The sequence below is a fragment of the Pan paniscus genome, chromosome 1 (genome assembly GCF_029289425.2).
Source record: "Pan paniscus chromosome 1, NHGRI_mPanPan1-v2.0_pri, whole genome shotgun sequence".
NCBI classification, from domain to species: domain Eukaryota; kingdom Metazoa; phylum Chordata; class Mammalia; order Primates; family Hominidae; genus Pan; species Pan paniscus.
The window spans coordinates 57,583,474-57,655,562 of record NC_073249.2 but is presented as its reverse complement, the minus strand read 5'-3'; the positions used below and the strand labels follow the sequence as shown (position 1 = coordinate 57,655,562).

Sequence of the window (72,089 nt, the reverse complement as noted above, 5' to 3'; positions counted from 1 at the left end):
AGAAATGAGACAGAAATGTACAACTGTGCATTAGGTTGATGTTGAAAAGCAAAAGTACTTTACCAAGTGGGATTAACTGACAGCCATTTTAGGACCACTTGGGCCTTTGACTTGGTCATTATAGTCCTGATTCTGCACAGAGGTGGGCAGAACTAATGAAAGCACATGGCTTATAGGAAAATATGAGTGATCTATGAAGGATTTTGGGACTCTCTGAGGGAGAAGAAATCCTTGGTGGAGGAGTAAAGTTACAAATAAAACTATAAATTATGCTGGGAAAGGCAGTTGAAGCTCTGAGTAACTATAATTTTGTTATTAAAAAGATCCATATATTCAAGTGTTAAAAAAGGCTTAGTCATTTGATTTTCATTTAAATTTGTCTCTCTTAATGGATTAATGATTAATCAAGAGGGGAAAAAATATAAAAGAAACCCTTGTTCTCTAAAAAGAGAGCAGAGAGCAGAAGAGAGCAGCAAAGAGCAATGGTCCCCAACCTTTTTGGCACCAGGGATGTTTCATGGAAAACAATTTTTTCCATGTCAGCAGGGGTGCTGGTTTCTGGATGAAACTGTTCCACCTCATCAGGCATTAGATTCTCATAAGGAGTGCACAGCCTAGATCCCTCGCATGTGCAGTTCACAGTAGGTTTCGCGCTCCTATGAGACTCTAATGTCACAGATGATCTGACAGGAGGCCGAGCTCAGGTGATAACACTGATTACCGCTCACCTCCTGCTGTGGCCTGGTTCCTAAGGGGCCACAGTCACAGTAGTGGTGCATGGCCCGGGGACTGGGGACCTGGGGACCCCTAGCATAGAGGAAGGTTAGCCAGTAGCTTGTACAAAGCCCCTGCAGGGGGCAGGGTAACTTCATTCCTAGGTCTGATATACATGTTGTGAGGAACCAAATTTTGACGGTACCCTCTGAGTTGATTAGGCCCTAGAAGATCGACTTCCACAACCACACTTAAAAGAGATAAAACAGAAATCTAATTTATGTGTTCAAAACAAGATGCCCTTCTTCCCTGAGTCTTCTGCTAAGAGCGTATCCTTTTCAGTATCACAGCAACTGAGATTGTTTGAAAGCACGTTTGCTCAATGGGCAAAGAAAAAGAACAGAAGAATTAGAAGAGCGTTGCCTTAGTCTATCTGTGTGCTGTAACAAAATACCACAGACTAGGTAATTTATACACAATTTAAATTGATTTCTCACAATTCTGAAGGCTGAGAATTCCAAGATCAAAGCATTGGCAACTTTGGTGTCTGGTGAAGGTCTGTTCCTCATAAATAGCCTACCATCTAGGTGTCTTTAAATGTTGGAAAGAATGGAAAGGCTAAGCGCGCCTTAGCTGTTTCCCCCAGCCATTCTATAAGGCATTGAGACATTCATGAGGGCAGAGCTCTTATAACTTAATCACTTCTCAAAGAGACCTACCTCTAATACCACCACAGTGGGGATTAAGTTTCAACACATGGGCCCAGAATGATGGCTCCCGCCTGCAATCTCAGCACATTAGGAGAATCTCTTGAGCTCAAGAGTTTGAGACCAGCCTAGACAACATGGAGAAACCCCATCTCTATGAAAAATACAAAAATATACCATCTCACACCAGTCAGAATGGCTATTACCAAAAAGTCAAAAAATAACATGTTGGCAAGGTTGTGGAGGAAAAGAAACACTTATACACTGTTGGTGGGGATGTAAATTATTTCAACCATTGTGGAAGAGAGTGTGGCTTTCCTCAAAGACCTAAAGAAAGAAATACCATTCAATCCATCAATCCCATTACTGGGGTATATACCCAAAAGAATATAAATCATTCTATTATAAAGACACATGTAAGTGTATGTTCAGTGTAGCACTATTCACAATAGCAAAGACATGGAATCAACCTAAATGCCCATCAATGGTAGACTGGAAAAAGAAAATGTGATACACACCATAGAATACTATGCAGCCATAAAAAGTAACAAGATCATGTCCTTTTCAAGGACATAGATGGAGCTGGAGGCATTTTCCTTAGCAAACTAATGCAGGAACAGAAAATTAAATACTACATGTTCTCACTTATAAGTGGGAGTTATGTGATGTGAACACATGGATGCATAGAGGTAACAACACACACTGAGACCTATCAGAGGGTAGAGGGTGTGAGGAGGGAGTAAGGTAGGAAAAATAACTAATGGGTACTAGGCTTAATACCTGGGTGATATAATAATGACACACAGTTACCTACATAACAAACCTGCACATGTATTCTATAACTTAAAAGTACAAACAAAAAATTAAAAAAAATTGCTGGGTGTGGTAGTTCATGCCTGTAGTCCCAGCTGCTTGAGAGGCTGAGATGTGAGGATCTCATCAGCTGGAGAGGAGGAGGTTACAGTGAGTGAGATCACACCACTGCACTCCAGCCTGGGTGACAAAGTGAGACCCTATCTCAAAATAAACAAAACAAAACAAAAAAACAAAACAAAAATTCAACACATGGATTTTGGAGGACATTCAGACCATAGCAGCCTCAAAATTTATTTTATCCAGATTATGAAAATGCGTGATGAACTATGCTTGAAAAAAATCTAAATCTAACTTTCCAGTGAGCAGAGCATAATGTCACTTGAAATACAATTTCTCTCCATTGTTTGGACTAAATGAAAAGAAAAATGTCCAATTTTAGTATTTAAATCATTTCTATGAACTTCATATGAAACATTTAAATACAAAATCATGAAACATGTTTAAAATACAAGAAAACCGCAATGTATTTGATATATATATATATATCTCAAATACATATATATGTGTATATATGTATTTGTGTATATATGTGTATATATATCTCAAATACATATATATGTGTATATATGTATTTGTGTATATATGTGTATATATATATAAAACTATATATATATAAATTTTAGTGTTATTATGTTCAAGGATAAAACTCAGTCATGTGGAATTTGAGGATCTCCTGTGTTCGTTAATAATCCACTTATAAGCAATATTTTAAACAAAAGCATTTCTGAAGAAAATCTCTCTCTCTCTGGTTCTCTCTGTCACACACACACACACACATATTTTGATTATTGATAGTTACCTTCCTTAATTTTGGCATCAGCACTGTAACTTAAATATACCTCCTTTTAGCTGTGTATATTCTAGTATTTTTTAAAGCAAATAAACAAAACCTTTTTGACTATCATTTAAGGAAAATAGGCATGAAAGTTGCCAGGTTCCAAGAACAGAATAAAAGCTATGAGCAAAGAAGGTTTTCACTAAAACTTTTTTCAAAAGTCATTCCTTTCAGACACTTCCTAAGAATAATCAGTAACTCATCACTGAAGGAAACTTCGAGTCATAGGTAATTACTGATAAATGTCAGCAAGTTCAATCAAGAATAGAAGGGAAATGTACAAACCTCACCAAAACAGCAACCATCTTTATCTTTAAAAAAGAGTGGTGTGAATGAACATGTGCCTGTGGAGATGGGAAGGAATTTCATTATCAAACACTCGAGGACTCTGTGTGAAATGTTTGTAAAATTAAAAATAATGAAATTGTGAAAAACTTTCCAACAGAGATGCCAGCTACAGTACACACTTAGTCATTACTGGCCTCCTCTGATTTACCCGCTCATCTATAGTAAATGTGAACAATGTGTACAGGAAGAAATATCAACATTTACAAATGGATATTTTGGATGCAATAATAAACACGCTAGAATCAGGATTTTAAATCTCTGGGTTTTCTATCATTCGTGTATAGATTCTCAAAATATGAAATCATGAGTGTTTTATTTACCCATATTCTCACTTTTAAAAGCTATGCTGACAGCCTATTCTTTTGTAGAACAGAAGATGCCAAGATGATACAATATGGTATCTGCCCATGAAGAGATTTTATTCTATAGAAGAGAAAGTCATATCCGGCATCTCACATGATGAGACAACATGAGAGAGTTTTAAAATCAAGTTATTCTATTGTCCTTGTTTTTGTCTCCTCACTTGACTTTGGGCTTCCCTAAGTACTCTTGTTCAAAAGTCTGGATCCTGCAGCTCTTTCAGGAATAATTCATTTTTATGATTATTTTATACCCTGATGATGAGGTAGTTAGGTGATCTTGGAGCTGTGACCTTCACAAATGTTACACGTGTTTCTCAGACTGGGAACTGTGGCTCATGCCCATAATCCCAACACTTTGGGAGGCTGAGGCAGGAGGATTGCTGGAGCCCAGGAGTTTGAGATGAGATGGGGCAACATGGTGAGACCTTCCCTTTCTAAAAAAAAATAAAAAATAAATTAAAAAAAAATCGAACAATTATCCAGGAGTGGTGGTGTGCATCCATGGTCCCAGCTACATGGGAGAATGAAGAGGGTGGATAGCTTTAGCCCAAGAGATCTAGGCTGCAGTGAGCCATGATCGTGCCACTGCACTCCAGCCTGGGTGACAGAGTGAGACCTTATCTCAAAAAATAAGATAAAATAAAAACAAGTGTTTCTTCAGTGGTAGAGGTTTTGTTTGCTCATTTGTTTTGTTTTGTTTTTATCTTCAGCCCCCTACTCCTTTCTCTGGCTACACCATTCTCAATCTATTTCTGTGAAGCTTTGATTCCTGATGTTTATGTTTTTCCACCACTTAAGACAGGAAGGCAGAAGGAAGTTATCTTCCTTCAGCTGAGATAGTTTCAGAATTGAGCACTGGCAAAATCCTTTTCTTTGGAAAATAAGCATTCGTTGCAGAGAAGGCTATGATCATGTTCATAGTGGTTAGTCTTCTCCTTCCCTAGCCAGAGCCCAGAAGGGATATTTCTTGGACCTTCGTCATAAAAATCTGGTGGCATTCCTGGAATGAAAGCCCACAGAAATATGGGGGCTCCCTAAGACTGTAGCCCCAAGGAGGTTCTCATCCTCACACTAGTCTTCACTTGACCTCCAGCAGTTCATTAAAATTACCACTTAAGTATCCCTATCAGTTCATAGTTCCAGCAGCTTTTGTTCCAGGTAAGAAGATTTCAGTTTCTGTCTCTCTCTAGATGCACTTGTCTCTCCAGACTTTCAAGTGGTGGTTTGTCCTGTGACCTCATTTCTCTGATGAGTCCAAGACATCATGGTTCAGTTATTTTGCTGTCACTGTAAAAATGGAAATGATGACTTCTAAGCATTTTATTTGTTGGGGCTGAAACTGGAAGTCACAAGTCATTTTTTATGTACCATATTTATACAGGCATTACTACAGTAATACAATTTCCAACATTCCCATTTAGAGATGATTTCCCCTCTTTGAAAGGGTAACAAAATAACAAAAATATGTAAAATTCATCTGAGTCAAAACTTTAAAACACACCTGAAATACACACAGGACAATTTTAAATATGATAATATTAAATAAAATAAGACACAACATAAATAAAATCTAAGTAAAGATACAATGTCTTTGCCACACTCCTACCACAGAGTCCAGTACCAGATAATGACTTAAACAATAACAAAAATAAACAAGTATAGCCATGAAATTCGTGACACAAAAGGAAGAAGACTGAGTTTTTTAAGTATGTAACATATTATAGTCTCCACAACTTAAAACGTACCATTCCTGCATTTTTATAGACCAATAAGATAAATACAAAGTTTAGAAATAGATTTAAATACGTAGAGAAATTTGATATCTAAGAAAAGAAAGTTGAATTCAAATCAGTGGGGAAAGATGGAATTTTGAAATTAATTATGGTGTGACACATGAATAACCACTAAAAAAAAGATTAATCTAGATTCTTACCTTGTATTTAGAAGATAATAAATTCCAAATGCTCCAAAGATTTAAATATTAAAAATGAAACTATACAAGCGCTAACAGGACCCTTGGGCATATTTTATTCAGACCTCATAGAAGATAGAAATCTCCCTAAATATAACTCAAAATCCAAAAGTAATAAACTCAAACACTTGATAAATCTGACTATATTAAAAAGAGAATTTTATTAAAACATACACCAGAAAACCATAAGCAAAAGCCAAAAGACAAACTGTGAGACAAATAGAACACAGAACATATAAAAAGTGCTAACATCTCCCGCATTTAAAGAGTTTTTACAAATCAAAGGAGAAAGATCAAAACCTCAGGGACAAATGGGCAAAAGCTATACAACAGAGTTCACAGAAAAAAAATAAAGTGGACTTTAAATATGTGAAACTATAGTCACCCTCGGTTATAAGAGACGGTGAAATTAAATACACAGAGATATTATAGGACATGAATTCTTGGAAATACTGGTGAAATCTGAATAGAGCCTATAATTTAGTGAATAGTATTCTACCAATGTTAATTTCCTTGTATTGATAATTGTGCCATGATTATTTGACCTATAAACTTTACAGCTAGCTAGGTGAGAGGTATATATAAATTCACATTATTATGTTTTCAATCTTTCTCTATATATGTAATCATTTCCAAATAAAAGGTTACCTTTTAAACAAAAATCAAGTGTAAAACACTAAAACAAAACAAAACAAAGTGATGAAGAACCACTTCATATTTATTACATGGTAAAAATCTTGATAACGCAATTTGTTATCAAAAGCTTGATAATGCAATTTGTTGGTGAAGGCCTGGGGTAACAAACACTCTCCTTCATTATTGGTGAGAACATAAAATAGAATACCTTTAGAGAGGGAGATTTTCAGCACAGCATTTATTATTTAGCATTAAATTCATCAAACTCGTATCTGTCCCCAAAATACACAGGCACAAAAATTAAGTGACATAGCACAGGGCTATTGACTACAGCCTATTTATATCGGCAAGTGATTCAAAGCAACCCATATAACCTTAGACTACAAAATAGTCATATAAGTTAGTAGAAAAAGAAATAATGGAGATTCCTATTTTCTGATATGCAATGATCTCCTGCATATATTTGTTAAGTAAAAGCAGCAAGGTAAATAAAAATGTTTACAGAACAGTTTGTGTATGGAAACTTGAATGGTAAGATGAGAAATACAGATAGTATGTTGCATTTGTATTGTAAGGTAGGAAACTTTAAATATGTGTGGGTGTGTTTATATTTATAAAAAGAAACACTAAAAAAACATATACTTATTATTCTTTGGTTTATTTTTATAAACCAAAGAGTTATATATATATGTATATTTATTTATAGATATAGAAGAACATATATCTATATCTGTATGAGGTGATACATATATATCTGTATAAAGAAGATATATATATATACACATATATATGCATAGTTTGTATGTATGAAAAGAATGAAAAGAGAAGGATGACATGGATAGAAGTAATATTTCCCTGATATTGTTATATATTTTGAGTAATACCAAGTCACATAATAATATCGGGAAAAAATCAGAACCACATATTTTGAATACATATCCTTGGTGGAATATATTGTAAGAACAAAAGGAAAAACAAAGAAAATTTAAATGTTATTCAGTAGCCTTATTTTGGTGGTAACATTGTTACTGATAATGCTAAACCATTTTATGTGCATTGTAGGATATATGAAATAATAAGGGTTTTAGGAAATAATTTCCCATGTAAAGTCATAAAATCAAAGCATGATCTTTTTACTTTTCAAAATACATATTTTATTCTAGAAGCAATGACAACTCTACAGCAAAGAACACCCATCGTGCCCTCATTTTGGATTGTGAATATTATTTCCAAGTTAAATGAATTAGAGCTCCTTGGAAATGTGACTGATTTTAGGACTGGGACAAGAAATGTACAGATGAGCTTGAACATCTGGGTGTGCCAGAAATAAATGAAACTAATGGGTTCATTTATAAAAACATGAAAAAAAGCTAATGGGTTAATTCCTTAATGACCCAGGAGCCACCTTGAAGTTGCTCGCCTGGGCCAGGATAAGGCGATTTGAGTATTAAGAAGTGAAATAACTGAAATTGATACCTAACACATTGACTATATAAAAACCCAGGAAGTCATAATGATAGTCAAAAAGCAAGAGAGCAAATAAAAACAAACAGAGACAAAATACCATGAGTATTAGAGAAACAAATCAATACCATGAAAATTAATAATTATAGGAGACAAATTATTTGTCTGGTCCTTCATACGAACTGTATGTCAGAATAAACAAAAAGTCCTGGTTAATGAGGAAGTTATTCTTTTTTATTTTATTTTATTCTTTTGAGATGGGGTCTTACTATGTTTCCCAGACTGACTTAGAACTCCTAATGTCAAGGAATCCTCCCACCTCAGCCTCCTGAGTAGCTGAGACTATAGGTATAAGCCACCACTCCCAGCTTGGAAAAGTTATTTAAAAAAATCCATGTAGGCCAGGCGCAGTGGCTCATGCCTGTAATCCCAGCACTTTGGGAGGCCAAGGCGGGTGGATCACGAGGTCAGGAGATCGAGACCATCCTGGCTAACATGGTGAAACGCCATCTCTACTAAAAAAATACAAAAAATTAGCCAGGCGTGGTGGCACGCACCTGTAGTCCCAGCTACTCGGGAGGCTGAGGCAGGAGAATGGCGTGAACCCGGGAGGTGGAGCTTGCAGTGAGCCTAGATCATGCCACTGCACTCCAGCCTGGGTGACAGAGTGAGACTCTGTCTCAAAAAAAAAAAAAAAAAAAAAAAAAATTCCATGTAAATCAAATAGAAGATACAGAATTAGAAAAGATGATTTTGTGATTGCTATCTAAATAATAGATTTGGGCAATGATCATCAATATATTTGGTAAATGATAATAATATTCATATACTACCAAAGTATTACATGCTGACCAGTGGGGAAACAAGCACAATGTTACAATGAAGGAGCCGTGCTATTGCCTCCTGAAATCAATTAACTATCTTAGGATCTCCAGTCATTATGTTCTTCTTGATGTGATACATTATTAGGTGAACATCACCATCTGTGAAACATTCTTATCTAAAAAGGGATAAACAATGCAATTAAGCCTTTAGTTGTAACTTTCATTTACATGAACACGGGCGATGGATACAAATCTGTATGTCGCCCAGTTATTTTAACTGATTAATGCCATGAAAAACGGGGGAGTGAGGGGACAAAGTATATTCTATTACATGGTTTAAGAAGCATAACAATGGCAATGTTTGGACATATTTTAAGATTCTGTGTCAAACTATATGAAGACATTTTTGAGTAATCAGAGAAATTTCAATATGTACTGGGTATCAGAATATTAAAGTTTTTGGTATAATAATGGCATTGTAGAAAATATCCTTCACAAATACATACTAAAGTTGTTTTTTGTGTTATTTTTTTCTTGCACCCTTTTCCTTTCTTTTTTTTCTTTTTTTTTCACTGCAACCTCTGCCTCCTGGGGTCAAGCGATTCCCCTGCCTCAGCCTCCTGAGTAGATGAGACTACAGGCGTGCACCACCACACCTGGCTAATTTTTTGTAGTTTAGTGGAGACGGGGTTTCACCATGTTGGCCAGGATGGTTTCGATTTCCTGACCTCGTGATCCACCCGCCTCGGCCTCCCAAAATGCTGGGATTACAGATATGAGCCACTGTGCTCTGCCTAAAGTTTTAAAATATACATATTAATGTCTGGATTTTTATTTGAAATATTTCATCAAAAAAGTATAAAATGTATAATAAAACATTGCTAATTTTAAGACCAGGAGTTAATTGTATGGAGACTCAATATAGTATTCTATCTACTTTCAAAATGCAGTGAAAATTAGTGAAAACTGTATCATAGACAGGGCATGGTGGCTTACGCCTGTGATTCCAGCACATTGGGAGGCCAATGCAGGCTGATTACTTGAGCCCAGGAGTTTGAGACCAGCCTAGGCCATACAGCAAAATCCCCTCTCTAAAAAAAAAAAAAAAAAAAAAAAAAAGTAATAATAAAAAAATAAAACTACAAAAATTATCTGGGTGTGTTGGGATGCACCTAAGGTCCTGGCTACTTGGGAGGCTGAGGGGTGAGGACCTTTTGAACCTGGGAGGGGGAGGTTGCAATGAACACAGATGGTGCCACTGAACTCCAGCCTCGGCAACAGAGTGAAACTCTACCTCAAAAGAAAAAAAAGTATTACTTTTTTCTCAAGTTATTTTTTTCAAATAAGCAAAATACATCACAGTAAGTTAAAATTTTCTTTGTAGAACCTGTTGCTATCTAATAATTTTTTACTTTCCATACTTTAATAGTTGCTGCAACAAAGAGCCAATCTGAATGAATTACCAATGTCCAAAGCTGGAACACCAAAATAAATAATGTGGTACTGGATTATAACTCAAAATATAAGTATACATGAGTCTCCACTGATAAAGTATTGAATAAATAAATAGAGGAAAAAAGATAACTCTACCTTATAAAAATTAGAAATAACATGTGTAGATACTCTCCCCTTCAAAGGTGAACCTTAATTCTGCCCTCTTCCCCTTTGAGGGTGGGCTGAACTTGGTGACTTGCTTCCCATGAATATAGTATGTAAGGGTAAGAAAAGTAACTTCTCAGGGGAGAAACCTATCAAACACAACTGCAGCCAGGTGATCCAGGCCAACTTCACCAATGATAAGTCAGGCTGATGGTATATATGCATTTATATGGTTCAATGGGTACTTCACTTCTGTAGTATTCTTCCCCAGAACCCATAACATCTGTCTAGTCATGATAAAGACATCAGACAAATCCAAACTGAGAGATATTCTAGAAAGCACCCGACCCAATTCCTCAAAATTGCCAAGGTTATGAAAAATGAAAAAATACTAAGACACTATTACAGACAGAGGAAACTAATGGGACATGACTACTAAATGCATGTGGAATTCTGGATTGGATCCTGGAACAGAAAGACGACATTAACAGAAAAACAAGTGAACTCTGAATAGCACATAGTTTAATTAATAGCCAGACATCGATATTGGTTTCTTAGTTTTGACAAATGTACCATGATTATTTAAGAAGATAATAATGGTGGAAACTGGCTAGAGCATATGGGAACTCAATACTCCCTTTATAACATTTCAGTAAATGCACAGTTTTTACAAAATAAAAAAAGCTACTGTAGACTGAATGTTTATGCTCCCCCAAATTCATATACTGAAACCTGATCCTCAATGTGATGGTGCTTGAAAGTAGGTCCTTTGATAAGTGATTAGGTTATGAGGGTGGAACCCTCATGAATGGGATTAGTGCCCTTATAAGAGGAAACCCCGGGAGTCCCTCATCCCTTCTGCCATGTGAAAACACATGAAAAGACAGCTGTCTAGGAAGTGGGCCTTCACCAGACACTGAATCTGCTGCCACCTTGATCCTGAACTTCAAAGTCTCCAGAACTGTGAGATACAAATGTTTCTGGTTTATAAATCACCCAGTTTTGGTATCTTGTTATACAAGCCCAAGCAGACTAAGATGAAAACTTATTAAAAATAAAATAAACTTCTGATTGGCTTTAAAAATACATGGGTTTAAAAATATAGATATATTACTTGTGTTCTAACAAAATTAACAGTTGCGTATCAGAAAAGAAATCCTTCACAGGACTGCAGGTAAGCAGGGACACCATGAAACTGTGTGATAGTAGGGCATAGAGAGTGGGAGATTTGTCAGAAACCAAGAGAAAGGTTGGCCATTCATATCTTTTATCCAGGTGCAGATTAAAACTTCAATGGCAGAGGAAAACGAACCTCACAGAGGTCTAGTAAAGTCACAAGGAAAGAGAGAGATGCTGAACATGGGAAACCACTAAAACATTTTCTCAGCCAAAAGTTTTAAGCCACTTGCAGATAAGCTTAGGAAAGGATTGGAGTTATGAAAATATTCCAGTTTCAACCATGCTAATAATATGCTGACAGTGAGCAAGTCATTTAATTTTTCTCATTCTTAACTCTCTCAATTGTGGGATGACGTTCATCCACAGCTGTGATTAAAACTGCCTTTCTGAAAATTACGAATGTGAAAGAAATCTGACATAACTCCATCTTGCTTCTGACCTCCAAGCTTCCCTTGTTTATTCCTGGGCATAGGCCAAGCTTACTTTGGGAGGAATTTAGTTTATAGTTTAAAACCAAGATGATAACAGCCCCTTTCCAAAACTAACCCACTCCTTACTCAGGAACTGAAACCACCTTTGTAAAATTAACCCAATTTGCCACAAGGTTAAAATTATGGTTCTGGAATCATGAAGCCAGAGGTCACAAGATTGGTAATCTCCCCTATTGCTCCTATAGATAACATCACTATTGTAAAACTTAAGATTTGTGTTTTAGGTATTTTTCAGACCCTGTATTCTGTTGGACCAGGTGGCACCACCTGGAGTAGTAATTTATACTAAGAAACTTCCTTCTCTGGTCTTGTGACCCCACCCAGGAACTGACTCAGTGAAAAAAAAGACAGCTTTGACTCCCTAGGATTTCATCCCTGGTGCAATAAATGAGCATTCCCCATTACCTAGGCTCCTGCCTGCCAAACTATCCTTGAAAAACCCTAGCCTCTGAATTTTCCAGGAGGCTGAGTTGAGTAATAAACTGCCATTCTTCTTCTTGGCTAGCCCTGCAGTTGTTAAACTTTATTTCTACTGGAATACCACTGTCCCATTGAATCAGCGTTATCTGTGCAGTGGGCAAGAAGAACCCATCAGGTGATTACATAATTCTATGAATTTACAAAGGTAAGTTTTTCAAACTTTTTGGATATATTCAATGAAGTATCAAATTTGACAACTACATAAATAATTAAAATATGTTGTAAAAAGGAAGTAAGAATAGTTTTGGGTATTACGTATGCTTTAAATTCTCATTTTGGCAAGTCATTGCATGTGGTAGGAAATAAATTATCAGACAACTACAATGTATGTACATATAGTCAATTGCAAGACCACAAACAGTTAGTCCTTTAATTCCTGAAATATTCACCATACCGATAGGCTATTACTTGCAAGTATCATGCAAACGAGTCACTCAGAGAAATATGTTGAACTGTACCATTAATGTGCAATCACCAAGATCCAGACTGTACAGGAAACTACAGCCTTGTTCATCAACAGTTAATTTGTAAGAAAAAGAAATTGGGCCAGACACAGTGGTTCACGCCTGTAATCCCAGCACTTTGGGAGGCTGAGGTGGGTGGATCACCTGAGGTCAGGAGTTCGAGACCAGCCTGATCAACGTGGTGAAACCCCATCTCCACTAAAAATACAAAAGTTAGCTGGGCGTGGTGGCATGCACCTATAATCCCAGATATTCAGGAGGCTGAGACAAGAGAATCCCTTCAACCCAGGAGGTGGAAGTTGCATTGAGCCAAGACCCCGTACCATTGCACTCTAGCCTGGGCAACAAGAGTTAGACTGTCACAAAAAAAAAAAAAAGAAATAAAGAAAGAAAAAAGAAAAAGGAAAAAACAAATTGATAGGGCGCTATTAAAAGAGACTTAAGGCCGGGTGCGGTGGCTCACGCCTGTAATCCCAGCACTTTGGGAGGCCGAGGCGGGTGGATCACGAGGTCAGGAGAGTGAGAGCATCTCGCTAACATGGTGAAACCCCGTCTCTACTAAAAATACAAAACAATAGTCTGGCGTGGTGGCGGGCGCCTGTAGTCCCAGCTACTCAGCTACTCGGGAGACTGAGGCAGGAGAATGGCGTGAACCCAGGAGGCGGAGCTGGCAGTGAGCCAAGATTGCGCCACTGCACTCCAGCCTGGGCAACAGAGCGAGACTCCATCTCAAAAAAAAAAAAAAAAGAGAGACTTAAAAGTCATATCAAGTTAAAAAAATGGAAAGGAGAAATATATCAAAGGACATATATCTGGGTTACATTCTATAATAATGAAGTGATCATTATAAAATTCAGGATAATAGTTACCCATGGAGAGATGGAGGATTTGTCATTGTAGTGGGACACATGTCTTCTGGGTGTCTGGCAAAATACTTTTTTTTTTTTAACCTGGGTAATAATTACAAGGGTGCTAGTCTTTTATAATAATTTTTATAGCAAACATTTGTGTGGTTTTCAACATTTTTTGTATTACAATGTGTACTAAAATCTTCCTGTGTTGCAGAGTGCTATGTACTCCATTTACAAAAACAAATATGAAGAAATTTCCTATAGCCAGAGGTTAGAATCAAGTAGGAAAGAATATAGGTGATAAAATGATTGCAACAGAATCCAGCAATTGTTATGATAAAATTGCATTGGATAAAATGAGGCCCAGTGGATGGGGTGGTCAGTTTTGCCTAGCTAAGTCATAAATAGTTTTGAAAAGAAATAATGCAGCATCGTATTCCGTGGTGTATATGTGCCACATTTTCTTAATCCAGTCTATCATTGATGGACATTTGGGTTGGTTCCACGTCTTTGCTATTGTGAATAATGCCCCAATAATGCATGTGTCTTTATAGCAGCATGATTTATAATCCTTCGGGTACATACCCAGTAACGGGATGGCTGGGTCAAATGGTATTTCTGGTTCTAGATCCTTGAGAAAAAAAGGATGAGTTCATGTCCTTTGTAGGCACATGGATGAAGCTGGAAATCATCATTCTGAGCAAACTATCGCAAGGACAGAAAACCAAACACCACATGTCCTCACTCATAGGTGGGAATTGAACAATGAGAACACTTGGCCACAGGAAGGGCAACATCACACACCGGAGCCTGTCGTGGGGTGGGGGGAGGGGGGAGGGATAGCATTAGGAGATATACCTAATGTAAATGACAAGTTAATGGGAGCAGCACACCAGCATGGCACATGTATACATATGTAACAAACCTGCATGTTGTGCACATGTACCCTAGAACTTAAAGTATAATAAAAAATAAATAATAAATAAATATGAAAAAAGAAATAATGCAATGCCTAAGCTTAATATTTAAAGAGTAATCACTGTATCCAATAGACAAGAAGGTAGAGCAATGTAGAAGGAATGGGTCATTTTGTCAAAGTATATCTTTACAGGCAAAATCATGACTCTCTTGCAGATATTAAATATTTAAAATTTTATTTGGGCCGGGCACGGTGGTTCATGCCTGTAATCCCAGCAATTTGGGAGGCCAAGGCGGGTGGATCACCTGAGGTCAGGATTTCGAGACAAGCCTGGCCAACATAGTGAAACTCACCTCTACTAAAAATACAAAAATTAGCCGGGTGTGGTGTCAGGCACCTGTAATCCCAGCTACTCGGGAGGCTGAGGCTGGAGAATCACTTGAACCCAGGAGGCAGAGGTTTCAGTGAGCCAAGATCACACCATTGCGCTCCAGCCTGGGCAACAAGAATGAAACTCCATCTCAAAAAATAAAATGAAATAACATAAAATAAAATTTTATTTAACTCACTAATTAGTGAGAGAATCAGTAAGATGTTATAGCTAATTCGCCAGGCACGGTGGCTCACGACTATAATCCCAGCACTTTGGGAGGCCGAGGCGGGAAGATCACCTGAGGTCAGGAGTTCAATACCAGTCTGGCCAACATGGGGAAACCCTGTCTCTACTAAAAAATACAAAAATTAGCTGAGCATGGTGGTGGGTGCCTTTAGTCCCAGCTACTCGGGAGGCTGAGGCAGGAGAATCACTTGAACCTGGGAGGCGTCTCAGAAAAAAAAAAAAAAAAGAAGATGTTATAGCTAATTCAAAAGAGAATCTGTAAACAGACACATATTGGTCATCAAAAATGTTGAAATAAGTTTACAAACAAATAAAAAGTTAATCAGTATCCATAGGAAAATAACCAAATATTTCCCTGCTGAACAAATCTGCATTTATGTGAAGAAGCATGCTCATTATTATCAGTGTTCAATGATTTATAGAACTATAAAATACCTAAACGACAATGAAAAGAGAAAATAACTTCAAAGGGCATACTGGATAGGACACTCAGTAATCTTTTTCCCTTTCAAAGTATTTGAGTAATTTTTTTCCGTCAGCATGAAGACCAGGTGTTGCAAAACAGCAGGACCCATCCTAAGAAGGGCAAGAATGCAGAACAGCTGGAGTTAAAATGATAGAAGGGATGAGGTGAGAAAAGAGGTTGAAAAGATGGTTAGGGGCTACATCAGGAAGCTGAGTGAAGCTTTTTATTTTGTTTGTCATTAGGGAAGGAGCAGAGGCAAATCTGGATAACCCTGATGATCATTTCCTCTTCTTTATCTGTAGTTTAGGAAGAATTTTGCCTAACATTTTGTGACATAGCTCAGTAGAAGAATGTATTAGGTTGGTGAGAAAGTAATGGCAAAAACCACAATTTCTTTCGCACCAACTTAATAGTAAACTCTGGAGTTCTCCCTTTCTTAATCCAGGACACTCCTGTTGTTACACAGATGCTATCTATCCGTCTTTACTTATAAATATTTTGAATGGATGAGGTGAGGTCTCTCACCTGGAGGCCTTTCATGATATGTCATGCACACCTGTGCCCATGACAAGCCTTTTATGTGGAATAATGCAAGTGTGAAAGAAAGGATGTGCTTTGCTGCTTCTCTGCCTGTGAGCTACCTTAAAAAATCATATTTAACATTTTCATTGTGTGATGTTAGGAATGTGTGTGTCCTTTTCACTTTTGCTTTACAGAAAGAATGAATTTGGTTTTTGTTATATTTTGTTCATTACTATTACTCTTAGTAGTAGTAGTATTTTTATTGTAACATGATCGGATTTGTATTTTAAAAAGATAGAGCCAGGCGCAGTGGCTCGTGGCTGTAATCCCAGCACTTTGGGAGGCCAAGGTGGGCTGATCATTTGAGGTCAGGAGTTCAAGACCAGCCTGACCAACATGGTGAAACCCCATCGGAGTATTATAAATTTAGGAAGACAAGTGTGATCCAGGATTTGCAGTGTCGCTGTGTTAAAAAGAAAAAAGAAAATTAAATTACTATGATTGAGAGTAGTTTGGGGATAACTGTGAAAAGGGAGACTTGGTTGGTTTCTGGTATATAAATTCTTTTCATATTCCCTTACCTCGTGCTCTTTATGAAATTTGTTCTCAAAATAGCTAGTAAAATATTATGTTGATTTTGACTGCTTGATAGGTATTGGAACATAGGTGTTTCCTACCTACAAACAAACATTCACACTTTCAGGCAGAACTCATTAGGCAATTAGTCCTTTATTTGTAAAGCCATATTTATTTGGTTCATAATTTTACATTTTTCACTTGATCCACAGAGACAATTCTATTTCCCTCTTATTTTAATCTGCTTCTCTTCCTTACAATTTATCTGTTGAACTTTGCTGTAGTTGCCCCCAGGGTCTGGATTCTGGTGATTGCATATTTATGGTGCAGTTCAACATGTTCTTCCATCTTCTGTCCTCTGTCATTTCTACTCATTGGTAGCTGGGTCCAGAGAATGAATCAGACTTAAGTTTGGTCTTTTTAAAAACCTATAAGTAGGGTATAGCAAGGCTATAAAAAGCACATAATTTTGCCATGTCTTTATATGATCTTAACAACCACTGAATCACAATACCTAAGTTTAATCATTTGTTAGGGGTTAAAATGATGAGATTCTAATGCAATTATTTTATTTTTATGTGTTTGTTAGAGTATTTTTATTAAAAAATTTATATCATGCAGTATTTTGTTATCCATGATAGAGTTAATAAAAAATGCAGGCTACCTGCTTAATTTTTTCCCTTTCTTAAACAATTTTAATAACAATGGATTAGTTTCTATTGATAATCTGAAAGTAGGCAATTCTTTTTTAATAGCATTATGCACTCATAGATATAAGTAAGTTTGATCTGTTCAATCCATTGCACTTATTAAAAGTATTGAAGTTCAAATGGTGTCATCTTGGTTAGTAGAAAACCCACCAAATTCTTGAAGAATTTTAAATTGATCAGTCTTTGACAGCTTATTTGCTAACTGATATGACAATATTTGCTAGGCTTAGCTTTGCTATGTCCTGTCTGAGACCTGGAATCAGTGACATCTTTAGCAAACCTAGTGTTCTTGGAGTGAGAAGTGACATTTCAAGACCACAATCTAGGTCTCATTGCTACTGCATTAGTCATTGTTTCTAATTATTTATAGTGGAAAAGACTAGAAAACATTTATAGGCAGGAATTATATATATCCCAGATCTGTCCACTATAAAAGACTAGAAACAATGACCAACACAGTAGCAATTTTCTGTTTACATTGATGCTTGCAATCAAATTTCCAAGACTAAAGTGCTTTTAACTAAACTATTCTCTATTGCATTTGCATGTCCCGTTTTCTATATTAAGAATTCTTTTTTCTCAAGGACACAGAATATGATAAATTAGAACTGCCACTAATTATTCATTTTTAAATTATTTTTAGATTACTAGTACTATTACCATTGTGATTACTAATATTAAATAAATTAAACCAAAGAAACTTTCTTGAAATCCACCTCATTCAAAAAAGCACAGGAAAATTAATTTCACATGAAAAATAATAGAAATGTACAAAGGTCAAATTCTATGCAATGTTATAATAAGAGAATAAGGAACATAACTATATGAATGCACACATACACAAAATATAAATCTGAAACCTAGCCTCATTTTAGTTGGCCTTACTTTATCCTAATGCTAAGGAAAAGAAGACAAGGATTCCAACTATTAATTTACTGTACTCAAGTTGTAAACCAATGATATTAGGCTGGAAAATAAAGTTATGGTAACTGAAAAAGAGTTGTTAAAATTAATAATATTTATATGAATCTAATTATCTTTTGAGAATTATAGGAAAATTAATTTTAAAACTATGATAAATTTGTTGAACAATAACAGTATTAATGGAATTCAGGTAACAGGGTATAATATTCATTTACAAAAATTGTATATGCATATTATATATATATATATATGTTTAAAGATGACCATGATTATTATGATCAACTGATACATCACTTCCTGCCATAAACAGCTTGAAAACTGTAAAAATACACAACACACTGGTTTTTACCACTGAAAATAAGCATAGAGAGGCATAGAGAACTGTGATCCATAACAGAAGAGAGACAGAGAAAGTAAGTCCTGCCTTCCTTTAAAAAGACTACAGTGCAGAGAAGGAACATAAATCTCAAATTTAGAATTTAGAAATTGAGAAGTTTATAGGGGTACTCCTTAAATAGAGCGAAAACACTAATTTGAGTTGAGGAAATAGTGATCTAAATTCAAGGAGAGTGAGAGGACTGAAATTTACAAGACAAAGTACTAGAAAAAGTCTAAAAATACTATATAAGAGTACTTTTGAGTCTAGCTGAATACCAAGCAGCTCAGATGAAAAACAAAACTGCATGAGTACTGATAAAGGATTCCCACCAGGGATGTGGGTTAATTTACAGAGATTATACCGGGTTCAGGTACTTTTAAGTTCTTATCATCCAAAGCAGAAAAGCCTTATCGAACACCCTGGGAATGCATTAGAGATTTAAGAATCATTATACCTTAGTAATTAAAACTACCCTAGATCCAGTATAACAAATTTAAACACAGGTCTTTAAGACAGAGGTGATACACAATTGATTGTTGGCTAAGACCGACTTCATCATCATTAAATGGAGAATGAAAGAATCCTGAATATTTACATCATAAAATTCAAAATGCCCAACATCCAATAAAAAGTTACTAGAGATCTGAAGAAGCAGAAAAATACGCCATGATTAGCAGAAAAATCAGTCAATAATAGCAGACCCAGAATTACAGAGATGCATTTTCAGAACAGGCTTCAAAACAGCTATTATAAATATTTTTAAGTATTTGAATATAAAACCAACAAGAATATAATAAGGAAGGAAATGCAAACTATAAAAATGGAACTTATGTAGCTGAAATGAATATTTTACTATACAAGTTTAACAGCAGACTAGCTATTGGAGAAGAAGAGGTTAATGAACTTGAAGACACAGCAATTGAAGCAGTCTAACCTGAGAAAGGGACAGAAAAGAGGCCAAAAAAAATGGAATAGTTCCTTAATGACCAGTGGAACAGTGTTAAGGAGTCAAACATACTGTAATTGGAATATCTGAAGATAGGAGAAAGAGAAACAAAAAAATGGAGAACTAGTGCCTAAAAGTTTTCAACTTTGATAAAAACTAAAGCCCACAAGACCAGGAAGCTCAACAAATTTCAAGTAGAACAAACACCATTTATATCTTAATCAAAGTTTTAAAACTAGTTATAAAAACGTTTGAAAAGTAGTCACAGGAGAAGAAAGACATATTATAACATAGAAAACTGGCACTGATTTCTCAACAGAAATAATGGAGTTCAGAAGACAAAAGTGTAAAATCTTTTAAAGTCCTAAAGAAAAGAAAAATCATCCTATAATTCTTTCTGGTGAAAATATTCTCCAACTGAAGATGGGGAAAAAGACACTTTTTTCATATGTTATATATTTGAAAATTGTTCATAAAATCATATATTTTGTTTTCTCACCATAAAACAATAAGCACGTGAGATAATACATATGTTAAATTGCTTGATTTAGCCGTTTCATAATATAAACAAAAAATTTTTTTTCTCAGAAAATCAATACTTGAATATATTTATTGTTAGCAGATATGCACTACAGAAAATGTTGAAGACAGGTCTTTATGCTAATGGAAAAGGATTCCAGGCCTGCACAAAGAAGTGAAGAGAGCTAGAAAAGGGAAACACATGGGTATATATATATACACACACACACACACATATATATAAAAATCCTTATCATTAAAAGTATACATATTTAAATAATAACTGACCATGCCCAAAAGAATGATATTTAACTGATGTCACCTTCGGAATCCACCTTTTTCTTCCTCTCTGGTTCCAGCTCCTAACTGACCACATACGCAGAGTAGAGCCAAACCTCTCTTTTCCAATTCTGTTTCAGAACTTTACACAGACCTGTGGAGTAGTTCACCTATGCCCATATTTTCTTTTCTTTTTCTTTTTATTTTTTGGTTGGGGGGGATGGAGTCTTACTCTGTCGCCCAGGCTGGAGTGCAGTGGCATGATCTCGGCTCACTGCAACCTCTGACTCCTGGGTTGAAGCAATTCTCTGCCTCAGCCTCCCCAGTAGCTGGGATTACAGGCACCTGCCTCCATGCCTAGATAATTTTTGTATTTTTAGTAGAGACGGGGTTTCACCATCTTGGCCAGGCTGGTCTTGAACTTCTGACCTCATGATCCACCTGCCTCAGCCTCCTAAAGTGCTGGGATTACAGGTATGAGCCACTGTGCCTGGCAACTTGTGCCCGTATTTTCACAATTTCTTTCTCCACAGTTCTATCAGCATTGTGTATAGCACACTTCACACATAAATTTAACATATCTTATGAAAAATAATATATTGATTTTATGTCTTTAACTTCTCTGAGTTAACAGTTAAGTTATAGTCCTAGTGACTGGATGATGTCCATGCTCCTATGATTTTCTCTTGTGCTCCTTCACCTTCACAGGATTAAACTGATATAAACACAGTGGGTACTAATCATTACTAGGGGACAGCAGGGTGGAAGCATAATCTGCATTATCAGTATCCAGTTCCAGCAGAAGCTCAATGCAAAATGCCATCATCCATAATATTTTTCAATTATCAGCCAAGGTGAGAGATTTAAAATATGTTCAAAGTACAAGTCATGGAATCAGGGGGTATATGTATAAATATATACTAGATATTCTTTAATTTCATATAGATAAATGTTTTGAGCTTTTAGCTGGTATCCCTGATAAATTGTCTTGGTAAAAAAATAATTCAAAAAGACTGAAAATAAAATTTTCTTTTAGATTTGTATAACTCAGCTTTCAATATATACCATTTTAGATTAAAGCATTCACTACTGGAGATCAAAGATTCTTGGAAGGACTAAAGCACATAATAGGTGATCAAAGGCTCTGATAATTCCAGATTTTCCACTGGCCTGTCTCTGAAACTTTGTAGGATTAAATTACCTAATGCCTGTGAACTTTGGTTTATTTTTCAATAAAATTTGAATTATGGACTAGAACTGCATTTGTTAAGACTTTTGTATTCTATAAAACAGTGAAAGAAGTGGAGGCTAAACCAATTGGAGTTGTCAACATTTTTTTTAATAAAGGCATTAAAAAATATAAAAACTACCATCTCTACTTAATCCATGTCATTATAAAGAACACTTTTACATTATAAAGAACATTTTAACAACAAAAGAGTCAGGAGAGCAAATTCAAAATAGCAAAGTCCTTTATATCAAAGGAATTAAAATATAGCTTTAAGAAAAAAACTTTTCATATTTTTTCCATTTCATCACAGACTGATAAAAATTTCAAAAATGTCTAAAATCATTCTGTAGATATGTGTTTAAAACTTTATTTATTTATTTGAGACAGAGTCTTGCTCCATTGCCCAGGCTGAAGAGAAGTAGCCGGCATGATCTCAGCTCACTGCAACCTCCGACTCCCAGGTTCAAGGGATTCTCCTGGCTCTGCCTCCTGAGTAGCTGGGACTGTAGGTGCATACTACCGTGCCTGGGTAATTTTTTGTATTTTTAGTAGAGATGGGGTCTCACCATATTGCCCAGGCTGGTCTTGAACTCCTGAGCTCAGGCAATCTGCCCACCTTAGCCTCCAGATTACAGGCATGAGTTACTGTGCCCAGCCCAAAACTGTTAAATTAAGTGCTTTCTACAATCTTTTTTAACCATAAAATTCTGATCTATTGTCTTATTTTGTTACAATATGTTAAGCCAATGTAATTAACATTACATAATCTTATGTCAGTTAAATGTGATTTACTTAACTCATGTAATAACAATAAGAAAAATATTTTTTTAAGAACTGGAGAAAATATCTCCTAATGTTTGATATAATACTTTGCCATAACACATTTTAACACACAGTCCACACATTTAAAAACTTTTTGAAAAGTTCCTGTGGGAAATGACAGTGTTATTTGAGTCTATTAAAGCATCATTCTGGTTGCGCAAACTTGAACGAGAAGTCGCACTGTGGTAATACTAGTCTTTATCTTAGAGACCAAGAGTCATTTTGCAAATTTGTGGTATCATTTCCCTAAACAACTTAGGACCAAATTGTACTTCATTTCCTCAGTTCTGCATTTCTGCAGAGACAGAAAGAAACACAGCTCTTGACTTCTTTTTTGTAAACATTACCGTAAGAGTTGTGATAACTTTTTATTCTACTATGTATATGTATGGAATAGTATTAATAAATGAACTAGGGAAGGATGTAATAAATTAGACATCTCTTCATTTTAGAGAGAAGATGGAAACAACATTGCTTTTCTTTTCTCAAATAAATATGTGTGAATCAAAAGAAAAAACTTTTTTCAAGTTAATACATGGTTCAGGAAAAGAAGAAACAAGCAAAGAAGCCAAAATCAGGTAAAATTATACAATTTTAAGTCAGCCTTATACTTTTAAAAGCATAATTGAGGTTGAAGATTCATTACCTCTTGTTTTTGAACTATTGGGTGGAAAATATATTGATTGTATTATTATAATTTGGGAAAAAAACACCTTTTTATTTCTTAGGTTTAAACAACAAACTGTGAAATCTAAAGTGTTCTCATTAAAAAAAAAAAGTGTAATAATTTTAGCCACATAGAGGAACTAGTGCAATCTTTATTGAAATATAATCTCAAATACTTGATTGTCGGTGAGCAAAAGGAGAAACATTTTCATATGTTACCCTAATTCCTCCACAAATACAGTATTTAAATGGGATTCATGAGTGTGTGGGTATGGATGGGCGTGGGTTTTTACCAACTACAAAATTTTCTGGTAGTCAGCAGGAGAGATTTTAACTGTCATCTAAATTGTCCTGACATGAAGGCCTTTTTATTACAGAGCTAAGGAAAAAAGAAATAGACTAAGTCTTCTTGTGCAGAAACCTGAGTTTGATGAAGACACCCGCTCCAGTAGATCTGGGCACTTGGCCAAAGAAACAAGGTGAATAAATTTTCAGTATTTTGAGGAAGATTTTGCTGATTCTATCATTAAAGATTTAAGAAAAATGCAATTAGGGATTTCTGATTTATTGAAAATTACACAGCAATATAAGGAAAGTTAGAAATTTCATTTGAAGAGACTAGAAATATTGCATAAAATTAAATCACTTGAATTAAATCGCTTGAATTGAATAATCACATGAACACTTAAAGCTGCTCTTTTAAAATTATATACCTGTCAGTTTTAAATGATATGTTTTACTCCTTATAACCTGAAAAAATGCTCATTAATTTAAGAGTTTTCACAATGCAATATTGTCATAGCAGAGAGCTAGTCATCTCTTTCTTCAGTAGTTTGAAAAAACACCCGCATTATAGCAAGTAAAGCACAAATAATATCTTTTAATACTTAGCATTTATTTAATTCAAAAAGAAAATGCAAAAACCTTATACACTAGTTTCATACAAATTCTTCCAAATTAGAGTATAATAAAAAAGATCTGAGAAAATATATTCAATTCTCCACATTATCAACATCTCTAGAATATTTTTTCTATTAAAATATCTTATATTTCTTATCCCTTTGAAACTTTATTAGTCAAACTTCCTGTATCCGTTTAAGAAAAAATTTGCAGCCTAGTGTGGTTACAGCTTCAAGGAAATTGCAGTATAATTTTTTTTTAACTGAAAGATACTGTGAGTTTAGTTTTTTTCTACTTGCTGAATTTAAACAGATAGTTGACCTGATTTCTTTATATTTGTTATCTGTGCCTTTTAACCTATAAAAGGATTGATTTTTAATTAAAAAATAAAACAACTCACATATCCATGAGAAAAAAATTAATGTTATTTCAACACATTATTCAACAGACAAATTCCAAAAGAAAATTGAACAATGTTTTCAAAGTTTCTAATGTAAATACAATTTTCATTATATTATAATCAAAGGAGAAACTATGAAATATAATTGAAAAGAGCAGTACAATAGCATATGTTAGAATAGATTCATAAACAGACTTTTTGCACACTCCATTATAAAACATTTTGTTTCTTGTACAGAGTCTCCCCTGAAGAGGCAGTGAAATGGGGTGAATCATTTGACAAACTGCTTTCCCATAGAGGTTAGTGGTACTTTCACCAAATACTTTGTGTGCTTAATGGAAAGTTACACAAACTGTGCGTGTAATTATCCGAAACAATAGGTCACAAAATTTTTGTCTGATTGTTAATTTTCAGTAATTCGATTTTCTGATCAACAGAACTAAATAATAGAAAAGTCAAATAATGGAAATTTTTTTTAAAAGTTCTCATTTTGTTTAGAATTACCTACTGTGGATGAAATATTAGTTATTTATACTGTAGCTAGTTTCAGTTTTTAAATTTTTCCGATTTTTGAATGAAATCTTCAGTTTTATCAAATTCATGATTAACAAACTATTCATGTTAGTTTCATTGTTCAAGGATTAAAAATATAAAGTAATTCTTTCGATGGACATACAGGAAACCCACATAAACACAGTTTTTTTTGTTTGTTTGTTTTTGTTTTTTGTTTTGAGATGGAGTCTCGCTCTGTCGCCCAGGCTGGAGTGCAGTGGCGCCATCTCGGCTCACTGCAAGCTCTGCCTCCCGGGTTCACTCCATTCTCCTGCCTCAGCCTCCCGAGTAGCTGGGACTACAGGCACCCGCCACCACGCCCGGCTAATTTTTTTGTATTTTTAGTAGAGACAGGGTTTCACCGTGTTAGCCAGGATGGTCTCGATCTGCTGACCTCGTGATCCACCCGTCTCAGCCTCCCAAAGTGCTGGGATTACAGGCGTGAACCACTGCGCCCGGCCCCATAAACACAGTTTTAAAAAATTTTTATAAATTCTTCATTCTGTACTTCGTATCAATTGTCTATTTTTAAAGCAGAATTTTGTAGAAATGTTGAGAATCGAGTATGTATTTAAGGTGGAGCTTTGTCTGTGAGATGGAGGGTGAGGACAAGCATCAAGGCCTCATTTGACTCTGGAACACTGTTATAATATAGCATGGCTTAGGAGGCAGGCTCCCTGGATTGCCACTCTTTAGGGTCAATTTACATAAGGTAGCAAGTGAGTGAACTTTGTTATCTTTATTCATTTTATGCTTTCTTTCAGATAGAAAGACTCAACTGAGCAGGTGATGCAGCTAGGTAATCACAGATTTATTATTCTCCACCCTGAATTTGTCAGAGTCTGCAAAAAAAGCAATGCTTTATCATTACCAAACATCCACCTCAAGCCCACAGCTTTTTTTTTACACCTTAAACTTGTCCAGTTTCTCACCTTAGTCTTTGAAATACAATCATTTCCCAGCTCTTCCCAGACCCTTCCAAGATGAGGTTAGCCAGACTACTCTAACTACTCCTTGTAGCGTTGCCCGTGTCTTTCGCAATTTTAAGGTGTCTACTGGAAGAAAGGATCCCTGTTGCCAGGACAGTTGGGAGTGGAATATTTGTAATTCACCCTCAAATACTGTGCTCCATTTAATGTAACAACAACTTTTCTTTTCTGACATATTTTTGTTTTGTTTTGTTCCCTTCCTTAATTGTCCAACTCTTTATAAGTTCTTGGTGACATTTTCATGTTCTTCTGAATTTAGTGATATAAAAATTCTATATCTGTAGATGATACCTGAAAACTTTCCCTCTGCCAATGAAAGTAGATGGCTGCCTCTGAATTGTAATATTTATAGGTAGAGAAATCAAGGTTTAAACTTAGTTAAGGATGTAATCAATGAGAATGGAGAGTAGTGGTAAGAAAGTTTGTGCTGACAAAGTTTAACTTGTATTCCTTATATTTCACTCTAAGACTAGCTACTATCACTTCCTGTTTTTGGGAAAAGTTACTTAAACAGCCTTCCTCAACTACTGTATTCACTTTTCTTCATTTCCAGTATACGACAATTCATTTTTTGCTGTTTTTTGTTTGTTTTTGTTTTGTTTTCTTTTTTGTTTTTTTGGTTTGTTTGTTGTTTTGTTTTGTTTTGTTTTTGTGTTTTGAGACAGAGTCTTGCTCTGTAGCCTAGGCTGGAGTGCACTGGCACAATCTCAGCTCATTGCAACCTCCACCTCTTGGGTTCAAGGGATTCTCCTGCCTCAGCCTCTGGAGTAGCTGGGATTACAGGCACAGGCCACCACACCTGGCTAACTTTTGTATTTTTAGCATATTGGTCTCGAACACCTGACCTCAAGTGATCCACCCATCTAGGCCTCCCAAAGTGACGGGTTTACAGGCGTGAGCCATTGTGCCCAGCCCCAGTAAATAACAATTTCTAAACTACTGTTAAAATTCTTGCCAAATCTATGTCAAACTTGCCCCGTACTCACTTTCTTGCTCCCATTGTTTTGGTTCAGTTTCAGATATGCTCTTTATAGATTAATTACAATAACTTGTGTAAAACTTGCTTCCATAATTCATGTCCCCCAAATGTGTTTATTTTAAAATCTCCTCTTATATTCAACATTTTGGTACTGCACTGCCCTTTAGACTCTTCACCGGTCAGTGAAGGAGAAAAGAAAACAGAACAACAACAACAAAAAAAGAGGAGTGGGATTAATTTCTTTATAATATAAGTACTTATTAGAAGGAAACATACGTCTTTTCATCTGTGGATTCCTAAACTTAGCACATCCCCTGGAAAAGAATATAACTGAATTTGTTTCTAGAAGTTAGTCCAGAGTTCCAGTGAAATTCGAGTTTTAGTTTTCTCCTAAAACATAAATGGTCATATAATCTTAGTTAAGCTTCCTAATCACTCTGACTTTCAGCTTCCTCGACTGTAAATGAAGATAATGTTTTTAGCTCCAACAGAAATAGATTTCTGTCAGGATTAAATGAGATGATGAATAAGAAACCAATAAATCTTGGACACTACAGAAATGTCAATGATTGCTGCTATTATAAAAAATAATATTTACTAACCAGCTTAATAATCTTTTTTTCTGTTTCCAGTCTACTTACAACTGGATGATGATCAATTAGAGGGTTAAAATTTCAATTGATAATAACATATAGACAGGATTTCTTTCACTTAATGAATTAGTATATAATAATTTCATCATACTTTCATTACTCATTCAAAGCATAGAAAGATTTAGCAGGATGATTAGTTCTACAGAAAATCCTCACCTAGCATTCTGTAATCTTTCTTCTTTAAAAGTGGTAAAAAGCAAAAGGACAAAATCGAATTTGCTACTCTCTCTTTTCTCTATTGGTAATATTGAAGAACAGTAAACTATCTGCAATTTAAATCAAGAAGAGACACATTTAAAGAAATCAGCACTGACCCACTGGATATTATCACCTGTCATGATTACAATGCTAAATATATTATATTGAATTCACAGAATTTATATTACCAGTATTATTTTACTCAATCTCCCCTAATCCAATTATTTATTACAATGCTTATAATAATATTAAATTGTAAAACTTAAAATAATCACCTAAAACAAGCCTTTTGTTTGCAGTGGTTAAATTCAGTTTATTTCTATTTATTTGACTCTAGTAGAAAAGTGTGTGTGTGAATATATATATATATTTAAAGAGAAAGATCCTACACACACACACTTCAAGAAAGACATTGCTCTATCAAATTTTATCAAATTCCCTTTTATAAAATTTTCTTTTATAAAATTTTATAAAATGCATACTTTTCTCAAATTCTGTATGTTATGTCTATTAAAAGGAAACAAAATTTATTCAGTTTAGTCAAATGAGAAATGAAGTGATAAATCAAACCAGATACAATGGAAATTTGGGTATTCAATTTGACAAAAACAGTTAATATTAGAACCATCATAAGCTGATTATTAGCAGTTTTAGGAATGAAACCACAGGATGGATGGTTTTTACCCTAGATTTTAGGGGATTAATCAAAATTCACTAGCCAAACAAGGACAGAAGGAGACCATCCAAGCAAAGAATCAGTGTAGGAATGGGGCGTTAAACAATATAATTTAGTTAGGGAATTAAAACCAAAATAATTCTTTATTGAAAAATACAATTTGAAAATGGATGGTGGCTTAGGGTGACAGACAATATATACATGAGACCAAAACAGAAAGGTCACTGATTTTTGCTCTATTCCACAGAAATCAAATGATTCAGGGAGGTGTTCTGATAATTCTATTTTATTCTAATTTTAGTCACACAGTTTAACTCTTTTAAAATTAAAAAAAAAAATGAGTAAAGTATAAACTTCAGTTAAAAATTATGCATCAGTGTTGTTTCAGTAATTGCAACAAATGTCCCATACCAACATAAGATATTAATAACGGGGAAATTGAATGGCGGGCATATTACCTTCTTCTAAATCTGTACTACCTTCTGTACTACCTTCTTCTTGTGGGAAGTCAGGGACCCCGAAAGAAGGGACCAGCCGAAGCTATGGCAGAAGAATATAAATTGGGAAGATTTCATGGACATTTATCACTTCCCCAATCAATACTCTTATAATTTCCTATGCCTGTCTTTACTTTAATCTCTTAATCCCATCGTCTTCATAAACTGAGGATGTATGTCGCCTCAGGACCCTGTGATGATTGCGTTAACTGTGCAAATTGTTCCTAAAGCATGTGTGTTTGAACAATATGAAATCTGGGCACCCTGAAAAAGAACAGGATAACAGCAATGTTCAGGGAACAAGGGAGATAACCATTAGGTCTGACTGCCTGGGACCCAGGCAGGACAGAGTCATATTTCTCTTATTGCTGAAAATGGGTAAGAGAAATATCACTGAATTATTTCCCCAGTAAGGAATATTAATAATTAACAGCCCTGGGGAAAGAATGGATTCCCTGGGGAGGCCTCTAAAATGGCCGCTCTGGGAGTGTCTGCTTTATGCCGTTGTAGGTAGGGATGAAACATGCCCTGGTCTCCTGCAGCACCCCCAGGCTTGCTAGGATTAGGAAATTCCAGCCTGGTGAATTCTAGACAGACTGGTACTCTGCTCTTGAACCCTGTTTCCTGTTAAGATGTTTATCGATGACAATGCTTGCACAGTGGGACTTGAAACTTCATCAGAAATTGTAGTTTTGCCCTGGCCTTGTGACCTTGTCCTGCCCATTTGCCTTGTGATATTTTATTGCCTTTGAAGCTTGTGATCTCTGTGACCCACACTGTGTTCGTACACTCCCTCCCCTTTGAAAATTGCTAATAAAAACTTGCTGGTTTTGTGGCTCAGGGGGCATCATGGAACCTGCCGATGTGATGTCTGCCCCGGACACCCAGCTTTAAAATTTCTCTCTTTTGTGCTCTTTCCCTTTATTTCTCAGACTGGCCGACACTTAGGGAAAATAGAAAAGAACCTATGTTGAAATATTGGGGTCTGGTTCCCCTGATACCTTCTGCAAAATATTTCTGTAAATCTAAATCTATTGAAGAATAAAATACTTTAGAAAATGATCTCAGTAATGTTACATAGTAAATTTTAACACAATGAAGTCCATCAATAATTTAAATTCTGTTTCTTATTTTGTTCAATGGAGTTATTAGTCTATTTTTTTCTGCTATTTCTATTTATTGTCAAATTTGTCTGAAGTTTCAAAATGAATAATAAAAATTTGTAGTTTAATACTACATGTATATAAACCAGTAATTTCTAAGGGCTATTTAAATTTAAAAAGTAGTAATAAATCAAAAATGAAATATCAAACTATATCTGTCATTTATAATCATAAATTTTTAATTTAGTTTTATCAGTCTTCTCACTGGCTTTATAAAAGTTAATTTTATCAGTTTGAACTTATAAAATCAGTTGATGCCAATAAAATATAGAGATATATTATACACACATGTGTGTTTTTATTTGTATACATATATGTGTAGGGCTCTGTGTAGGCACGTTTGAAAGGAAAATGATACTGCTGCATAACACATAACTTCTAAAATAACTTGCTAAACAGTTTTTTAAAATATTATATAGAACTTGCAGTATATCATGTAGGCTTTAGAAGATCACTATAAGAGATTAAATAGATGTATGCAATAATTCAACAGGCAAAAGAAAAGGTAATTCTTGAGATAAAGGCAAGGAAACAGAGTTCTAAGAGATTTTGACATGATCTGAAAAAGCAGTAAGTTTACTCTGAGGCAAAGAATAATAAACACATTATATAATTAAGTTGGGAACAAACTTTGGAAGCCTTTGTGTGTTAAAAAGATAACTCTGATGGTTATAAAGGTAAAATTCCATGCATGTAATATAGACTACCTACAAAGTTGTTATATAAAAGCTAAATTCAAAGTAAGGACCCGCTTAGAAAAAAAATTGGATAAACTTAGTGACTTAATCAATGTGTATGTATGTTATTGAGTGAGAAGATGAAGGAATAGGAAACAAAAAAGAAGGATGAGCCAAAGATTTCTAGATTTCATTTTTATTATAATAGGAAGATAATGATATCTGTAATAGATGCGAAATAGAGGAGGATGAACAAGACTTGTAAAAAGAGAACAGGGTAGAGTTTGAACATTTTTTGTCCATGGTAAACCTTATCAAAAGTTTTGCAGGGTTTTGTAAGTGCACACCTAAAATATGGAAGGCTGACTTATAGAAAGAGATTTTCTAACCAGCTCACATTGTTGATAATTGCTTATCTGAATGAAAATGTTATATCTCATGAGGGGAATTTCTATCAATTAGACAATCTTTCCACTACTACATAACTGTTCCTTTTCCATGTGTACCCTTTTATCCAGTCATTGCTAAAAACTACAATAGTCTTAACTTTTGTATTAATACCTATTTACTTGAACTTTTTACACTCTGAATTGTGGTTCTAAGTAACTTCTGAAAACAATTTGTAACATGTAGGATGGAAGTAGAATATGTAAGTCATTGCACCTCCTGGATTTAAAAATAGAAACTGACTATACTTTGGAAAATACTTATTACTAAGTTTGAGTAAAGACTACAAGGAAATGCATACTTCACTTTTGGGGGAGGAAATGAGTACTTTTTCTTATACTTTTCACCTTGTGGCTTTTCAAGTTACAGTTCCTAATTTTTGGTTACCAATTTTCTGCAAGATAAAGAATTTCAGTGCTCTAAAAATTTAAATTTCCAACTCAAGCTAACCCATAACAAGCACAAGCACTCAACTTTTTTTTTTTTATATTAAATCTCACCCTGTCACCCAGGCTGGAGTGCAATGACGCAATCTCAGCTCACTGCAACCTCCACCTCCTGGGTTCCAGCGATTCTCCTGCCTCAGCCTCCCAAGTAGCTGGGATTTCAGAAGCACACCACCACACCCGGCTGATTTTTTGTATCTTTAGTAGAGACAGGGTTTCACCATGTTGGCCAGGCTGGTCTTGAACTGCTGACCTAGTGATCCACCTGCCTCGAACTCCCAAAGTGCTGGGATTACAGGCATGAGCCACCATGCCTGTCCAACAAGCACTCAATTTCTTAATTTATCTAAAGATTAAAAATAAATAAAACCCAGTCCTAATTATAACTCATCACATAAATCATTTATTATGGCAAAAGAAACCACATTCTATGGCAAATCAGAGCTACAAAGCCAAATGTTACAGAAGAAACAATGCAACTTATTACTTCGGATATTATACGGTACTTGGGTTTCCAACTTCAGATTTTCTTGACTTTTTGTTTCATTTGGTTTCTTGGCATCAGAAAAATACTCCAACAGATGCCAGAGTTTCAATTTAGAAACATGCAATTACAAGCATTTCATATTTGTATGACACATTGAGCCAGCTTCTTCCAGTGTGAATTCTAATCCCAGGTTCTATCAAGCACTTTTGGCAGCTGCATTCACCACTGCTGCCTTCTAAAGGACTGTTTAGTAAGTTACTGCCTCTGTATGAGAAATGGTTCCATTGTGAACTGACTTAATGCAGCTGCCCAAAGTGAGTAAGAGAAACAGGAAGTAACTAATGTGCTGGGATAATCTTGTAGAGCATTGCACATTACTTTAAAAAAGTTATTTACTTAAAATTTTAATTAATAAACTTCTTTCTCATTCATCCTTTATTCATTTCTTGAATTAGTATTTTTGCTTTACTATTATATTCATATTATGCCAACAAAATCCATTCACTTTAGTTAATGCATCATGAGCACTCAGAACATACATAGCACTTTTCTTGATATTAGTACGCTGACTTCACTTTGAATGTCTGTATCAAGCACAAGACTAACCATAGTAACAAAGGGCTTTTGCATAATATTTCAGAGCACAGCAGATGGCACAGAGTCGACACTCATGCTTGTGAATTAGTGAAGGACTCTATTTGAAATAATGTTTATGTTATTTTCTGGAAGACTTCTATTTGAATTTTATGCAAGTTGATTTTCCTCTGCTACTTTGAACAGAATAAGTCACTCTTTTAATTGTGCTTCCTCAGTCCTTGGTTCATACATGCCTGTCCTGCCCATTAATCTCCATATTCCTCAACAGTAAGGACTTTCTTTTCTTTACGGCAGTTTAGTTGTAAAGGTCCTGTAATTTTAAATAAGATGAACCTGGGTTCAAGCACTTACACTATCTTTTACTGTCTGTAAGATTTAATGCAAGTTAACTCTTTGAACGTCAACTTCTTCATCTATAAACATGAGTATAACAAGACTTACTCCGTAGGGCTGATGTGAAAATTAAATGGAATTGTGCCAATAAAAGGCATACAGCAATGTGCTAAGACCTTAACGAACACTCAAAACTCCTAACCTGTAAATACTGTTTAAATACATAACACAGTTCTCAGGTTCAGACTAAGTTATTTTTAAAATCAGTAATTATAGGTTAAAAAGTTATTTTAATAAATAACAATTTCAGCTATCTGGCTTCTGGGCATTTTCTTTTAGCTGACAGTACAAAAATTTATTATAATTCTGATTGGTTATAGAAGTAATGGTCATATTCTTCTGAAATCCTGAAAATTATTTAATAACTCACTTTAGGAATAATTTGATATTTAAAAACTGATCAATCCACGCTTATGCATAACATGTGGCTAGAGTGCAGTAGATTAAAATCGAAAACGTTTATGCTTTCACTGGGTCAGTGTGACTTTATTTATAAGCCAAATAAAACATACTTTCTTTCCTCTTTGGAAATATGACCTTGAAACAGGTTGTTCTTTCCTTGTAATGTAACTGGCATTTTATTTTGCCAACTTTGCTTTAATTTCCATTTAAATAGTAACTGAGGAACAAGGAAGGACAAGATAAAATGCCTCTTTTTGTGAAATGGGGAAAGGCAGGACCTATATCATAGACAAACAGATCAATAACACCCAGTGGTATGCTTTTTAATATCAGCAGAAGGCACATTTCCATATGACTACTTTTTGTTTTCTTTTTAATTAGGGTTACCTGAAAATCTTCTCACAATTATTTTGTTGTCCTGCTTCCAGTTTTTTCTTAATATCTAGCCAAGAAATTCTCTTCAGAAATCCACTTTATAGCAACTATTAAGCAAAGCATACTAAGATACTGACCCTGCAATAAGAAATAAGACATTTTAGAATTCTATTAAAAAATTAGAAAGAATCTACCAGCTCTGAAGATAGTTATCAGAGATAAACTAAGGACTGCTTTTTAGAGTTAAGTCTAGTAAAAAAATGGATATTAACTTAGAAAAAGGACAAATACTTTAGCAATTTGAAAGATTAAATAAGTATAGGTGGTAAATAGCTGGTTTCCATTATCTTAAATATTTATTAAGGAGAAAGTTCTCAAGAAGAATTTGTTTTAAGTAGTTCTGGGCAGAGGCTACGGCTAACTGCTGAAAGTTTAGTTCAGGCCAGTTGGTGCATAGATTATTGTTTTTTTGTGGTGGTTTTCTTTTACAGACCTAAACATTGCCCCACGTTTCAAATTATATTTCAATTACAATTTAGGGTTTGAAAGGCATGTGATATGGTTTGGTTGTGTGACCTATCCAAATGTCATGCTGAAATGTGACCTCTGAAGCTGAAAGTGAGCCTAGTGGGAAACATTTGGGTCACGGAGTGAATCCCTCATGAATGGCTTTGTACTGTCTTCGCAGTAATAAGCAAGTTATCATTCTTTTAGTTAACATGCAAGCTGAATGTTTACAAAAGCCAGAGACCTGCCTTTTTTCTCACTGCCTCTTATCTTGTGATACACTGGCTTCCCCTTTGCCTTCCTCCATGAGTAAAACTTCCTGAGGCCTCATCAGAAGCAGAGCAGATGAACCATGAGCTAAATAAATCTATGTTCTTTATAAATTACTCAGGCTCAGGTATTCCTTTATAGCAATGCAAAATGAACGAACATAGCATGTCAGCATGTTTTGTCTTAGTCTCCTTATTTTATTCCAAGATCATTATAGAAGACAGAGGGGGCAAAATTAGAAAAAAAAAAAGACAAGTAAAACCATAGACTAAGTAATAAAACCATCCCTCTAGTTACATAATGGAAAAGAAATAAATTATCAAGCTGCTGTCAATAAGCAGCCAAACAATACTTATTCAGCTTATTTCCTAAAGTCATCATAAGGCTCCAGGTTTACTTGAAGTCTTGAGAGGATATTGCAATTTAGCTTTCAAAAATTAAGGGAATATAGTCTTGGACAATTCATGACACAAACTGCTTTTATACAAGTCCAAGTTCTCAAATGCAGGTGGTGAAAGGCATTGTGGGAAAGAAAATCAAATAGGAACGTTCTAAGGAACAATAATCCCTATGGGTGCTTATGTGCTTAATATGCCACAGTACAACCAGCACATCTGATGCCCTGTTGTTCACTTTGGCAATTATTTTGTAGCTAGACCATTAACTTTATTCTGAAAACCTATATATTTGTAGGTATTTGGAGGAAATGTACAATGTATCAAAATGCCTCAAAGAACCATTGTTCATTTATATTTCCCTTTTACAGTCTGAGAAAAGCATATGCTCAGTGTGAGAAATCAATCTTGAAAAGAATACACTAACTGAGCTAGAGAAAGAAGAGCGACTTGATCACTCTTGCTTCTAAGTGGTCAGAGTTTGCCAACTCATTCAAGAATCACTTAGCAGTAAGGCCTTCATCAGACAGTTGTGTTTGACTAGAAATTATCTTACTAGCATTTCAGGACTGCAGACAAGTTCTGTAAGTTGCTTGTCAGTTTTACAATGCCTTGTCAAATTCTTTTTGAGCCCAACCTTCCCTTGTCTCTCTAGTTAATTAACTAATATGTAACTGCTAACATCCATTGCTCATGGTAAATTTACTGAGGAAAAGAAATGGCAGGATCTCCCTTTGTCCAGTTGAAAACATCCCAATGAAGAGGCCGTGGTGCAGAAGAGACCTATGTCATCCTTTTCTTGTGGTAGTGGCTGAAATCATTCCATACTATAAAGCTTAGGAATTTCTATAGGTTGTCATATCTTTGTCTAACTACTGATTTCCTAAACAGTAAGTTCCTGGAACTCTAATACATTAAAAAGATTGCTTACAACATTAAAAAATGACGCTTCATGACAAAGAGGATAAGGTCTATATAAAGGAGGAATAAATGGTGATACAAAAAGAATAATTTGAGGATTGTATTGGTTTCCTGTTGCTGATATATCAACTTACCACAACTACGGTGATTAAAACAACACAATTTTATTATCTTAAAGTTGTGTTAAAAGTCCAGTATGGGTTTGATCAAAATAAATCAAGATGTCAGCAGGCTATTCTTTTTTTGGAGAGTTTAAGGAATAATCATGTTTCCGCTCATTTGGATTGCTGGCAGAATTAAGCTGTTTGCAGTTATAGACCAACTACTTCCTTCCCTTGCTGGCTGCAAACTGAGGTTCATTCCCACTGCTACGGTTTGGATGTGGTTTGTTTCTCCCCTCACCCCAAATCTCAGGTTGAAATTTGATCCTCAATGTGGTGATGTTGGGAGGGGGCACCTAGGGGACTTGTTTCTATCATGGGAGAAGTTCCCCCAGGATTGGCTTGGTGCAGTTTCAGTAATAGTGAGTTTTCACTCTTGAAAGACTGGATTAGTTCTCAGGGGAATGGATTCGTTCCCTCGAGAGTAGGTTCTTATGAAGCCAGGCTGCCCCTCGGGTTTGATCCCTCTCTGCACATGCCCACTTCTTCTTTGCTCTTCACCATATTTTGACCCAGCACAAAACCCTCACCAGAAGCCAAGCATATGCCAGCAGGCTTCTTATACCACCGGCAGAACTGTGAGTAAAATAAACCTTTCTCTATATAAACTACCCAGCCTCAGGTATTCCTTTATAGCAACACAAAACAGACTAAGACACCCACCTTCCAGAATACACTACATTTCCTGGGTCATGACCATCTACTTCATACTCAAAGCCAGCAGCAGAGTCAGGTCCTTCTTAGGTCACATCTCTCTGATCTACTCTTTTGCCTCTTCTACTTTTAAGGACTCGCATGATTAGATTGGATCTACCTGGATAATCTCCCCCATCTCAAGGTCCTGAACTATATTTAGTTCCTTTTTCCCCACAGGTCCTGGATATTAGGGCATGAACACCTTTGGAGGGTTATTTATCTGCCTACCAAAGGAAACAATGCCTTCCTGAGAAAAATATGCATATATATACACACACATATGTATAAAATCTGGGGCAATTGAACTTATCTGACTCTCAGTTTTCTCATCTAAGAAAATGAATATAAGACATATTCCATGTATCTGTTATAAAAATTAAATGAGGTAATGTATATAAGTAACACTTAACCTTCAAAACCTCTGAACATGTTATAAATGCAAAACCTCTTAGTTATTACCATACTTCTACCAATAGAAATATATTCTTCTTGTTTCATTTTGTATGGAACTTTTTATATTAGTAATAGTCACTGACCATGAGGAATAGTTCTAGACAGCCGTAAACATTTAAAAAAATGTGGTAATCTAAGTTAAAATGAGTTGAACAGACAAAGCTACAACATTTATTTCAACTTTTTTCAGCCATAATGCCAGAATATTTGCACCTTCTTTATAAATAGCTGGATTTTAAAACATATACTTTGTGTAGAATCTTTGCTTCTATAATCATGAGAGATATTGTGTAATTTTCTTCACTTCTTTCTTAGTCTTAGTCTTTACTTGTTTTTTTTATGGGGCAGAGTGTCAAGTTTTGGTATTAGAGTTATCCTCGTCTCATAAAATGAGGTGGAAAGTGTTCATCTCCTCTCAATTTTCTCAAAGCAAGTATGTAAGATTAAAATACATTTTTTTCTTAAATGTTTGATGGAATTTACTAAATTTGGTCCCAGGTATTTTTGGGCGGAGAGAAATGTTTTATTATAAAATCTATTAATTGAATTAGGGCTACCAGATCTTCCACTTCCTCAAGTGTCAGTTTGGGTATAGGTTTATTGTTTTTTTAAACAATTTCCCTATGCCATATAAATTATATTTACTGACATTAAGTCATTCATAATATTCACTTGTTTGTAATATATGTAAGATCTATACTAATATTTATGGTTTGCTTCCTAATGTGAAAGACTCTTGCTAGGGGTTTTATTTTATTAATGTTTTAACAGAACCAACTTTGGCTTTGTTAATCTCTGTAGTTTTTCTATTACATATATTTTTCCTCTTGTTTTTATTTTTATTTTTTCTTCTACTGACTATGTATTTAATTTGCTCTTCTTTTCAAGTTTCTTAAGGTGGAAACCTAGATCTTAATTTTTACCCTTCCTGTTTTTTTTCTTTCTTTTTTTTTACTAGACCACCATTTTGTGCAATAAAATTCTCTCTAACCACTGTTTAAGCTGCATCTCACAAATTTTTGATCTGCTGTACTTTCACTATAATTCAAGTATAAATATTTTTCTAATTTTCCTTGTGATTTCTCTAACATGTAGGTTATTGTGTTTACTACATATTTATCACACACTGGTTATTGTGTGCTTATTTTCAAATATTTGTTTTTGTTTTGTTTTTATCTATGTTACTAGTGTCAATTATTAATTCAAACCCCTTGCGGGCAAAGGACATATCTGTAAGGTATCAAGCTTTTTGAAATTTATTTAGGCTCATATTATGAGTCTAACACAGAGTTTATCTGGGATAATATTCCTTGTGCATTTGAAAAGATGTGTTTGGTAGATCATTTTGTAATTTTTCAATTCAGTCGAATTAATGATGTTTAAGTTTTATATATTGTCATTGATATTGTCTACTTTTTTCTATGAATTAATGAGTAAGCAGAATTAAAATCTATACCTAAATTGTGAATTTTTCTACTTCTGTTCTAAGAGTTTGCTTCATGTATTTTGAAGCTCTAAATTAAGTTCATATATGTTTAGGATTGTTATGTACTAGGAATAATTGGTCACTTAAAAATTACAAAACGGAAATACTCTTTATTTTGAAGTTACTTTTTCAAGCCATGTGAAGTTTTTTTGTTCAGATTTCTTATGCTTAACCTCTGCACTGTGTAATATTTTTATCCGTTTTCTTCATCTTCCTGATACTTTTTATTTAATGTGTCTCTTGTTGCCAATATGTAGTCTGTTTTTACTTTTTAACCCAGTCAGATAATCTCTGACTTTTAATTGGAATGTTTAGCTCATTTAAATGTTATCTCATCGTTGATATATATGGGATTGGATCTAACATCTTACTATTTATTTTCTATTTGTTTCCTCATTTTGTTGTTGTTTTCTTTTCCTCCTTTCCTACCTTATTTAGATTAAGTAAATTATCTTCTATACAACTGTCTGCTAGCATATCCATCCCTTCTGCAGTCTTTAATCTGTTGCCATGACCATCCAATATTTTTTTATTTTTAATATTTTACATTTTATTTGCTGAATTTCAACTTGATTACTTTTCATAGTTTAAATTTTGTCTTAGGTCTTTTTTAACCTTTGTGTTTTTCAAAAAATTTATATGAGCTTTTTAAAAGTTTTTGTCTGCTGTTTCCAATATTTTAGATACCTTATGATCAGTTTTTATTGATATTTTATCAACAAACAAAATATTGATAATAAGTCATGAAAATTTCCTTATATCACTAACTTTTTTTTGTATGTGAGCATGGAGGAAGACATAGGAGTCTAAATTATGTGGTCTTCCTTTATAGAGTATTGAATCATTTTTCTGGAAGTGAATTAAATCACTGTTGTATCCTCTTGATTTTTTTCTGATCAGCTTGATCCTTTAAGACTGGTATATCTCAGAATTGTCTTAGTATGAGGACAAGACCTTTCTTAGCAGTAGGACAAGACATAGTATTTATACCAGAAATATGACCTTTCTTTGTTATCTCTTCTATGGCTGAGCCAGAAATCCAAAGTCATCCAAACCTATCAAAACTCTCCTATCTCCATTTACCTCAGTCCCATAGCATCTGTCTTCTTCTAGACTTCACAAAATTTGCCCTGCTCATGTGCAGCTTAGCCCTCAGTTAAGGCTCTGCAGGAAAACTGCATGGAGGCTTCTGGGTCCCCTTATAAAGCAGATTCACTCTGCACTGGTTACCAATTAAGCCCCCTATGTCTTGGGCTACAATTTTGATTACTTGCACAAATCCACTATGATAGAACACTGATACAACTAGTTAAGCAAAGCAACTTTAGTACTTGCAAATAGGCACCAAGGGATAATAGAAGCCTAGTATTCATAATGAGCTGCCCCCTCAACACTCAGGAAAGCTGCTAAGAGTGAATTAAATTTTGTCTATGGTGTTCCAATTGCATGGCAGCTGAGGGATCCCAGAAAGCAGCCTGTCCTGGTTTTTATGTCCGAGGGAATACAGGTATCCCTGGGCTAAAGTGTCAAAGAAGATCCTATTTTGGGGTGGCAAAGGAACACGGCAGGGTTATTCTGGTCAATTTCTCTTGTCTCAGGATGTTGCATTGTCAGCACATTGTACATTTATTTTTGAGAACCACAAGTGACAAAAAAGCGAGAACAAGTTGGTACAAGGTCACTCAAACTGCCCCACACCCTTCTGCATGTTTCCTTTTTTCAGTAGCCTGACCCACAAATTCCAAATACATCATAATGCCCAAACTCTTATCTCTGCCTCCTCAATTCAGCAAGACTTCTTACTATGGTTAGCCTCCGTCTTCATGTGTACCAGTCTTAAAAATGCCCCCAGGTAGAAAGCCAGAGCAAACCTAGCACTCACTTCATGTGTTTTTCTTCTCATCTGTTGCCAGTTGTATTCTGCTTGAAAACTACTGCCTCAATATTTTTTCTAGTTTTATAGTTATTTGTGGTAGGAGGACAAGTCTGGTTCCCATTACTTTGTAATGACTCTCCTCTTCTTAATAGTTTAGTAGTAATATGTTCTTTTATTTAAGGTAGTGCTCTATAGATTAAATATCAAATCAAGGGCTTTGTCCACTTCTAAAATTGCTGGTCTCTGGTACCTAGACCAGTGTCTGGAACACAGCATGTGATCAATATTGTTTCGATGAATTAATGAGTTATTCAGTGGGGAGTTCAGAATGCAAACAAAAATATTTAATAAAATAGTTGAACAAAGTAAGGAATACATTATGTGTTTCAATAACTCATAGTGATATCCAACAGAGAGCAGTGTACCTCCAGAAATGTTTGTCAGCTTGTCCAAAGTCATATAGACTGGCATTTACCACAAACTCCAGCTTCACACGTTCTCAAAATTGATGCTGTCATCTTGTTAGCATGCCAGGAAGGACCCAACTCTCAGTAGAAGGCTCACATTGGCAAAACTCATGAGGTTAAATACCAAACTAATAATACAGATTCAGAAATAAAACTGTCACTGATAGCCATTTCTCTACCTTTTCATATGACCAAAGAAGCAGCCAAAATGTATTAAAAATTTTGCTTGCCAAGCATGAAACTAGAATATTAATTAAATGTTTAATGTCATCAAGCTAAGAATTAACTTTTTAAATAAATTAGTATATTTTTAACTACATATTTTCGTCCATATTCACAATAGGACACAATTTTGTGGATTTTTTTTTTTTTTGCTTGTTACCAGCTCTGATTGTCCATATCTCTTGTAAATATGATAGGTCTGATATTTCATTTAGTACACAAAATATTTCCTAGAGGTGTTTCATGTTTTTTAATATAATTCTGTATTTTTATAATTAATTCAAGTATTTGTTGATAATTTATTTTAGTATTATTAAATAATTATTGAGTTATTTCTCATGTTGGGTACTGGAAATTTGGTGACAAGTTAGACAAGGGTCTTCATCTTATATATGTTATAGTGTAGCCTGGAAAACAAAAGTTAACAGGCAACTGCAGTACAATATTTTAAGTTTACCCGGCACAGTAGAAGGCCATATATGAAGGACACCCAACTCGTTCTTTAGAGATTGGTGAAGTCTTTCCGGACAAGATGAAATGTAATTTCAACCTCAATGAATATAGGCTGTATGGGTTAGATTAATAAAATTGCTTTATGTATTTAGAATAGGAAGGGAAAAGTATTCTCAACAGGAGCTAAAACTAAGAGATTCAGGAACATGGCACATGAATGGAACTATACGTGTTTCTCTGTGAGTGGAGCTTAAATCAGTGTAAAAACATAGTAGGAAGAGATGAACGCTATTGGGAAATTTTAAACGGTGAAGAATCATAATAAAATTTGTACTGCAGAAAGATATTACTGATGAGAATGTGGATAATAGTCTTGGAGGATGGAGAAAGAGACAAGGAAAACCTAAATTCAGGGTCACCAGTTAGGAGGTTTTTATAATAATTTGTGTGAGAGATAGTTCCGGTCTAAATGAAAGTAATTACAGATGGCACAAAAATAAAAAGACAGATGTAGGATATATGAAAGGGGAATTTTTTTTTTAAGATTTGATTATCAGCTATGTGTGAGATAAGAGGAAAATTAAATATCCCTGAGAATAAATGCCAGGTTTCCCGTTTATATCCCTGAGTGGATAGCGTCATTAAATGGGAAATGTATGCAGGGAAGGTTTTGGGTAAAGATGATAAATGTACCATTCATATGACTAATTCAGTGGTCAATTCAATGATGTTTTTCACATGTTGGTTGATATGAACTTGGAGCTCAGGAAAAAGAGGCTTGAGATAAGTTCTAAGAATCATCTGCATATTGATTGTATTTGGGTGTTGAAGTAATTTTTCAGGAAATGAGTTTAAGGGAAAGATGAAGAAGGATAAACTGAGAAGGATTTGGGGATGCAATAGTCAGAGGTGTAATAGGAAACTCTGGAGTTTAGCTGCCATTGAGGAGAATTACAGGCAATTCTCTACCGTGCCTGCTGTTGTGGAGAGATGAAATAACATATGGATGGAAAAAAAATGTTCACTAACTATAACATTAAGTCAATTTGGCAAAAATAATTTAAGTAAAGTGTTGAATGGAAACCACATTTTTGTGTGTTGGAAAGTAAATGAGATAGAGGGGATTAAGAGACTAAGTGTAGAAAACTTAATCAAAGATTTTATATCTGTAAGGAGAAAAGATATGTCAGTAGCTAGAGGAATATTTGAAGTTACGATTTTAAAAATAATTTCTTGTAAGAAGATTAAAATATTTTAATGATATCAACATGTAAAAAAACTTTGTTTTTCAGAATTGTTTCTAATGCCTCATTTTGTCTACAGGTGTTAACAATATGCATAAAGTACAGTTGAAGGTCAGAAAAAAGGAGTTCAGGAAAAATGTCAAGAGAGAAGATGGGCAAATAGGGAAGATAAAGGAAAGAAGAAGGAAAAGGAGAATGCAAAGGACAGAATTTTAGCAAATAGCACATTTAATGGGGAACAGAGGGAGTTAAACCTAAACAGACAACACACAAAGAAATGATCACACAGTATGAACTAGGAGATATGCCATCCTACAATCCTATGTGGAAGAGTATTTGAAAAAGGAGGGGGTCAGTATTATCAGATGCTGCCAAGTGGGAAGTCCAGATGGGACTCATGATATTTCCTTATGCAATAACTTACATAAGGAGAGCAGAAAGAGAAATGGGCTATAACTAGAGAGTGAGAGTGAATCTAAAGAAAGATTGCTAAAACTCATTTAAATCCAACTCAAATGTGATTTATTCTGAGAAAGTTTATCTGAAAAATCCATTAGGAACATATTTCCCTTCCCTCAACATTTCTATAGTGCAACTACCATACAGCCAAGCAATTTCACTCCTTGGAATTTATTCCAGATAAATAAAGACTTGTGAACATTTTATAAAACTATACACAAATGTTTATAGCAGATTTATTTGTAATAACTGAAAAAAAAGAAATAATCCATGTTTCCTTCAATGGCAGAATGGTTAAACAAATGATAGTATATTCATATCATGGAATATAATACAGCAACAAAGAGAAACAAACCATTGATACATTCATCAACCTGAATAAATCTCCAGAGAATCAGGCTGTGTGGAAAATAGAAACATCTAAAACAACATATACTACATGATTTAATTTATATAACATTCTTGAATTGACAAAATTATAGCAATGGAGACCAGATTAGTGGTTCCCTGGAGTTAAAAAAAATTACATGTGGGGAGATGTAAATGTGGCTGTAAAAGGGCAACATGTGTTACACTTGTAACTGTCTGTATCTTGATTATATTAATTAATGTCGCTATCCTAGCTGTGATATTTCACTGTAGTTTTCCAAGTTGTTACACTGGCGAAAACTGGATAAAGAGTACACGGAGTCTCTCCTAGGAACTTCCTACGAGTTCATGTATATCTATAATTTTCTCAAAATAAAAAAGTTTAACTTTTACAAGGCTTAAAAATAAGTAGAGTTAAAAAAGATAGTTGAAAGAGCATTTTTGAAGTCACATTGTCTAGTTTTGAAGTCACATTGTCTTAAGGTTGAATCCAAAGTCTGCCACATTTTAGTTATGTAAATGTCACCTTAGTGAGCCTTAAATAAAAATTATCAAGATCACCATCATCATCACAACCACCATTACTAAAACCCTTATGGAGTTTTTAATATGTCCCAGTTACTGTTCCAAACACTTGGTGTATTTTAACACATTTAATTCTCTCAATAGCCCTATCAGGTAGGGATCATTATTATCTTAATTTTAAATATTGAAAAACTAAGACACAGAAAGAAAAGGTAATATGCTCAGGGCCACATAGTAACTAAATGAACACTAATTTGAGCCCAGACAGTCTTCCACAAGACTTAATACCTGCCCCTAACATTTATGGGGCAAGACAAAAAGTGAAAAAGAGGTCCCATGCTGTATGTCTAAATGCTTAGGAGCTATAGAAACTAATAACTTTAAAATATATATGCTAGCCTTCTGCTTTGACAAATATGCTTTGTAAGCCACTTGGAAGATTATGTTTGAATTTAAAATTTTCAGACACTTAACGTTTCCACTCTATAAACATGACCTACCACCTTTTTCTTTTCCCCCATGGTTTGGTTTCACACTGTGAGCAGTTCTTTGCACATTTGAGTACACACTCCAGCCTGCAAATTGAAGCCTTGTTCATACCGGGCCTAAGGGTATAAATACCAGTGAGTCAGTGTGTTTTTGGTAGATGGACTTGGAGAAAACGCTGTGTAAATGCTGGAAGCATAGAGCTTTTAGTAAGGGAACCTCAAGATCCTGAATACCAAAGGCATAGTGTAGAAGTAGGTAGGATCCGTTCCAACTGTAATGGCTTCTTGACTCTGTGGAATCACGCCTCACACTCTGCGAGGGGAATGGATAAAAGAGACATAAAGTGAGGTCCACCGTAGGGTGTCCCTCTTACTCTTAGGCCTAAAGTTAAACTTAAGCCTGAGTGAGATACTGGCCTTATTTCAGTGGGAATAATACTTTCCTTTTATAGTTGTGAAAACTACATGAGGGTCTCTCATGTATATTGTGCAAGATGTGTGCTGCGGTGCTGCATTAGAGAGAAGATGTAGGTTTTCTGTTAATATTTGCAATTATGTTTTATTATCAATCAGTAAATGTTTCCAACATTAATACTATTTTATAGTTATATTATTTATTTTCTTGATAGATGGACTAGAGGCTTTTACCAGATTTCTTAAAACTGAATTCAGTGAAGAAAATATTGAATTTTGGATAGCCTGTGAAGATTTCAAGAAAAGCAAGGGACCTCAACAAATTCACCTTAAAGCAAAAGCAATATATGAGAAATTTATACAGACTGATGCTCCAAAAGAGGTACAGTAAAGATAACTGTAAAAATGCATAATTGCTTTCAAAAATTTTTAATAATTTTATTTTTAAATTGTGAATTATATTTTTCCAACTTATTTTTATTAATTTCATTTATAATTGACATGTAATAATTACACATGTTAATGACATACAGTGTGATGTTTTAATATATGTATGCATTGTATAATGATAAAATCAGAGTTAGCATATTCATCAAATTAAACATTTATCATTTCTTTGTGGTGATAATATTCAATATGTTCTTTTCTAGCAATCTTGAAATATACCATGTATTATTCACTATAATCACCTATTAGGTAATATAACACCAGAACTTATTCTTCCTATCTATCTCTGTACCTGTTGATCCATCCTTTCTCCATCCTCCCATCCTTCCTACCTTACCTAGCCCTTGGTAACCACTATTCTGCTCTCTACTTCTATGTGAGCAACTTTGTTAGATTCCACATACAAGTCAGATCATGTAGTATTTATTTTTGTGTGCCTGGCTTATTTCACTTAACATAATGTCCTCCAGGTTCATTCACATTGCCACAGATGACTGAGTTTCTTTGTTTTTTAATACCTCAGTAGTGTTCCATATGTACCACATTTTCTTTATACATTCATCCTTTGATGGACATTTAGGTTGATTCCATCTCTTGGATACTGTGAATAATGCTGCAATAAACATGGGAGTGTAGATATCTCTTTAACATGCTGATTTCAATTCCTTTAGATATATACCTAGAAGTAGAATGGCTGGATCGTATGATAGTTTTATTTTTAATTTTTGAGGAACCCTTATACTATTTTCTATAATGGCTGCACTACCTTACATGCCCACCAACAATGCATGAGTTTCCCTTTCTCCACATCCTCACCAACATTTGTTATTTTTTGTCTTTTTCATTAAAAGCCATTCTAAGCGAAGTGAGTTGGTATCTCATTATGGTTTCTACTTGCATATCCCTGATGGGTAATGATGTTGAACATTTTGTCCAAAATGGCACTTTATGTCTTTTTTTGAGAAATGTCTATTCAGAGCTAAATTTTTTAGATAATCTGTCTTTATCAAATTTGTACCCTCATACATTCTACCAGAATGTTCATGATGTTGCTGCAGGGAAGATCATTATTTATGAATATTTATCCATACAAATGGAAGACATTGTAAGATACTATCACAGAAGGAAAAGTACAATTAGAGTCACTTTTCAGAGTTATTTTCATTCTAGACTGAGTGAATATGATAAATTGCAACATTTAGATTCATTCACTTATTCATATTAATCACTTTCACACAAGCAACCTCTCATAGAAACTAAAGATTTCTATAAGTGATGAAGTCAAGGGACATCAAGAAGTTTGCATCATATACCAATTTAATTTTGGCTCATCTATTTATACAGAGTTTTGTTTGCTTTAGGGCTACTTTAAAGACAGGTTAAAAGAAAAATCTTACAATAGAGAGATGAGGTAAATCTAACTAGGCAAGTTTTCAAGTGGAAAACAATTGAGATTTTCTTTTACTCCAAACTCAATGTGAAGTAATTGTGTGATACAATTGCTAAAATGGGTATAAGACTAGCAAATATGACTTGACTGCCCTAAAATATTAATTAAGTAGAGCTTCAAAGTTTCTAATGTGTGTTTTATAAATAGTGCTTCTCCCAAAACCAACGTTTTAGATAGTTTTTTTAATAAAAAGGCAGCTAGTTGTATTGTGTTACGGACAAGGAGAAAGAAAGCCCCTACCTGAAAACCCAACCACCATCAGAACCAGATATATATGCAGTGCTATGATACAAGGCATTAAAGAATTTTACATCTTTAAAAGACATTCATACTACAGCATATGTTTGCTTGGAGGAAATCATCATAACATAATGAAGTGAGCACTGGAATAAAGAGAAGCCCCACATTAAAATCTCAAATATGCCCCAGCTCATTTTTTCCCATGACTCAAATAATTTAACCTCTGTGAGGTTTAGTTACCTATTTTGAAAATGAGTTATGCTTTAATTATTTCTATGATCTTAGCAGTTCAATATTGCATTATTCTAAATTCATAGAGAGTAAGAAGGACCAGGAATTCCAGGAGAGAAGAAACAGATGAAATGCTAGTCAAGAATAGAGGAAAAAACCCAAGCATCTATATTAGGCCATTCTTGCACTGCAACAAACACAACAGCACTATTCACAATAACCAAAATGTGGAAACAACCCAATTGTTTACTAACAAATGAATGGATAAATGAAACGTGGTGTACCTGTAGAATGGAATATTCAGCCACAGAAAGAATACAGTTTTTGATACATGCTAAAAAAAACAGAAATATCTGAGCCTAGGTAATTTATAAGAAAATAACTTTAATTGGCTCATGGTTCTGCAGGCTATACAGGAAGCCTAACAGCATCTGCTTTTGAGAAGAACTCAGGAAGCTTCCAATTATGGCAAAAGGCAGAGGGGGAGCAGTTATCTCACATTTCAGAAGCAGGCTCAAAAGAGACAGAGTGAGGTGTCACACACTTTTAAACAGCCAGATCTTGCCAGAAGCCACTCACTATCGCGAGGACAGCACTAAGGAGACGGTGCTAAACCATTCACGGGAAATCCACCCCCATGATCCAATAACTGCCCACCAGGCTCCACCTCCAATGCTGGGGATTACAATTAAACATGAAGTTTGGGCAGGCTACACACATACAAACTATATCAGCTTCTAAGCCCACGATGCCCACTCCAACATTGCATCAGTCCTTTGCTGTTTCTCAAAGTTGTTTATATAAGCATATTAACTATAATCACACTTTTTTTCTGTTTATCCAGGTTAACCTTGATTTTCACACAAAAGAAGTCATTACAAACAGCATCACTCAACCTACCCTCCACAGTTTTGATGTTGCACAAAGCAGAGTGTATCAGCTCATGGAACAAGACAGTTATACACGTTTTCTGAAATCTGACATCTATTTAGACTTGATGGAAGGAAGACCTCAGAGACCAACAAATCTTAGGAGACGATCACGCTCATTTACCTGCAATGAATTCCAAGATGTACAATCAGATGTTGCCATTTGGCTATAAAGAAAATTGATTTTGCTCATTTTTATGACAAACTTATACATCTGCTTTTAACATATTGCATGTTTATGTTAAGATTTGGTCCCATCCTTTAAACTGAAATATGTCGTGAAATTATTTTAAAAATGTAAAAACAAAACTTTTTGCTAACAAAATACAGTATCTGCCAGTATATTCTGTAAAACCTTCTATTTGATGTCATTCCATTTATAATCAGAAAAAAACCTTATTTCTTAATCAAAAGGCAGTACAAAAAAAGTAATAATGTTTTATAAGATTGTAGAGTTAAGTAAAAGCTAAGCTTTTGCAAAGTTGTCAAAAGTTCAAACAAAAGTCTAGTTGGGATTTTTTACCAAAGCAGCATAATATGTGTTATATAAACATAATAATACTCAGATATCCAAATGTTCAGATAGCATTTTTCATAATTAATGTTCTCTTTTTTTTTTGGTAATAGTGTAGAAGTGATCTGTTTCTTACGGTGGGAGATGAAGAACATTTATTATTGGGTTACTACTAACCCTGTCCCAAGAATAGTAATATCACTTCTAGTTATAAGCCAGCAACAGGAACTTTTGTGAAGACACATTCATCTCTACAGAACTTCAGATTAAATATAATCTAGATTAATGACTGAGAATAAGATCCACATTTGAACTCATTCCTAAGTGAACAGGGACGTACCCAGTTATACGAAGCACTTCTGTTGGTCACAGAAACATGACCAGATTTTGTATATCTCCAGGTAGGGAACTAAGTAGACTACCTTATCACCTGCTAAGAAAACTTGCTACTAAACTATTAGGCCATCAATGGCTTGAATAAAAACCAGAGAAGGTTTTGCCCAGGACGTCTCATGTTTGGCCCTTTAGAATTGGGGTAGAAATCAGAAATGAGATGAGGGGAAGAAGCAAGGAGTCTAAGGCCCTAGCGATTTGGGCATCTGCCACATTGGTTCATATTCAGAAAGTGTTATCTCATTGATTATATTCTTGTTAAGCAAATCTCCTTAAGTAATTATTATTCAAATAAGATTATACTAATACATCTATATGTCACTGTTTTAAAGAGATATTTAATTTTTAATGTGTGTTACATGGTCTGTAAATATTTGTATTTAAAAATGCCATGCATTAGGTTTTGGAAATTTAATGTTAGTTGAAATGTAAAATGTGAAAACTTTAGATCATTTGTAGTAATAAATATTTTTAACTTCATTCATACAGTTAAGTTTATCTGACAATAAAAGCTCTGACTGAATGTTGATTATCCTTCCTATTATGTAATAAGGAATAAACATTTTCTTCTTTTAGAGTAATATTGGGATAGAAAGTATTAATTGAGTTATTGTATCATTGATCTTAATGCTATATCAGTTGTTTAAATTGTTGTGAATATAAAAACAAAGTATCTTGTGTTTCAAAAATCAACTAAAAAGGTGATTTTTATGTTTTCCTTAGTTAATTCCTATTTTCTTTTTCTGTGGCAGTCTCTTTCCATAGAATTTAATTGTTTCATATACAGACTTAAGACTCGATACAAACTTTGCAATCTCATCAGAAACATCATGGGCTGATTTTAATAGCATTGTTCTGGTACCACAAATACGTATCATGTAGCTTTTCCGTATGTAATACTGTCCAAAATCATCTGATCTCTTCGTTAAATTATGAAATATTCAATGAGATGCTTCAAAAACATACCAGGACTTCTTCATAAAATTAATGACTGACTTCAAAAAGTTTGCACTCTCTGGAGGAGACAACATGGACAAATACAGAAACAAGATAAATAATTGGACAACTGAAAGTAGCCAAGCACAGATGCACAGAAAGCACTGAGTGTTGGCTGAATGATGGCAAAACGCACAAATTGAAACTAGACTTGAAAGCCTCAGTGTGCGAGCTCCCTAACTGGATGCGGGATCCTCAAAAGTTTATATAACTTCTAAGGACTCTTCCATCCACATTCGTTTTAAGATAAAGACTCAGGATTTCTATTTTCTAGTGTTCTTTATGGTCTCTACACTCATTAATTCTAATTTGTTCACTTGATATTCTCCGAAGCAACCCTTGATTTGTATCCAAGTAAGGAAAAGAGGCAAATAAGTATAATTAATGAAGGAAAACTTAAGACTAAAAATTAATATGGGATTTTTGTCTAAGAATAGGGCACAAGATTATAGAAAACCCAGAAAATATATGAAAGGAAAGAAGTCACAGGAAATAGAGCTTGATTTTTTTTTGACCAGTCAAATGTATGATAACAATGTCTTTAAAGTATTGGATGATAAATAAAGTTGGGTTGAATTAGATAATTTGGGGCACTTTTTGAAGCCCATAAGCAATAGTAAATACCTAGGCTTCAAGTTATATACACAATAAAAACTCAATAAGTGATTGCAAAGTCAAGTGAAATCAAAAGGAAGTCAGAGTAGTATTTCAGCAAAGAGTAAGTCTTTAATATGTGGTGCATTTTTATGTGAATTCTATCTCTACTAGCTACCAAGTGTACTATGTTGAGAAAGCTACCTAAATTCTTATCTTCAATTTTTATTTGTAATATTGGAATAAAATGTTCACAGTGTTCTTATGGTGATTAAATTGTAAATATTTGCAAAGTGCCAGCTACAGTGTTAATTGACTTTAGTGTGTGGATGGATTTTAGAAAGTATTCCCTGTGTTTAAGTACCACATTTTAATTATAATATAAATTTTTCTAATAATGCCTTGGTTACAAATCAAAAAATATCTTTGAGAATAATGAGATTTTTCTTGACTAAAGTATGGGGATGACTATTGCTCTCATCAAAACTTTTATAATTTGCACTTCATAAAAAATGATATTTTAGCTAAATTAAAATATGGGAACATTTTAAACACAAGCATTTTTCTAAAGAAAAAGCTTTTTTAAAAAAACCCTTAACTTTTTAGTTATGTGCCGTGCAGATCTTCTTTAAGAAGAAAAAAAAGACAAAGCATGGTGAAGATGTATACTCTCCCTGCCCCACCTCATCAGATGCTAAGCCTTAGCTATGGCATTAACTAAATTTAAAAAGACTAATTTATTTTCATTGTGCCACATTGGCTGGTCTTATATTTAATTTCCTGGCTCTTTATCATCTGTCTAAAAAAGAAAAAAATTACCAACACAGATGTAACCACGTTCATTTAGCTATATCATTTGAAGCCTTTTCAACAATGAAAATAAAAGTTCGTACAACTTATCAAAACTCATTTTCTATAGCTTGAATAAATCAACAAGTATTTATTGAACACTTTCATTTGATTGCTACTGCTAGCTTCTGGGCATTCAAAAGTGAATTTAACAGTGGGAGTGACAGGGAAAGAGAGAGAAAGAAAAACTCTCTTCATAGTATATTGTCTGATAAAGCTTGCATTCTGCAATACCCAGCTGAAAGCCATGTTTTAAACTTTTCTTCGTATGTATCCCAAATAGCAAATCCTTCTACGACCAGTTGTGGAGATTACCATTTATCTTTTGAAGCTAGGAGTTAAGTAACTAATTTCCTCATTTATTTAAGGACAATACAAAAGATTCACTAACTTGCATATCTTTGTGCATCTTTTATAAAACAAAAGAAGAACTGAAACTATACGTATATATAAATACATTTTATTACGGGTTTGAATTTTTTGGTCATTTTATTGGTTTTGCTCTATAAATCAAACAATTATAGAAGGGTCCTTTGAAGATGAAAAAACACAAGTTTTAAGAAACATTTACAAAATTAAATCACTAATTTAGCAGCACAGGTAGTAAAATATTACATTTGGAAAATTTTTTAAAAAATCAGTTTGAGCTGTGTTTTTAGACATAATTATTTAATAGTAAACATACACATTTACCTGGAATCTTACCTACTAAATTTTATAGAGTAGAAATGGACCTTTTAGAGGTAATAAGCAAAGCAACTATTTTAAACGTCAGACATTTGCTAAAACAACAGTATTAAATTTTAAATAGTTTGTCTACAGTCTTATTATTTTTTATTGTGTTATCTATCTGTAACAAACATAAAATTGTGGGAAAAATGAAGACTGAATCATTGTTAAATGTTGATCCACTAAAAAGTGTCAAAATTCTTTTTATTGGATTCAATTTACTAGAGCAAGAAAGTGAATAAAAAACATTTGGAAAGATTGCCATCAACATGTAAAACCCAACAATCATTTTTTCAACATGGAACTGTTGTTACATGTAAAGAAACTGAAATATTGAAACATGAATCCAAGTGAGATCAAATCAGTATCAATGATAGCAGGAATAAATGTATTTAATAATCCGTAGTTTGGAATATCTTATACTTCATTTATCGTTATTTAATCATAGAGTCCTGTAGTTCAACAAATGTTTGCCATGCTTCACCTCTGTCCCAGTCACTATATGGAACAGTAGTGATACAAAGACAAATAAAATAATGTAAAGGCTATCACTGTAGTATTTAAATGAACGGTGTTCCTATGTAGGCAAACACAAAAATCAGTCATTTCACTATGACATGTGAAATGTTGATATATAATAGATCTTGACTTCCTTGTGTCTAAAAAATGGCAAGACAATTTCATGCAATGTAGCTAAAAAGCAGAGTCATGTTGCTGTGCCTTCACAATATGTCTGAGTATATTTTATAGTATAGGATTAGGTATTAAATTGCTATATTCATATTGAAATCTGCTTTAAAATCTCAATCTCTAGAAACTGGAATTGATCTCATAAATGAGCATCACTCACATTAGAATGCAAGCTCCCAGAAATGTATTCAAGTTACATTAATAGAAAATTATTTAACATAGAGGCTTTGGAAGTAAATTTTTGATAGAATTGTGAAAGAATGTTAAGAGATACTGATAAATGAGTATCAACCAAAAGATCATACACGTATGATAACTGAGAGAACTAAATAAGTTCACTGGAAAATCATGATTCAACCCATGACATTCTATTTATTTGTATTATTCTTAAACACTTCTATTGAAAAATATAATAAACACATTATCTAAAAAGTTTGCATGATCATGAAGGGAACACTAATCTTGCAGTTTGGTCCCATTACATATTTTTTCCTTAGTAATCACCTCACCATATATTTTATTCTGTTGTTTTTTGTCTGTTTTATCTTTTCTCCAGGCAGATACTTTGACAAAAATTTGTAAATAAAAGAAGTTTTCAGTGTGTTACACACACAGGAGTGTGTGTGCGCGTGCACACACACTCAGAGTTTGATTTTTGAAAGGGAATATATAATTATCATAATCATTTCTCAGTCAATTGGGTAAGAGTGTATTTTCTCTGCTGTGGAATATCAGTATTTCTTCCTCATTGAAGAAAGTCTTTAGGGAAGTGTTTGGAGTGATGAAATACGACAACACTTAAATCATTCAGAAGACTTTTATGAGAAAACTGGGATTATAAATAACTGATAATAGTAATTGGAGAAATCAATAAAATAGTAGTTGTAGTACTTCTAAAATCACGTAAAAATAAGCATTATTTAGATCACTGAATATTGCAAATTATTGATGGAATTCACTCCAGCAACTGCCATTATTTTTTCTGAGAAAAAACAGAGCATTTCACGTTCATTTTTCTCATTTTTCATACAGAGTCTCTGAGGCCTTTAGAAACTTAAGAGTATTTTAGATAGAAAGTCCCATTTTCTTGAATGGCTGAGTCAGCAAACACATCTCTAGAGACAGAGTTAAGTAATTATTATAGCATATTATAATATTTCAAAGCTAATTTTTCAACAAATGATTGACACATGTCTAAATGATCCTTAACATAACAAAAAAGGTTACATTGGGGAAATCCTTTAATTTCAAGGACATATATATTGGTAATAAAAACAATGTATATATTCTGGAAAAAAGATTACAGAAAAGTGAAAATATAATATTCTGAACCACCATCTCTACTCTAAAATCATACCATGGTTTTTATAAAGGGTTATACAGTGTACATATTGAAGAGTTAACATGATTAATTCTACATATCACTTAAAGACAAATAAAAAAATGTGAGGAGCATAAGTTGAATAAAAAAGAAGTCTAATTTTCCATTCTAGAAATAAACATTTTAACATTTATATCTTCTAATATTTTAAAAATCTACAAATTTTTTTCATTGAAACAATGGATTATGAATATGAATATCAATTTTCATAGAATTATATTAATTACAAAAATCAAGTTTTAAAGATAGTATTAATGTGTGAAAAAATACTTATCTTAATTTTTAAAATGTATTGTATGGTATTAATATGAACTAGAACTAGATTGAAGTTAAGAATAAAATATATTCAAATCTCAAAATGGAAAAGTGATTATATATTTGAGGTAAATCCTAGACAGAGTATATTAAAAAATTGGATTATAAAAAATGTGAAGATAAAGAATGAGAAAAAATAGAGTCCAAAAACAGACAGACAATATTGATATAGTAATCATTCTAAAACGCAGTATTTCATTACAAATAATGCACATTGTGATATATTTTGAATAATAAAAGGTTTGCAATATTTGAATTGTCTATTAAAAGCATGACACTGTTCTGTTAGGGGAAATCTACTTCATTACTGGGAGCTGAATAAGACACTCTGTAGATTTTAAAAATTTTATTTCATCTTTAAACACTAGTGCTGGAAGGAAATTAGAGTTCATGTCCCAACAAACCTTCACACTTTGTAGAACAGAATAAGGAAGTCATTTCTAGACTAATTTACAACATTAATAAAGAAAGAATTTGAGTAAAAATGTCACTCAGATATCAACCAATATCATTTATGTATTCCTCTCATCAACCATTAATTTATTAGTACCTACAAAGTATCAAGATTCTCTTCTAATAAAACAAAATGTTAAATATGTTCATTATCCTGCCACAAGAGTTATCTCATTTACTTTAATGGAAATTAAACATTAATCAAAACTCAACATGAAACTACATTATTTCCTTGAAATTTACTTTTGCTAATGTTATGCTTGTATGTGTTTGTAAACATACACATACGTAATTGTTGAAAGAAATGCAAGCTATATTAAAATTAACTTTTTTAAACTTTATTTATAAAACACTAAGAACACTAGCATTTAACCATTTAACTGAATGCTAATCTTTGGGAGAGTGAACATTTAGATAATTATATTTCATGAAAGAAATGAAGTAAATTAATTATATTTATTAGGATAGTATTTGAATGTAAGACATAATGCATGACACATAACCATATTAAAATTTTAGTCATATATGTACACATATGTCCTGTGCATATAATTTCAGACTTTCAGAGTTTTATAAGAACTTAGATACTTAATAATACATTTTATGTTAAAATTGCATATTTAATTGAATAAATACTCAATTATTAAATACCAAGTTATTTCTGTCTTTGGCTTTAAAAGCCAAAGATATGTATTCATATGTCTGTTATGTTCATTTATAACTATAAGCCACCTTCATTTTTAGATATTAGGTTAAATAATTTTATAACAATGGGCACTGTTAATCTATTTTTTTGTTTTATAAAGTGCCTCATTGCTTCTCTTTAATGTTTTATATATGATACATATACTGAAATATTGAAAAGTATCTAGTATTTGCTTGTTTCCAAGATTCTAATTCATCTATAAAATAAATACTAGAATTACTAACACTGGTTAAAATCAATAGTATAAAAGGTGAACATTTAAATTATATAGTAAGTTTGAGCACAGAGGTTAATTTTTCCCTTCCACATTATATGGCTGACTCTTTGGCAAAGATACAGAACGGTTTGTTTGATCAAGTTCCTTCAAAAGGTAAGTAATGATTTAGACCAGACTTGACATCAACAACAACAAAAAAAGGTTGATATCAAATTTAAAATTATGATGACACTTTTACAGGTTTTTATAAACATTATTTTTAAAAATTCAAATTGTGCTACATAAAAAAAGAATTATAAAAATATAGCAAAACAACAAATTCGAGAGAAGGAAATTTAAACTTTGACAGAAATACTACAGTGGGGGTGGGGTAGGGATGGGAGGTTTTGGGAGAACCAGAGAATTGGCACAGTATTTGAATATAAGTCATAATCCCTATGAAAATGTGTTCAAATAAGAAAGAATTTTATATGTGTTTTAACACATTTTATGTAACTGACATCATAGACTTTATTAAACCATTATTAGATGTTTATATTTTGTATTTGACAGCTCCTCAAGTTAACAAGCTTAACAGTTTTACCACCTCAGACATTATTATTATTTTACTTCTTTTAAAACTGAAATTTCTTAAAGAACTAATTAGGTCTTTGTTTTACTTTGGATTCAGCCAACAAGTCTGTGTTCATACTCGTGATTTTACGGATTTGGTTATTTTATCTCTCAGGCTTCATCTTCCTAAATTAATTGTTTATTGAGATTATTCTAAAATCCATAGACTCTTTATAAATATATTCTCTTTAAATCTGGCTTATTAAAAAAAACTATTATTTGGTGTAAGAATAAACACCAAAGTTCTATTTTTGATTCCATGCATAATGTTACATTGAAAAACACTTTAATATGAAAATTGAATCATAATGTTTAGATAAAGGAGGTAATGTCCATGTAATATGATTTTAGAGTTTTGAAAATAAAGTGCTAAGTGAATTTAAAATAAATGATGCACGGGAAGCTCAAAGTTTTTCCCCTTCTTTTGTATACAAGACATCAGTGTCACCAGCCATTGTAAGGTTACATTTGTGAATTTTAGTAGGTAGTTGAGATTTTATGAACAGAAAATACACAATCCTCAGTCTACTTTCTCTCTGAAATCATCAAAGATGTAAAAAGTTCTTCAAAGCTATCCTCAGATAAAACAAAAAACAGCTTATTGTGTATAACTACATGTAAAAAATATGTCTGCTTTGTTTCTAGGTGTTTAAGGTATATTTTAATTTCTTCATAGTAAATATATTATTGGACATACAAATTAAAGATTTTTAGATATTTATGGAATATCTGTGTCGTAATGTGTATTTTATCAATTTTAAACAGCCTAGAAAAATGTCAAATAAGCCAGTATATGACGTGGAAATTACCCTCATATCCTGAAAATATTAAGAGCTAATTGTAACAGCTACATTTCATTTCTGCTGTATTCCAACTTTTTAAACATTAGTATTTCATTTTAATCTTTAAAAAATAATTTTATTAAATATCTAGATTTTTATTTCATTACATTATATAATAAGATCGATAACTTGGAATGCTAAAGGCTTCTCTTAAACCTCAACAAAAATAGAGAAAGGGATATTTCCTGAAAAATATTTTTCCCAAGCAGATTCATTTTACAATTTAATTTCCTTCAATGAAGTAAAGGTCAGTGTGAAGCTATAAGAAAATTAATTTGCATGAGCTATGCACATGGAATATGACAATAATATAATATGAAATATTCATAATTCAAGCTTTTAAAGCCAACCTCAAGGCTATAAAAGCAATTATTATAAGGAATGACTCAACAATTACAACAAACTTTTTCTTTGATGATGTCAACTAATATGCTCTCATTCTGAGAGACATGAAGAGACAGTTCTGTAGAATAATAACAAACTCTAAGAATTAGCAATCCTTTGTATTACCTCATTAATATGTTAATTGGCTTCAGAAAATGTATCAATGCAAGTTTTCAACTTCAAACACAGTTCCAATAGTTCTACTAATCCAGTAATTCCAAGTCGACTTTATAATTATGCTATCTCTTTGCATCTCATCAATTGTAAAAGTAATATTTTTTAACTCTGGCAACCAATACACATTTCTCTATTGACTATGTCCCATGCTTACCTATTTGAACAAGATCAAAATTTCATTCTTATTCATAATAGTGTGGCAGACATCTGCTGATCCATTGCTTATCTTAAAATAAAATTATTTTAGTAAAATTGTCATAGAATTACAGTCTCAACTGATACCTAGCCTACTCTCCTGAAATCAAAATAAGTAGCAATTCTCTGCATTTCTTGACAAAGAAAGTCAGATTTTCTGAAACCATATTGAGCATGTAAAAGAGTGTCTTAAAATTTTCTGATGAGTCCTATAATTCAGGGACATGAGCATGTTTCTCTGCTGATCTGAATTGCTGCAATGTATGAAAAAACCACACTGCAAGTTATATTCTGCTCTCAGGTTTCTTCCTGTAGCATTGGGTCTTGGGCATTAAATTTCTTACACCTCTGCCTGCTGCAGCTTCTTTTCTCCTTCTACAGCCCTCTTCACCCCCTAGAGCAACCCTGATTCAGATTCCAAATCCTAGCTGTTTGTTGGGCTTTGTTATCTCTGCTTAGATGAACATAATATGTCCATACAATCAGTATTTGAGGGCAGAGGACAGCGGGGTAGAAGTCAAGGAAAAGAAACAGTACTGTGGCTATTTATTTTGGAAAAACCAAAATCAAGCTTTGAGAGAAACAACACATCTCTCATTATTTTTGTTAGCTTTTTTCCATGAGGTAAAGTCAGGTTATGCCACTGAATCAAACCTGGGCTGAATGCTTTTCATCATCATTCTTCTTTCTTAAATATAATGAAGATTCTACCTGGTGGTGGTTGGCCATTCTGTTTTAATTTTTTTTTTATCATTATAAGATTTTGTCTTTTTTTCCCTGCATTTCCTTAGTCAATACACTGAGAAAGTGGGCAGTGCTGGAACTTCTAAACAGAAGTAATGGGCACTGCTAAACAGAAGTGATTTTGAACTAGAAGTTCTTCAAACTTGATTTTGTACTTCTCTGGAATGAGGATGACTACAATCCTCCACCAGTTCTAATATAAAAGACCAACAGTGCTAGTTAGCAAAATGTATGTGTTCTTTAGGTTATTCTATACTATTTCCTTTTCTAATGATCCTAAATAATAATCAAATTAATAACTACATTTATTGAGCATATAACAAATATTTGGCATATTATCCTATCGTTGCCACTCACCAGCATTCTGAACCTGATTAAACAACTTAATTTTTTGTTCCTCACATCTTTCAACTATGAAAAAGGTTACAATAATGTTACATTTTCTACACAGTTTTTGTAGGATTAAATGAGCTAATGTAGCTAAAATTTAAGTGTCTGGCACATAATAAGCATTCAATCCATGTTAGATGTTATTTCATCAAACGAGTCAATTTTCAGATAGCTGAACTACAACTAGCAGAGATTTTTTAATCCTCTTCCTCATCTCTATTCCTAATAAGAGATAACAGTGAAGAAACAGAAAAAAAATTCAAATGAGGTTTTCCCTTGATGCTGCCTTCATGCGTGTGTGTGTGTGTGTGTGTGTGTGTGTGTGTGTGTGTGTGTGTCCTTCTTATGGTAGGCAGAATTCCAAGATGGCCTCCAAGTTTCTCAGGATTGTCATTCCCTGGTTTATAGGACTTACAACCATATATCTTTGAGTGTAGGCTTAACATGTGCATATTTGGGTAATCACATGCTTGCTTAGGTCATATTACACAGCAAACTGTGATGGGATATTGACTCCCATAGTTACACAGCCCTGGCCAATAACTTGATTTCAACCTGATGAGACCCTGAGCAGAGAACCAAATTGAGCCGTGCCCAGAATTCTGGCCCACCTCTCAGTTTGCATTAATTTGTTACACAACAATAGAGAGAAAACTAATACATTTTTTAAACCTCAAAACCTCTGCATCTCTTACTGCATGTATATAGTCATCATCTGATTTTAATTCAGGTATTAAACAACTCTTATATATCATGCACGTATAAGAAGTACTGAGAATACACAAACTGATAAATTAAACATAATCGACAACTCCTTTTTAAAATGTTACACCCAAAATTGATCAAATATATCAAATAATTTCAGACTAATGCAAAGTTCAATGGGACCATTGATCTGACTACACACTTTGAGATAGATAAAGGTAGCAATAGATTTTTTTGGTTATTTATTCAATGTTAGGTCATTTATTCCCATAGAGAAAATTCTTTTTGCAATGACATTTTTAGAGAGATTTGTTTCATTTTTCACAGTTACTGTGAAGCAGTACAAAGATATTAAAAAAGCACTCTAAGCCTCTCGAAGGAAGCATACTTTGCAAATGCAAAAGAGGATTGCTATTAACAAAGCCACTTTAATGATCATACTTACAAAATCACTCCTCTCCAAATATACTGCCATGGTGTCCTATTTATTTAAAAACTGACAACTTTTAGTTACTTTACCTAAAGTATCTAAATACTTTATCTAAATACTTTTAGTTATTTAGATCAAATAGCTTCCTCCATCTTTTGAAACATGCTAGGCAATGATTTGTGCTTAAAAATGGATAACAATGACATTTTATAAGCATCATTTTAACCTTAATTTCAACAGATGTCACACTTAGAGTTAATTATAGTTTTATGCTTTCAAGTAGTATGTACAGTACATTAAAATACAAACTTTAATATTAAAATTTAGAATTCCCCTGACAGGTGACAGACTGTAGTATTGTTTAACCTAATCATTATTATTGCTTTACCACTAATTCCAATAGGCCTCCAAAAGATAAGATGTTTATATTGAAATTCTTATTTCTAATTGCGCTCTGCCATACTTCAAGACTGAAAGAAACAAAACTCTTGAGTTATGTGGCAATTCAGAACGGAAAACATGCAAACAAGAAGTCACATACCTTTTCAAAAAGTTTAGTGAAACCTTACTATGACTTGATTTTAAAAAGAACATTGTTTTTCATATAAAACATATAAAGAGCCATCTGTCTTTAGCTTGCAGCGGAATAGTAAAATGTCAATGAGGAGCTACTATTGGTGTTCTGGAGTGATTTTAAACCAGAAAGCATTTGAGATTTCCAGAAACATCTACTGCCACTGTGATTTGCAGATTGATGCAGAGTAAAAACTGTTTTATAAGCAGTTTGTGTGACACTAAATACTTAAACTTCTGAACAACTATTTAATACATATTAAAATTATTAACACTTTAAATAATTTTATGACCTCTGAGAACAAATATAAACAAACATTAATTTAGAAAGAAAATATCTTTCATGTAATGGCCAATGTTTTCTCTAGTTTTTCTTTTTAACATTTTCCTGCTTTGTGAAAAACATTTTCTCCCACATTCTAGGAGACACATTCTAGGAGGATGAGTACAGAGAGATCAAAAGGTGGTGGAAGGGCAAATTAATTCTGTCAAGGTTAGCTCTCCAAAATCCAGGACACTGTCAAGAAGAATTACATTAAATAAAGTGTTAATGAAGTTATAATTAATATTGTAGTGAGATCCAAGCTACTATTACTTTAGCTGTTTATTCACCTTTCCATGAAATCCATGTGTTCCGTAAGGATATGAACCCAGACAGTTTTGGCAAAATAAGAAAATAATACTGGCTTTGTAGTCACTAATACCCATGTTTTATCCTAGCCCATAACTTCCTGTCTGTGGTAATTTTATTAACCAAAAATTAACAGTGACTTTAAAAATTTACAGCATCAAAATGTTAAATACAGAGTTACCATGTGACACAGCAACTCAATTCCTAGGGATATACTTAAGAAAAATGAAAATATATGCCTACACAGACTTGTACATGAATGTTCACAACGACATCATTCATAATAGTCAACAAGTGAAAACAACCCAAATGCTCATCAACTTATAAATGGACAAACAAAAGGTGGCATATCCATAAAATAGAATATTATCTCATGATTAAAAATGAAATACTAATTTATTCTACAATATAGATGAAACTTGAAAATGTTATACAAAGTGAAAGAAGCCAGTCACAGAAGACCACATATTATATAATTCCATTTATACAAAATGTCCAGAATAGGCACATTTATAGAGACAACAAGTTCTTTAGTGGCTGCCTAGGGATGGGGGTGGGGGTGACTTCTAATGGGTACAAGGGTGGGTGTGTGGTGTTGGGATAATAACAACTTTCTAAAATTGGTTATAATAATGATTGTATGACTTTGTGAATTTACTAAACATCACGATTTAAAGTTGTACATTTTAGATAGGTGCATTGTATGATATGTGAATTATATCTAAATAAAGCTGCTATTTTTTTAAATGAAATGAAATAAAAGTACAGCAGAAAAGTTCAAAAAAAATTTACAGCATCACTTTTCTCAAATAATAAGCAGACCAAGGTTGCTCTGGTAGCATCATATGACATCGGTGGCCTGGATGTCTTTAATGTTTTTGCTTTATTTTTTTCCTGTGTGCCTTTTGTTCTCATGATTGAAATACATTTCGTCAACTATAGGCATGATGTCTGCTTTCCCAACAGAGAGGAGAGTTGATGAAAAAGTGCAAAAGGTGGCACCACCCTCTTTTCTGTACAGACTCCTCCCAAAGGACTTCTGCTTGACCACATTGGCCAAAACTGTGTTATATGGCCACAGGTTGCTTCAGAGGATACTGAGACTTCAAATTTATAATTTTAAAATAGATGACAATTAAATTATATAATATATATAAAAAGCTTACCATAGTGCCTAAAACTCATACTGACAAAAAATAAATGTCAGTCACCTGAGTGAGTACATAGAATATATTTACATAGAAATAAAAGCATTTGCTGAAATACTGTTGTTGTTGTTGTTCTTGCTGTTGTTGTTGCTGTTGTTGTTGTTTTATTGGTGAAGGTGGGGAATCAGAATCAGCTTATGTGGTTTGAATTTTAGCAGCTCATTTGTGCTCAATGTTTAGAACTAAGAAGATTTCCCCAATCATATATTTCATTGAGTAGCCTATTTAAAACAAAATACACATGCTTCTATTTAACATTAATATAATTGAATAATATCAAGAGAATTATGAATATGTTGTATTGAGCTATTGGTAACTGAGTTAAAATGACCCACATTCAGATGGGGAGGGTGGTGGCTTGAGATGTACATATTGAGATTTTATACATACGTTTGCGAATAATATCTCATTTGCACAATGATTATATATGGTATATACATATGTTTTTATGTGTATTTAACTGTTTAAATAGACAGTATTTATTTAAAACATGGGTTTTTTTAATTCAAAACATGGTTTCTATTTATCTCAGTTTATCTTTTTGTTTTGTTTTGAAAGTCATGAGTCAGGATGAAATAATAGGTTTACACCTAGACTAGGTGGATTCTAACAAATCAGTTAAGAGTAGATTGAACAGACCAGGTAAGAAGAATCCACTAGGGAATAATGACTCAAGCTTTTATTGCTATATAAATTAACACATTTAATGAACATAGTGTGAATTTTTTTGTAATAATGGTGGCTGTTACAATTGCCTATCTAGCTTATTGTTCCTACCCCAGAGTTTAGCTATGACTAATAGGTGAAATGGCAACCTCAGATCAGTGAATTATCAACTCTGCAGCAAGCCACTCTTGTTGTAGATCTGACATGGAATTTGGAACATCACTTCTCTCAAATCGTTTCTCTGCTTTGGACTCTAGTTATTTAATGACAAGTACATCTTAGAGCCAATGAGTGCCCGTATTTGAATTCCTTTCCTGGAACACACAGGATTGTATGTTGGTTATAAGCATAAAAACTAGAGTCTAATGAAATGACTTTAAATCTCAGTTTGAAAACTTAACCGTTGTTTTAAATTTAGGATTTGCTCAAGTTGCTAATTGTTTTTCACTCATCGGTTTTCCCTATAAAATGAAAATTATTTCTACCACACGTAATTGTTTGGGTAATTAAATAAGAACACATTTCTCCAATTAATATATATTTGATATCTGCCTTGTTGAAGACTCAAAGTACTTAGTAAAAGAAAGCTTTTTAATTTTATCATAATCATTTTTAATTGTCTTAACTACCTCTCATCTCTTGTTTTTTGTCTTTGCCATGTACTGGTTGAACTCCCCTATTCTCCTAGCCTTTATATCAGTCCTATTGTATTAATCCATTCTCACGCTACTATGAAGAAATACCAAAGACTGGAAAATTTATAAAGGAAAAAGTTTTAATTGACTCACAGTTTCACATGGCTGGGAGGCCTCAGGAAACTTGCAATCATGGCAGAAGGGGAAGTGAACACAAACTTCTTCACAAGGCAGGAGGAGAAAAAAGTGCTGAAAAAAGGGGGTAAAGCCCCTTATGCAGCCATCAGATCTCATGAGAACTTGCTCACTATCACTAGAACAGCAAGGGGGTAACCACATTCATGATTCAATTACCTCTCAATAGGTCCCTCACATGACATGTATGGATTATGGGAACTATAATTCAAGATGAGATTTGGGTGGGGACATAGCCAAACCATATCATTCTGCCCCTGGCCCCTCCCAAATCTCATGTCTTCACATTTCAAAACACAATCATGCCTTTCCAACAGTCCCCCAAAGTCTTAGCTCATTCCAGCATTAACCCGAAAGTCTAAGTCCAAAGTCTCACCTGAGACAAGGCAAGTCTCTTCCACCTCTGAGCCTGTAAAATCAAAATCAAGTTAGTTACTTCCTAGATACAATGGGGGTACAGGCATTGGGTAAATAGGTCTGTTCCAAATTGAAGAAATTGGCCAAAACAAAGGGGCGGCCCATGCTAGTCTGAAATCCAACAGAACAGTCAGTAAAACTTAAAGTTCCAAAACGATCTCCTTTGACTACATGTCTCACATCCAGGTCACACTGATGCAAAATGTGGGCTCCCACAGCCTTGGGCAGCTCTGCCTCTGTGGTTTTGCAGAGTATAGCCCCCCTCCTGGTTGTTTTCAAAGTCTGGCATTGAATGTCTGTGGCGGTTCCAGACACACAGTGCAAGCTGTTGGTGGATCTACAATTCTGTGGTCTGAAGGATGGTTGCATTCTTCTCACAGCTCCTCTAGGCAGTGGTCCAGTGGGGACTTTGTGTGGGGGCTCTGCTAGGGCACTTCCCTTCTACACTGCCTTAGCAGAGTTTCTCCATGCGGGCTCCGCCCATGCAGCAAACTTCTGCCTGGACATCCAAGCGTTTTCATACATCTTCGGAAATCCAGACAGAGGTTTCTAAACCTCAATTCTTGACTCCTATGAACCCGCAGCCTCAACACTATGTGCAAGCCACCAAGGCTTGGGGCTTGCATCCTCTGAAGCAAGGGACTGAGCTGTACATTGGCCCCTTTTAGCCACAGCTGGAACTGAAGCAGCTGGTAGGCAGAGTACCATGTCCTGAGGCTGCATAGAAGAGGGATGTCCTGGGCCCAGCCCAGGAAACCATTTTTCCCTCCTAGGCCTTTGGGCTTGTGATGGGAGGTGCTCCCATGAAGGTCTCTGACATGCCCTGGATATATTTTCTTGGCTCCTCATTATTTATGCAAATTTCTGCAGCTGGCTTGAATTTCTCCCCAGAAAATGGGGTTTTCCTTTCTATCACATCCATCAGGCTAAAATTTTCCAAACTTTTATGCTCTGCTTCCTCTTGAATGATTTGTTGCTTAGACATTTCTTCCACCAGGTATCCTAAATCATCTCTCTCAAATTCAAAGTTCCACAGATCTCTAGGATGGGGCAAAATGCCACCAGTCTCTTTGCATAGCAAATGTCACCTTTACTTCAGTTCCCAACAAGTTCCTCATCTCCATCTGAGACCACCTCAGCCTGAACTTCATTGTCCATATCACTATCAGCATTTTGGTCAAAGCCATTCAGCAAGTCTCTAGGGGGTTTCAAACTTACCCACATCTTCTTGTCTTCTGAGCCCTCCAAGTCTCTAGATTGTTCCAAACATTCCCACATTTTCCTGTCTTCTGAGCCCTCCAAATTAGTCCAGCCTCTGCTTGTTACCCAGTTACATAGTCACTTCCACATTTTCAGTATCTTTACAGTAGTGTCCCACTCTGCCGTACCTATTTACTGTGTTAGTACATTCTCTTGCAGCTATGAAGAAATACATGAGACTGGGTAACTTATAAAGGAAAGAGGTTTAATTGACACACAGTTACACATAGCTGGGATGGTCTCAGGAAACTTACAATCATGGCAGAAGGAGAAGCAAACACATCCTTCTTCCCAAATCAGCAGGAGAGAAAAGTGCTGATCAAAGGGGGAAAAGCCCCTTATAAAACCATCAGATCTTGGCCAGGCATGGTGGCTCATGCCTGTCATCTCAGCACTTTGGGAGGCCAAGGTGGGTGGAATACTTGAGGTCAGGGGTTCAGGATCAGTCTGGCCAACATGGTGAAACAACATGTCTAATAAAATACAAAAATTAGCTGGGCATGGTGGCAGGCACCTGTAGTCCCAGCTACTTGGGAGTCTGAGGAAGGTGAATCTCTTGAATGTGGGGGTGGAGGTTGCAGTGAGCAGAGATTTTGTCACTGCATTTCAGCTTGGGTGACTGAGTGAGTGAGACTCCATCTCAAAAAAAAACAAACAAAAACAAACAAAAAAACAACCATCAGATCTTGTGAGAGCTCACTCACTATCGTGAGAACAGCATGGGGGTAACTGCTCCCATGATTCAATTACCTCCCTCCGGGCCCCTCCCTTGACACATAAGGATTATGGGAACTATAGTTCAAGTTGAGATTCTGATGGGGATGCAGCCAAACCATATCAACCGCTTTTTTGTTAAACAATCCCTGTTGCTGAGTTAAGCATCTTTTACTGCTCTGCACATACTCAATACTTTCCATTGTCCAAATTTTTGCTTAAACCATTCTTTGAAGATTCCCAACTCTTCTTTTATAGAAATATTAGCCATTCCTCAAAATACAGTACAGGTATCTTCCCAATTCCACATTTCAACTATAGGCAATTAGAAATGCTCCAAATTCTAAAAACACATTGACCACATTGTGATGCAATCATCCTCTACACATATTTATAGTTATTTATCTTACATACCGTATGAATCTGTTCTCCAATTGCTACACAGAACTACCTGAGACTTGGTAATTTTTTTTTAAGAGGTTTAATTGGCTCATGGTTCCATAGGCTCTGTAGGAAGCATGGCTCAGGGAGGCCTCAGGAAATGTACAATCATGGCAGAAGGCAAAGAGGAAGCGAGCATGTCTTTACATGTGGGGGACATGCTACACATTTTAAAACAACCAGATATCATGAGAACTCACTCATTATCATGAGTAGAGCAAAGGGGGAAATCTGCCCCCATGATCCAATCACCTCCCACCAGTTTCCTCCCTGAACTTGGGAATTACAATTTGAAACGAGGTTTGGGTGGGGACACAGAGTCAAACATATCACATGCTATCACTCTCCAAGGATGGAAGGCTCACTGAAAACTTTAACATGATTTATATGAGACCATATATTGGATACAAGGGTCTCATATATATTCAGAAATTGGAAAAAAATCAACGAATGAATAAATATCAGTTGAAAAGAAGAAATTGATTTTAAGACTTTATACTAAAAACAGTTTTAAATATTCACCTCTGTTAACTCCCATAAAATGATAGTAATTGAAATGAGATCAGAAGTCAGATCCAAACATTAAATTCAGGTTTTCTAATTACAACGCTTTCCACTTATTTTCTTACAAAATCAACAAATGAGATGTACAAAATTTGAGATAGTTAAAGCTACAGTTATATTATTGGTGAAAAATCTTATAGAGTTTGCAATTCAAATGGTTAATTTTATTTAAACCATTTTTATTTTTACATACAATTAAAACTAAAGAAAAAATAACCAGAACTTAAAAAAGAAAGGAAAAAAGCAAATATAATTTTACATGCATTGTCGTATATCAGACTCAACATATTTTGTTTCTGAAACTTTTATAATGTGGAGGTGTCTCATATTCTCATTTGTATTCTGCCCAAACAGCTGTCATTCACCACCTGCTATGCAAAGCCCACTCATACTTTTAAAAGCCTCTAGAATTATATTAAAAAAGATTCTTCCAAATCAGTTAACTGTACTTTAAATGTCACCCACACCTCTGCATGGCAGCCAAAAAAAAGTATCAAAGTGAGAAGGTAAATAACACTAAGCTTTATATTTACTCCCATCCAAATCCACAAAATCTTTCATAAGCTAGCATAATATACTTTGAATTATGCTGAAGGGTTAGAGAGTGAAATAAGCACAGAGGAAAATGTGTGCATGAAGACACCTATATTTTTAAAGCCATGTCTACCTAGAAGCCAAGTTGTTAATCCACAGATGACACTAGGAAGACCAAAATGTTAAGACTGATGACACATCTGAGGAAGACACCCTGCTAACATCAATTTTTCAGTGCTTGTACTCCTGAAGCTAAGTTTATACTTAAAATCCTAGAAGCAACTGGACACTTCTGCAACATCAGCTGCTCAGGAAAAATCCAGACAGCTTCCACCAACATCTCACAGTTGTGGTAGGCATGGGTTGCACAGGACCTGGGTTCAGTTTCACTACTCTATCCCAAGGAATAGTATATGTTTTTATGAACGTAAAAGGGACTTCGTTCTCTTTCATAATTGTAAAAATGGTTCCTCTTAAAAGGATTTCATATGCTTAGTAGAAAAAGAAGGGCAAAAGATGGTCAGGTCAAGACGTGTGGAAGACACAGAGGCAGTTTATTTTAACAAATGAAAAAAAAAAAAGCCTACGCTAATTTGAAATCTTAATAAGGATCAACTTTATACCCCAATTCTCTAGGAAAACAATTGGCAGCAGTGGAAGAGCAAGATGGCTCAGCACACAATAGTTGCCCTGACTTGGCTTTATTACAGACAGAATCAATAATATTCTGTCAATGCCCCTGTACAGATGGCATCTCACTCTCAGTTTAGAGAGCTAATAAAAATCTATATGCTTTCACACCACAGGAGAACTGCAGCACCCTATAAATAATGAGGATAATTTAAGACGAGGATTTTTCCTAGAATTTCAATTTCCAAAAATTCATATATAACTGTCCCTCAGTTTCTAAAGTTTTACTTGTACAAACATTGACTCATTCTTCCATAGAATTTTTATATGGTTGCCAAAGGTACTGGAAGCCCATTAAAAGAGTTAAGTTCTGCCGAAGGGAAAAATAATAACCACGAACAGAGTAAATTCGTAAGAGTAATTTCTTATTTCGTAGCAAATAATCTAACTACTTTTTACAATGTCAGAGGAAACAACACACAGTTCTCTTTCATTTCAAATATGCTAATAGGCACAAACTGCTGAAAAAAATAAAGATTTAATACTCTTTCAAAGGAGAAAGATTTAATCTAAGAGCAAGTTATTTTAGCCATAAAAATATAAGAATGAATTAACCAAGAAGAAATAAAACATAGGCACTGTGCACTTATGACGTTGTTGCCACTACTAAAATTCACTAAGCATTCTCAATGTACTGGGTCGCATATATAACAAAGGTTGGGACGATATCTACCTTCACAATTTAGGAGGTAGATTTAGGAGGTAGATGTTTTGTTTCCGACTTCTTTCACCAATGGCTATTTTGTATCATTCTCTGTTCTTTCTGCTTACGAGGGGCATTCAGAAGCAATTCTGTTTCTGCCACAAAAGTTTCAATGTTCCAAACCCAAGGTAAAAATGGAAAACCACTGTAAATTAAACCTACCAAGAGAATAACAAGGATGAAGAACTGCAGAACAGAGGATTACTAAGAAAACTTGATGAAAACGGGTTACTACTTTTTTTTTTTGAGACGGTGTCTCGCTCTGTCGCCCAGGCTGGAGTGCAGTGGCACGATCTCTGCTCACTGCAAGCTCCACCTCCCGGGTTCACGTCATTCTCCTGCCTCAGCCTCTCGAGCAGCTGGCACTGCAGGCGCCCGCCACCACGCTCGGCTAATTTGTTTTTGTATTTTTAGTAGAGACGGGATTTCACCGTGTTAACCAGGATGGTCTGGATCTCCTGACCTCATGATCAGCCCGCCGCAGCCTCCCAAAGAGGGGTTACTAATTTAAGGTTTTAGATAGTCATTATGGAGATAAGGCTTTGAAACAACAATAGAAAAGTAAAGACACAAGTTATTATTGGACAGATGTAGATCATTGTCGACTGCCTTTTTTATTTTAGATTCCACAATATTTGCTTTTTGAATCTGTCTTTACCATGGTAGTTACAACTACTCCCTTGAAAGACGAACATGGAAATTTTCTATAAGATGCTTGTATAATATTTAAAAATTTGTCTTGAATAGTCCCTGGATATTATAATGCAGACATCAATATACTCATTGGTTGAATACTAGAGCTATATAAAACTTTTTCAAGACTTTTTCTAGGCAGCTGCTCTCTTGTAATATTTTATATGGTCATGAGAGCAAGCTCAAGTCTCCTTCCCTTCTCATAAGGGTACTCATTCCATCCTGGGGGCTGTACTCTCATGATCTCACCTAAACTTAATTACCTCTCAAACGTCCCACCTCCTAATACTATCCCATTAGAAGTTAGGGTTTCACCATATGAATTTTAGAGAAACACAAACTTGGAGTTCATAACAATTATGTGTCGTAATCCCCTGAAATCCATGAAACGTTAAGTGGCCAGGTAAAATCTCTAGATTCTGATCTCCTCTGGTGGGGATATTCACAAATATTTTTTATTTTATTTTACTTATTTTTATTTTTATGCTATTTTATTTTATTTTATTTTGAGATGGAGTCTCGCTCTGTTACCCAGGCTGGAGTGCAGTTGCACTATCTCTGCTCACTGCAAGCTCCGCCTCCCGGGTTCACGCCATTTTCCTGCCTCAGCCGCCCGCCACCACGCCCGCCTAATTGTTTGTATTTTCAGTAGAGACGGGGTTTCGCCGTGTTAGCCAACATGGTCTTGATCTCCTGACCTTGTGATCAGCCCGCCTCAGCCTCCCAAAGTGCTGGGATTACAGGTGTGGGCCACTGCGCCCAGCCCATAAATACGTTTAAAATTGTGCATACTATTTTTTTCCCAATTGTTGAGAAACTACTTACATTTTCTTTAAAGTTCTGACCTCATCATAAGAGCTACGCACACTAATCACTCTATTATGTAAGTTTAATTATTACTTATATTTCATCCTCAATTATTTCTTTTTAGCTGG

The 72,089-nt window shown here is 34.4% G+C and overlaps 1 protein-coding gene across 1 annotated transcript; it reads left to right on the top strand.

The window, feature by feature from the left end:
• Positions 1-22,997: 22,997 nt before the first annotated feature.
• On the top strand, positions 22,998-51,774 carry RGS18 (regulator of G protein signaling 18). Its single transcript, XM_003820590.6, has 5 exons — positions 22,998-23,292; positions 23,758-23,859; positions 24,918-24,979; positions 45,833-45,999; positions 48,830-51,774. The coding sequence occupies exons 1-5, from the start codon at positions 23,174-23,176 to the stop codon at positions 49,085-49,087; spliced, it is 708 nt and encodes a 235-aa protein (XP_003820638.1). The 5' UTR covers positions 22,998-23,173; the 3' UTR covers positions 49,088-51,774.
• Positions 51,775-72,089: the final 20,315 nt, after the last annotated feature.

Coding starts and splice junctions, on each gene's coding strand:
- RGS18 (XM_003820590.6), top strand. CDS start 23,174: ATGGAAACAACATTGCTTTTCTTTTCTCAAATAAATATGTGTGAATCA. Junction 23,860..24,917: donor CACTTGGCCAAAGAAACAAG/GTGAATAAATTT, acceptor TTTCTTGTACAG/AGTCTCCCCTGAAGAGGCAG. Junction 46,000..48,829: donor AGACTGATGCTCCAAAAGAG/GTACAGTAAAGA, acceptor CTGTTTATCCAG/GTTAACCTTGATTTTCACAC.